General features: G+C 50.6%; 1 protein-coding gene across 1 annotated transcript; it reads right to left on the bottom strand.

The window, feature by feature from the left end:
• Positions 1-15,757: 15,757 nt before the first annotated feature.
• Positions 15,758-56,430, bottom strand: LOC123788199 (uncharacterized protein KIAA1671-like). The gene is given in 12 exon segments (XM_087857249.1): positions 15,758-19,057; positions 19,060-19,126; positions 19,128-19,561; positions 19,564-19,754; positions 19,756-20,047; positions 20,050-21,015; positions 21,018-21,248; positions 21,251-21,434; positions 31,260-31,347; positions 33,232-33,378; positions 33,380-34,828; positions 56,376-56,430. Coding segments are annotated over 11 exon segments (4,434 nt in total). The 5' UTR covers positions 34,774-34,828; positions 56,376-56,430; the 3' UTR covers positions 15,758-18,617.
• Positions 56,431-60,948: the final 4,518 nt, after the last annotated feature.

Below are 60,948 nucleotides of genomic sequence, written 5' to 3' on the forward strand. Positions count from 1 at the left end.
ATTCAGGGAACTGTGAAAAGGTCTGCTCTCAAATCCGTCCTCACCGCCTAAATAAATCCTTCCCCATGGAGCATGTAGGACCCCAGGCTCAGTGCTGCTCCCCTGGAGCTCAAGGCCCATGGGGACGCGGGACACAGTCTCCTGTGCTCTCAGGGCTGGGCTGTTCCTCCCTCGGTCACCCCACGAGATGCCTCCAAAGAGGCTGGACCTCTGCTGAGATTCCTCTGTCCCAACCCAGGGCCACACGCCTGTGACATCAGCGACACTGTCCCTCTTATCGCCACCTCTCCACCACTCAGACTTGGGACGTTGGCCAGAAACTTCCGGGTCTGGTTGGGCTTGGGAAATAGAATTTCCGCCTTCCAGTCACGGGTGGCTGAGGGAACAATTGCTCTGTCCGGCACGTGCTGACCAGCTGTGTCCTCCCCCGAGTCCAGGCTGATCCCAGATCTTTCCTTCCTGGAGGCTCTGTCTGCGTCTGGAAATTCCATCTCTGAGATGGCTCTGAAGTGCACGGGAACAGCTTCCTCTTGAGCTCCCCGGCAGCACATCAGCTTTTCACCTGCAGGACCAGACCCGTGACACACAACTCATGCCACAATAAGAATAATAAATGGTTTTAGGAACAAGTGTATAGACTCCTATTCAACTGAAAACAGAGGCATTTCTTTTCCATTGTTTTTCCGTCCATGCTTTTAACCATAAATTCCCTCCATTTTCTCTCTGCCACAGAGATCTGACAGAAGTACGCTAGTCATTGTTCTGACACCTCATTGTCATTGTCCCCGAGTTTAAATCCATCTGACGGAGCTAAATTTGGATAAACCAACCTGCATCCTTTTCAGGTGCACAGCTGACAAAGTGGCTCCTAATACATAAAATGTGTCACTCCATCCCTGTCACAGCAGTGTCACTCCTTCCCTCCTAGAACTTCCTACAGGTTTGTCCTACGCTCTGAGGTCAGTGCCACACACAGCCTCATGTGGCAGGGCTCCTGCAGACTTGTGTCTGTGCTGGGAGGACAGAGCCTAGGAGGCCGTCGCTGCCCACGGTGTGTGGAGAACTGTAGTTTCAAGCAGGTATAAATGGTGAGAGATGAGAAAGGTTTTCAGTGAGTAACACCTCTGGGAATGCATGCCAGGGTTTCTACCCACAACCTGGAGAGAGGAGCTGCCCATCTCCTCAGTGCTTGTGCTGGAAACCACGGAGGAGTCACATCAAAGAAAAACTCCAGCATCCCCCACAGAAGGGCCCATGTGTCCGTGGGGACCTGCCACTGCTCTGACCTTCGTCCTGATCTAAGAGAAGATTGTGTAGAGACAGCATTTCAGTCTGGACCTATGAATGGCTGAGAGAGCCCTGGATAAACTCACTCTGAGAAATGAGCAGAGCCTAAAGTCGGTCCCGCGATGGTGGGAGGACACGTAAGGGGAGCCCTGGCTTGGCTCTAATGCAGCAGACGGTGGTCAGTGCGGTGGGAAAGTGAGAACTCTCTGATGAGCTCTGATCTCCATGTCATACGAGAGTGTGTTTGGGCCTGGACCCCAAGGGCACACAGGTCCCATTTCTGTGGGATCATGGGTGATCAGTGCTGGGACCTGTCACCCGGCCCTGCCTGTGCCCTCTGCTCGGAGTTCATAGCTGGGAACTCCCCACCCATCAGTCCCACAAAACAACACCCACCTCCAACCCCCCTGACGTCCTCAGTCAAAAAAACCTGACTCGGGGCCAGTGACGGGTCAGAAAGCTGGGGTCTCATTTGCACGGACAGGCCCTCCGTCTGTCAGGGGATGAAGAGAGAGAGATTAGGGGAGGTCTCCTCCGCTGTGGGGCACAGAAGGCAGGATTGGTGACTGTATCTACCATGGTCTGGTCCACTCTCGTCCTCTTACTCCTTGTTCACTGCACAGGGGACTGGACGTAGGGACAAGGGAAGGGGTCCTGGGAGGACACGTGGGGCCCTTATTCCTCTTCTTGTCTCTAGGCCCCAGCATGACCCTCTCTGTGTCTCTGCCCCTTGCAGGGTCCTGGGCCCAGTCTGTGCTGACTCAGTCACCCTCCGTGTCTGGGGCCCTGGGCCATAGGGTCACCATCTCCGGCACTGGAAGCAGCTCCAACATCAGTGGTAACTATGTGAACTGGTACCAACCACCCCCGGGCACAGCTCCCAGAACCATCATCCATGGTGACAGCAACCGGCCCTCAGGGATCCCTGATAGATTCTCTGGTTCCAGGTCAAGCAGCTCGGGCTCCCAGGCTGAGGACGAGGCTGATTATTCCTGCTCAGCCGGGGGCAGCAGGCTCAGAGCTCACACAGTGCTCCAGGCCTCTGGGGAAGGGAGACAAAAGCCTACTTTCTCATCTGCAAAGAGGGGACACACCTCAGGAATTGCCTGACAGTTTCGCCTGCGATTCTCTTTATTCTTTTGCTGACGCCTTGGTCCCAAGTCCATCCAGAGGCACCGCCTGAGACTGACGCTCTTCAGTCCCTTCTGTCCTCAGAGTCCTTCTGAGCAGCCAAATCTTAGAAGACGACTCTTCACGAAAACAGAAATTCCTTGTCTTTACCAGCTAGGGACAGTTTACTTCTAGAATGGTTCATATTCATTTTTTATGATTTTAAATTAACGAAACATTTTATTTGCCTCTGAATGCATCACGGTCTATGCCTGTTGTGGCGAGGAGTACGTCTGCTCTGTTTGCGTCTGATAATATATACTGACTATAACCAGTGCGGGCCAGTTGTGTCCTTTTCGGAATTGTGTGTGTGTGAAAAAGATGTCAGTTTCCAATTATAAAATTATAGAAAGAAATCCAAAATTTTTGCACATAGAGAACTTGCACGTGAATGTTTACACCGGCTCATTCATAATCGCAAAAGACGGAAAACAATCCATAATCTGCACACGGATGTTTTTTTCCAGGTTTATATATAATCACCCAAACCCGGAACCACCTGAGAGCTGGCACATTTATAAAATGGGATATTATTCATAGTATGAAGGTAATTATATCACATTTTGGAAGAGACAAAACTCTCCACACAGTGCAAGGATCTGCAGTTTCTGGGAGGGCTAATGGAAGAAAAAGCTGAACACATCAACAAAGGAGCGTGTTTTTGGGCAAGATAATTATTCTATATGATACTGTACCGGCGTTGAAATGACACCACGGTATTGCCAAAATTCATTCAAAACTGTAAAGTCACAGGACAGAATTCAAAGGGTGCATATAAAAATCACTTAGGAGATTCGGGGGTCATGACAGAATACAGAATGTGACAGAACCCATCCGTCTGCTCTACAAATGTGTGAACCCACTTCAGTGTAGGGCTTGGGTGAAAGCTGCTAATTTGTACGACTTTGAAAATGAGTGAATGGACATCTGGGCTCTTTCCATAGTTTGGCTACTGTGGACAATGCTGCTATAAACATCGGGGTGACGAATGGATAAAGAAGATTTGGGGTATATATATGTACAATGGAATATTACACGGCCATCAAAAAAAACCCCCAAAACCTTGCCATTTGCAATGACCTGGATGGAACTAGATATTATGCTAAGTGAAATAAGTCAATCAGAGAAAGACAATTATCATATCATCTCGCTGATATGTGGAATTTAAGAAACAAAACAGAGGGGGCGCCTGGGTGGCACAGCGGTTAAGCGCCTGCCTTCGGCTCAGGGCGTGATCCCCGCATTATGGGATCGAGCCCCACATCAGGCTCCTCTGCTGGGAGCCTGCTTCTTCCTCTCCCACTCCCCCTGCTTGTGTTCCCTCTCTCGCTGGCTATCTCTGTTAAATAAATAAATAAATTCTTTAAAAAAAAAAAAAAAAGAAACAAAACAGAGGATCATAGGGGAAGAGAGAAAAAAAATAAAACGAGATGAAACCAGAGAGGTAGATGAATCATAGGAAACAAACTGAGGGTTGCTGGAGGGGAGGGGTGGAGGGATGGGGTGACTGGGTGATGGGCATGAAGGAGGGCACGTGATGTAATGAGCACTGGGTGTTATACAAGACTGATGAATCACAGGCCTGTACCTCTGAAACCAATAATACATGACATGTTAATTTACTGAATTTAAATTAAAAAATGTAAAAAAAAGAAAATGAGTGGCGCCTGTAAGGGTAGAGACATAAGAGACTGCCCGTGAGCTCTGTACTCTAGCAGGTAAGCTTGTGTCCCGTGGGGAACAGGTGGTTTATTTTGATGGGTCTGCATGGTGCACCTGGAATTGCACCGCTAGGTAAATGGACTGGCTGTGGAAGAGCCAGATTTCTCACTTTGGAAATGGACATTCACAGACAGAACCAAGGGAGGAGACTTGAGCCACGTGTCTGGTCATGGATTAGAGCCGGAGATGGCAGTTTGGAATTACGTGCAGCTTGACGAAGACAGACAATTGCATGTGGAAACAGTCGCCACCATGGCCATATTCCCGGGGTAGTTTCCTCCCATGTACGTCCTTTGTCAGCTGAACAGCAGTGGAAGGTAATGATGCCTAGGAGCCACGAGCTGCACTGCCCCAGGTGTTTCTTTCTAAAACATTTTCCTGGGAAATGATTCAGTATTCTCTGGAGAAATGTTTAATCCCCAGATCAGAAATTAGGCAGGATGAGAATGGAAGACCTTGTAGTGTCAGAAAGTAAATAATCTGTCAAAACAAACACAAGCACATCAGTGCACGCCAGCACACACAGGAACGTGTGCACATGCGCGGACACACACACACACACACACACACACAATCACACGGGGTGTCAGGGAGCTCATGAGCCAGTGTAAAATGCTCCCATTGGGTGAACCTGGACACACTTGAGGACCAAATAAATGTAATATATGGGTTTCAACTCAGCGTCTAAATGGCTGTCCACCATCCATATTGTTAACTGGCTGAGCAAAGAAATAAGTGGAGAAAGAAGAGACACATTCCCACGCAGAATACTTCCAGGAAAATGTAAATACTTGACCCTGAAGGATTCCAGGAACAACCCCCACTCAGTAAGTGTGGACAAAGTCACCAGAAACAAGGAGAGTCTCAGAAAATGTCAGAGTAAGAGAAGCTTGTGGAGACATTATGACTAATTGTAACGAAGAACCCCAAATGGATCGCAGAACAGAAAAATAGCACTAGTTTATTATTTTCTATTTTTATTTTCCTTTTTTTTTTGATAAGAGATCCACTTTATGGGGCGCCTGGGTGGTGCAGTCGTTAAGCGTCTGCCTTCAGCTCAGGGCGTGATCCCGGCGTTATGGGATCAAGCCCCACATCGGGCTCCTCCGCTATAAGCCTGCTTCTTCCTCTCCTACTCCCCCTGCTTGTGTTCCCTCTCTCACTGGCTACCTCTCTCTCTGTCAAATAAACAAATAAATAAATCTAAAAAAAAAAAAGAGAGAGAGAGAGACCCACTTTATTTATTCAATTCTGTGCAGTTAGCCGACATATAGTACATCATAAGTTTTTGAAAATAGCACTAGTTTAAAACTAAGAAAACCTGCATTGAACTGGGGACGTTAATTGTTACGGGTTGAACTGTGTCTCTAGTCATTCACGTGATAGAGTTCCAGCACACCCCATGTTTCAGGATGTGGCGTTATTTGGAAATGGGGTTCCTGCAGAAGTAATCAGCAGTGAGGCCAATAAGGCTTAATCACATGATCACATTCCCTTCCTCCTTTGGTTTTCCTCTATTCGCTTGGAATGCTGCTGAGATTCATCTGAATATTGCAGAGAAAGAGCCTAGGAATCAAGCATGTATTTTCATAGAGAATCCAGAAATTACATGAAAAAATATTCTAGAAAGTTCTGTTGTCTTTTTACTGACAATCCATAGGGAACTTACCAAATAAACATGATAGGCCTGAATACGGGTGAGATACAAGGTCCTCATGTCCCCTTGGTTTAGGAGCAGAGAAATTGAGAAGATGGAGGTCCCTTGTACACTATGATGCTTTCCATGAATTCTTGTTCTGAGAACAATCATAAAACTGGACAAAGAAAAAAAGAAAATGAATCACAGGTACGTCAGAGAGACACAAGACATCATAAATCCCAGGACAACTATAAAGAGCAAAGAAAACCCAGATTCCGAAGTATGAACAGTGGATACTTTTAGCTGAAAGCATTTCTTCTAGGGACAAATGCAGACCTCGAAGGCCAGGGCCTGTGCGCTGGGGGTTCTGGGATGTGAGAGCAGACTCTTGTAACGCAGCAACAACAGCATTAGTTCCACTGTAAGAATGACCTGTGTAGATTTCTTATCGGGTATGAACAAACAGTGAACCCTGGGGAACATTTGGCCTTGAACTTGGTTTAGATTGGAGACTGGTAGTGACACCAGGTACCTGCAGTAAGCAAACTCTCATCTCAGGTAACACTAATGTATCCAGGAGCATAAATACTGTAAAATAAACCCTGTGTGTGTCCACCTGGAAGTAACAGGTGACCTGGAGAAAATGAATGTCCTCATCCCCAACTCCAAGGAGAGGACCTACTCTTCTCCTTCCCTGGGCACCGAAGTCACAAAGATCTGTCTGCGAAACTCATGCTGTCTTCCAGGAGTGCTGTGTGGTGTGATGGCGGCAGGGTGACCAGGGCTGAGGTCAGAGGTGGTCTGTTTGGACCGGGCCTGAGACGGCAGGCGTCTGTTCTAGGACCCCCCCCCCCCCCGCCCCGCAGAGCATACTCAACTGGCTCGCATATACTAAGACAAACAGGGTCCTCACTGCGGTGTGACCGGCCCATAACTGCACCCCAGGAGCCACAGGAGCCCTTGAATTGACTCACTCCCTCACATCACATTTCTCCCTCCACCCCCATGGTGTCCTTCCTGAGGCCAGACACAGACAGATGGACCATCCCACAGAATTAGCCAGTTTGCATGAAGAACCTTGTGTAGGAACACCTTAGGGAAGAGAATTGTAGAAATCTGGGGAAGTTGGGTCTCAAGGCTAAAAGTGAGGCTCAGCAGCTGATTTCTTGAGGCATTCCCCCCCCCCCCCCGCCCGGCCTGGATTCTTTTCCCTTTCACTCTTTTCAGTCACGGGTCACTGAAGTCCTTCCAGTAAATGAAAGGATGTGAGGGACACACACTTACCAGCTTTCCTCCTGGCATCCAGCACAATGGTCAGTCATCCTCTTCTTTCTACCACCTTCTCTCCCTGCTTCCAGGTCTGAGGTCAGACAGTGGCCGCATCATCATTTATAGTTTGGGTGTCTGTGTGCAAAAATAAAAATAAATCTAACTGTGTATCTATATATGCATTGTGTATATAGTATTTAGAATATTATATGTTTATATATTTATCGGTATATACACGCAAATACCATATATTGTGTAGTATAGAATTAGTAATAAACATTGTTACCCAAACAAAGAGCAAGGTAGAAAGTATCATGAGAGAGATGGTAACGTGCAAGGGAATTTTGAAATACTTTAAAATATAAGGAGGGTGTGGCCCAAACTGATTTCTAATCCTAGAAAATTCATGGTCAACACCCCAACATGATCAGTATTAGGTATGAAAATTCTTAGACAACCCCATGCTTGAACATGGAGACACACAGTCTTCAGCAGATCAGCAAGAAGAATCCATTGCCAGTGGAAGCAATTCCCCTTGACAACCAGGGAGGAACTGGGCTGAAAGCAGGGCCTTTGTGGGGTCTCTGGAGGAGAGGGGACAGGGACTGTGGAGGGCTGCAGACAGGAAGAGGTAAGAGTCACATTTCAGATACCCCGATAAGCATCTCAGGCTCTCAGTATCCGTTCCTGACACACTTTGGTTGGGCACGCTGACAAGACAGACGAGACATTCTAGTGTGTGGTGGGCACCACACAACACGGTCATTCTGAGATAAAAAGCAAAGATCAAAGATAGCTCGTACCTGGGTCAGGCCACATCTCCCATGAGCCACCAGGGGAATTGCTCTCTGCTGCTTCCTGCATTGTCATGGGCTCCTGGAGTCCTGGGATCTTCTGTACTATCCAGTTTACAGATCCTACTATCCCTCCCTGGCGAAGGGGGAATGGCGGGATTGTTTAATGGGCGCACATTTTCTCTGTGGAATTGCGGGAAGGGTCTGGGAATGGACGGCGGTGGCAGTGCCCAGCATTGTGAGTGTGCCTCTTGTCCCTGAACTGCAAACTTCAAGTGACTGAAGTACTGAATTTTACATTTATGCATGTTTTACCACAATTAGGAAATTACTAGAGCAGAGTTCAAACTATATATGAAAGCTATACTCACGAAAATTTCCACAGTTGAATGCAACCTGATGGCACCACAAGCTTCTCTCTAAATAAGAAGTGATAGATTAAAAGCAGTGAAATTGAATCAGTAATCGACAAATTCCCACTAAACAGAAGGCCAGGACCAGGGGGCTTCACGGGCGAGTTCTACCACATGGTTAAAGAAGAGTTAAGACTTATTCTCCTCAAACTATTCCAAAAAAATAGAAGAGGAAAGAAAACTTCCAAATGCCTTCTATGAGGTCAGCATTATCCTGAGAGCCAAACCAGATAAAGACACCACAAGAAAAGAGAACTACAGGTCAATATCTCTGGTGGACGTAAACGCAAAAACCCTCAACGAAATACCACGAACCGCATCCAACAATACGTTATAAATATCATTCAACGTGATCAAACGGGATTTGCTCCTGGGATGCAGGGGTGGTTCAATATTAGCCAATTAATCAACATGATACATCAGATCAATAAGAGAAAGGAATAAAAAATACGGGAAAGGATAAAAACCATGTGATTATTTCGATAGATACAGAATAAAGCATCTGATGAAGTCCAACATCCATTCATGAGAAAGACCCTCAACAAAGTAGGGACAGAGGGAACACAGCTCACCATAATAAAGGCCTTATCTGAAAAACCCACAACAATCATACTTACTGGAGAAAAATCCAGAGCTTTTCCCCTAAGGTCAGGAAGAAGACAAGAATGTCTAATCTCACTACCGTTATTCAGCATAGTACTGGAAGTCTTAGCCACAGAGATCAGACAACCTAAAGATATAAAAGGCACCTAAATCGGTAAGGAAGAAATCACTATCACTCTTTGCAGATGACATGGTATTACACATAGAAAACCCTGAAACTCCACCAAAAAAATATTAGACTGATAAATGAGTGCAGGAACGTCACAGGACACAAGATCAATATACAGAAATCTGTTGCATTTCCACACACTAACAATGAAACAGCAGAAAGAGAAATTGAGAATCCAATCCCACTTACAACTGCACCAAAACCAGTATACCTAGGAATAAATGTAACCAAAGAGGTGAAAGATCTATACTCGGAAAACTATAAAATAGCGATGAAAGACATCGAAGACGACGCAAAGAAAAGGAAAGACATTCCCTGCTCATGGATTGGAAGAACAAATATTGCTAAAATGTCAATACTACCCAAAGCAATCTACAGATTTAATGCAATCTGTATCAAAATACCACCAGTATTTTTGGGGGAGCCTGGGTATCTCAGTAGCTTAAGCATCTGCTTTCGGCTCAGGTTATGATTCTCCAGGTCCTGGTATCGAGCCCCATGTCAGGCTCCCTGTTCAGCCAGGAGTCTGCTTCTCCATCTCCCTGTGTTCTCTCACTCTCTCTCTCAAATAAATAAAATCTTAAACACACACACACACACACACACACACACACACACCACCAGCACTTTTCAAAGAACTAAAACAAACAATATTAAAATTTGAATGGACCCACAAAAGTCCCCACATATGCAAGCAATTTTAAAAAAGAAAAATAAAACTGGAAGGATCATAATTCCAGACTTCCAGTCCGATTAGAAAACTAGTAATCACAACCGTATGGTTCTGGCACCAAAAACAGACACATAAATTGATGGAACAGAATAGAAAACCCAGAAATAAACTCACAATTATATGGTCAATTAATCTTCAACAAAAGTGCGACGTATATAACATCAGAAAAAGACAGTCTCTTCAACAAATGGTGTTGGGAAAACTAGGCGGGTACATGCAAAAGAATGAAACTGGACCACATTCTTCCACCTTCCACAAAAATAAACTCAAAACGGATTACAGACCTAAATGTGAGATCAGAAGCCATAAAAATTCTAGGAGAGAGCACAGGCAGTAATCTCTCTGATATTGGTCATAGCAGCATTATTCTTGAGATGTCTCCTGAAGTAAGGGAAATAAAAGCAAAGATAAACTATTGGGACTACATCAAAATAAAAAGCTTCTGCACAGTGAAGGAAACCATCAGCAGAACTAAACGACAACCTACTGAATATGAGAAGATATCTGCGAAGGGCATACTTGTTAAAGGGTTAGTATCCAAAATATTTATAAAGAACTTACGTGGGGCGTCTGGGTGGCACAGCGGTTAAGCGTCTGCCTTCGGCTCAGGGCGTGATCCCGGCGTTACGGGATCGAGCCCCACATCAGGCTCCTCCGCGATGAGCCTGCTTCTTCCTCTCCCACTCCCCCTGCTTGTGTTCCCTCTCTTGCTGGCTGTCTCTATCTCTGTCGAATAAATAAATAAAATCTTAAAAAAAAAAAAGAACTTATGCAACCCAACACCAAACTCAAGTAACCCAATTAATAAATGGGCAGAAGACATGAAGAGACTTTTCTGCACAGAAGACAACGGGTGCTCAACATCACTCATCAGCAGGGAAATGCAAATCATTGACATTGAGATATTACCTCACACCTGTCAGAATAGCTAAAATTAAAAACACAGGAAACAGCAAGTGTTGGTGAGGATGTGGAGAAAAAGGAACGCTCATGCACTGTTGATGGGAATGCCGACTGGTGCAGACCCTATGGAAAATAGTACGGACGTGCCTCCAAAAGCTAAAAATAGAACTACCATCCTACACCTGAGACCTGTAGTACACTATATGTTAACTAACGAGCAGTTAAATAAATCTTGAAAAAAATAAATAAAGTCTCTGGGGAAAAAATAGTACTGCTCTATGATCCAGTAAGCACACTACTGGATATTTACCTCAAAAGTACAAAAACAGTAATTCAAAAGGACACATGCACCCCTATGTTTATTACAGCACTATTTACCATAGCCAAACTATGGAAGCGGCCCGAGGGTCCAGGGATGAATGAATAAAGAAGATATATATATACATATGTCACCCCCTCCCAGGATATATGATAAGATATATATAAGTTTCCTGCAATGAAGTTGGTGGAAGACCATCCAGGAGGAGCTGTTCTCAGGACTCTGTGAAGCTTGGGCATCTGAGCAGAGCACAGGGTGCAAGGGTCAACATATAGTGGTGGCCTTGCAGTGGCTGCGACATTCACAAGCATGTCTCAACTGAGCCGCTTTATGGGTCTTGTCCTTGGGTAGGGGATCACCCGAGGTCACTAACTCTCCCAAAGGCAGCCTGCGTGCAATGACTGCCTGCTGCCTGCTTCCATGGCCTAGTCCTCGGATTTCCCCCCTCAGGACTCTAAAAGGCCATCCCAGCTCCGGACTCACTACAGAAGGGGCTGAGCTTGTGGCAACCGTATCACAGCGCAAGTCCTTCCCCTGCCCCATTCTGTGTCCTTCACTCGTGACCAGCTGGTGACTGGGAGAGCTCTCCCCATCATATCTGTGAACAACATCTCCATTTCAGACGCTGCTGCTGGGGAAATAACGGGGACAAGGAACGTCTGACACTTACAGGAACGTAGGCTGGAGATGGCTCCTCCGTGAACCGCGCTCTGGTTAAGCTGTTACAAGAGTCCTTAGGGGCAGGGAGAGGGATGTTCACCAGCCCTGTAGCTGTGGGGAGTAACCACTCAGTCTGGATACGCCTCTCCTTATTTCAGGGAAATCACAACATACCTGTGACACGTATCGGCACGTAATAAAGGACTGCAATAATGAGGAAACGTGCGACAAAGGCTGCTTTATGCGTATTTGTTTCTACTGAAAATTGAAGGTGATTTAAGGAAATACCTATTTTTTAATTAAAAAATAAGTCTCAAAAATAAAGAAAAATCTAATTAAAAATGCAAATGATCTGAACAGTCACAGGTGATATACGGATGGCAAACACGCTTGAGAAAAGATGTTCAACATCGTATGTCAGTAGAGAACTGTAAAATAATACAGTAATGAGATAGTTTTCCACACCCATGAGAATGGCCAGCATCCAAAACACAGATGACAGCAAAGGCCAGGATGTGGAAGAACAGGGACTCTCTTTCATGGCTCATCTCCCCCATGCCTGGTGCCTGGGGAGCCCTCCATAAATGCTTGCCAGCCTCATTACTGTCCCTGGTAACTTTCAGTGACCTCATGTCAGACATCTCTCCATGCCTCCACACACACATGCAGAGACGCACAGATAGAGAAATGATACGGGAACAGGGCAGTACTAGATACCCCAGTCTGAACCCTGCGGTTTTGTCCCAGCCAGTCGTATATAGGGGATACGTGCCCAGGCCAGTAAGTATGGGACTCCAGAATTTGTAGGTCACGTGTCTCACACTCTCCCTCTACAGATAAGGGAAGGAAGGCCCAGAGAGGGAAGGCATCTGCTTAAGAACACACAGCACGAGTAAAGAGCAAGGCTGGATTCTGGATCCCTTGCCTCGCAGACTCTTTTTCTGATGCCTTATGAGACCCTCTGTGTGTCCTCCCACCTCCCTGGCTGGTCCTTTTCAGCCTCCCCGCATTTCAGAGGGATGTCTACTCATCCAGGGCCAGCCCTAGAGCCTTCTCTCTTCCTGCTCTGTCACTCCCTGAGGATCTCTCATAACACCCCCTGGCTTTAAGGAAATCCCATCTGTGCACAGACAACTCCCGATTTTGTCTGTCCATGTTGGGACCCCTGACTCGCAGATCCCACCTCCCACTCCACATCTCCCCACGCTGCGCACACTCATGTCAGCCTTCATGGGCCCCAAACAGGCCTCTCCATTCCTTCCCTCCAAAACTGCCCCTCTCTGCCCTGCCCCTCACCCAGCTGTGTTGGCCAAGACCCTCGGTCGCTCTCCGTTCTTTGGTTTCTCTCCACTTCATCAACAAAGCTGAGATTCTGCCTTCAAAAATGCTGCAAACCTCACACCACAAACCAAAATCAACTCAAAATAGACCAAAGCCCTCAATGCCAGAGCGAAAGCTAGAAAACTCTCAGAAGAAGATATAGGTGTCAACATTCATGACCTTGGATTAGGCAGTGGTTTCTCAGATACGGCATCAAAAGCACAAGTGACCAAAGAAAAAGAAATTGGAGTTCATCAAAATGAAAAACTTTTGTGCTTCAGAGGGCACCATGGAGAAAGTGAAAAATACAACCCACCGAGTGGAACGCAATTTCTGCAAATCCTATGTCTGCTAAAGCACTTGTGTCCAGAATATATAAAGAGTGATTACAACTCAATAATAAAAAGAACAATAACCCAATTAAGGATGGACAAAGGATCTGCACAGACGAAGAAGGGATACAATGGTCACACAGGTACATGGAAAGATGGGCCATGGAAAATGCAAGTCAAAACCACAATGAGATACCTTCATACCCAGGGGGATGGCTAGAATCAAAAAGACGGGTAAGTGTTGGCAAAGGATGCAGACACATCGGCCCTCACGCACTGCTGGTGGAACGTATAATGGTACAACTGCCTTGGAAATCGGTGGCTCCTTATGCTCTGGCCCCTGCCCCCTGTGCCCACTGTGGCCCTTCCAGCATCCACGGGACCGCTCATCCCCATGATGGCCATCACTCAGGTGGCACCTCTCGGGTCCCCTCCCCAGGACACCTCCCCCTGACTACCCTCTTAGAGTCACCTCCCCATCGCCTCTTCTTCTATCTCCCCAGCACTTCCTACTCTCACTCACTCAGGGTCTGCTTGCCCCCTGGACCGGAGCCATCCACTGGAACATTCTGTGGTTACGGAGATGTTCTCTATCTGGGCTGTACAATACACTTGCCATGAGCCACCCGTGGCTTTTGAACACTTGAATGTGGCTAGTGGGACCGAGCAATTGAATTTTTAATTTTGTTTAACTTTAATTTACATTCAAAGAGCCACATGTGACTGGTGGCGGCTTTATTGCACCGCACGGCCTGATACAGTGGGCTGGTCCCTCCAGGCAGCCCCGGTGCCTAGAACAGGGCCTGGTACAGGGTGAGCCCACTTATTAAATGTAATAAATGAGCGGAGATCTGGAGGGGCTTCTCTGATTCCCTCAAACCTCCTTCACATCAAGCCTTGGGCCAGGGGCTCGACTACAGGATAAATCTGCTTCACAATAAATCTCCTATAAGCAGTGAAGCAGGCAGGATTCACATTCCACAGACGAAGACATCCAGGCTCAGAGAGGTCTGGCAAGACGCCTGGAGTCACACAGCTACTAAGTCACAAAGGCAGGCCGTCCAGGGCTGTTTCCAGGGAGAAATCAAGTCATGAGAGTACAAGAGGTTCACCTTCCTAATAAAGAACTCCAACGACTCAAGGAGAAAAGGACCAAGGACCGGGGTCCGAAAGAACAGCGAGTGGAAGGAACATAAGCAAGAGGGTGAGAGGAAGGAAAAACAGAGAGCCTCACGCAGGTGACAAGAGGAGGGGTGCGACCAGGGGCATGACATCCCCAGGTCTGGTAACGCGCCGGGCTGCTCAGGTCTCTGAGGGGAAATGGGGCCCTGTCCTTGCAGGCGAGGATGTGACCGGGTACAGCCCCCGCTGCAGCGCACTCCGGCAGGATCCTGCAAAATCGCAACCGCGCTCCCCCTAGACACTCGCCGTCCTAAGCCCAGGGCAAACCTGCGCATGCGCAAGATGACGGCTGACCGGGGTTGGTAATTCGCAAAAGATCAAGAACATCACCCATTTCTACCGCACAGCAATCAAAATGAGGACACCCTGTGGGCTGAATCCAAAAGCTCTCAAAGACACATATGTGGGTGTGAGCCGGGGGGGGGGGCTCAGTCGGTGAGGAGTCTGCCTTCGGCTCAGGTCATTGATCCCAGGGTCCTCAGATCGAGTCCCGCATCGGGCTCCTTGGTCAGCGGGAAGCCTGCTTCTCCCTGTCCCTCTGCCGCTCCCCCTGCTTGTGCGCGCGCTCTCTCAAATAAATAAAATCATAAAAAAAATTTGTGTTCATATTTGCTTGTATTTTCAGAAAGAAACTCTATATGAATTTGGACCCGAAAAGCAGCCAAGTGATGGGAGGAATGCTGAGGATGGGCGAGACAGGGACAAAGGGTGGTAACTCCGTGCCTTTGAGTAGTTTTGGAGCCTCCTGAAAATGTTCTGTCTTTTGAAATTCAAATAAATCAGTTAATTAAACAATACTGCAATCGGGCCTGGGACAAAGTTTTGATATATGTTTCTTAGGCGAAAAAGAAAAAGAGGAGGAGGAAGGGAGCACTTGAAGTCCAATCACACCCTACTCCGGGTACGTGGGCAGCACTGGCTGTGAATCAAGAAAGCCTCACCCAGGGGAGCAAACGCTTGCACCAACATGCTCCCCGAAGCCCTGTTTGTGACACAAAACCTCCAACCAGCCCACACGCCCACCAACAAGTGTCTGGATAGAAAATGTCTGGGGGGGCGCCTGGGTGGCACAGCGGTTAAGCGTCTGCCTTCGGCTCAGGGCGTGATCCCGGCGTTATGGGATCGAGCCCCACATCAGGCTCCTCTGCTGGGAGCCTGCTTCTTCCTCTCCCACTCCCCCTGCTGTGTTCCCTCTCTCGCTGGCTGTCTCTATCTCTGTCAAATAAATAAATCTTAAAAAAAAAAAAAAATGTCTGGGCTCAGTCACTTAATAAAATACTTTGCAGCCACTGAAAATAATGAGGTGATTATCTACACACTGTTTTGTTTGTTTTTTGTTTTACTGTTAAAAAAAAAAAGCAAGGTGTAAGATTTTTCTGTAGAATATTGCCGTGTTTCCATAAGACAGCATGGGATTTACCTGTATCTCTACCTGGCTGGGCTTCCTTACCTGTGGACCTATGTGCATTAGAAGCCGGATGATTCTCAGGGGCTGGGGCTGGGGGTGCCGATCCATGCATTGGAGGGTGCTAAGTACTGGGAGAAAACTCTAGGCAGGGGAAGGGAGTGGACAACAGAAATTGTCCCACGGGTCACCAAATGTGTCCTAGGGCCAAAACTGCCCAGGGCTGAGAACCACCGATGGGCCTGGAAGGCTGTACCCCAGACTCACCACTTAGGGGAGCGTCTCATTCTAAACCGTATGCTTACCATAACAGGTCCACTGTCATACACGCGTTCACTGCTTTTGCAGTAAGGAAAATACAACTACAGGTAAAGATGTATGTGATGGACCAGCAACGCTGTGGGGTGGGAAAGCCCCAGAGATATCGAAAGTGAACAGTGGCCACATCTGGGGGTGGGGGGGTGGGGAAGGGAAAGGGGTTCAGGGTACACTTTTTTATACACTCTCGTAAGGTCTGAATTTTTAACCACAAACATTTTGTACTTCTGTGTGCCTTTTATGTTTTTCAAGATCAGGAACCAAAGCTGGTTGGGCAGGAGAGAAGGGAAACAGGGAGCTGGTCCAAGGCTTCCCAATCCCTCGGTGAGAAAACAGATCCCCTGACAACGAGCACTCCTGGGGCCTGCGCACCCCGGGCTGGTATCCAAGGCCCGGCTGGGGGCCCCCTCCACACTGCCCTGACTCTCCCGCTGCCAGGAGGCCCCTGAGCAAGGCGCTGGCAAATGGATTAAGTGTCACATTTCCTGGTCCTCCCCCGTCTCCCGCTGTGCCCACAGTAACAGCCTCGTGGAATCCCTCCTCCAGCAGTGCCTTGGCTGAACCCACGGGCCGGCCCTGCGCTCGCACCCACTGAGTGCCCAGGCCACGCTGTATCTCCATTCAGCCTGCCAACAGAGCTGCCGGGCAGAAACTTCTGTCAGCTCTGGTGAGGGATCTGAGGCCCAGGGAGGCAAAGTCACTGTCCCACACACGGCTGGTGAGCGGCAGAGTGGGGTCTGAACGCGGTACCTGGCAAGCCTTAGGTGACCCTTGGTGTCGTGATCTGTACTGGCATCACCCCACTGTTTCCTTTCTACCACGTCCCTGTCCAGGCTGGACCCTCTACTTTCTTTTTACAGATGAGGAAACTGAGGCTCAGGCCCTCGGGGAAAGGGTCTGCCCTGCATCACTCAGAGAAGCCAACGGGGTTACGTCCATATGCAGCCAAAGTTTCAACCCCCTGGAGAGAATGCTCTTTGATGGAAAAGAGGCAAAAATAAGAATTTGTGTTCGTACTAGCTTGTATTTTCAGAAAGAAACTCTATATGAATTTGGACCAGAAAAGAAGCTAAGTGGTCACGGGATGGGAGGAATGCTGAGGATGGGCGAGAGGGGGACAAGGGGATTGATACTCAGATTTCTTCCCCATCTTCAAGGGTCCTCATTCACCACCGAGGAGCCTACTTGAAAGCTTGGGTATCAAGCCAGACCTGGGTTCAAACCCTAGGTTGCCATTTGGTGCTGTGTGACCCGAGACAAGTTACTTAACTTCTCTGAGCCTGGGTTTTTTCTACCTGTACAAGATGATCACATGTGCAGCTGACATTGTGGGTGCCCTGCCCAACACTCAAGTACATGCCAATGGCAATGGTGTCCTGCCGCGGGAGGAGTTTTCTCTCCACCACTGAGCGTGGCACCACCCAGGATGAGAAGTTCGGATGTTGACAGCCCCAGAAATAGCCTCAGATGAGGGCAAAGGGAACTGGAAAATAAATACTCCAGGTTCCTTGCCCCTCGGACAGGACAAGTCAGGGGTGATCTATGCCACTTCCCAGAGGTCTCCAGCAAGAATGAGCCTCAGAGGCCCACAGGGGCACCTTTATCACCAGCCTTCCCCTCCCCCGCCTCACTTCTCCACTGGGGATCCCTGCCGGGGATCACCTTCTAAAATAACTACTTGCAGGGCGCCTGGGTGGCTCAGTCGGTTAAGCGTCCGACTCTTGATTTTAGCTCAGGTCATGATCACGGGGTTGTGAGATTGAGCCCCGCATCGGGCTCTGTGCTCAGCAAGGAGTCTGCATGTCCCTCTCCCTCTGCTCCTCCCCCAGCTCATGCTCTCTCTGGAGCTCTGTGTCTCTCTCTCTCAAATAAATAAATAAATAAATAAATAAATATTAAAAAATAAAAATAAAACAATTGGTTGCAAGGGTCTGCTTCTATGGAAACCCAAACTACCACAATCCGACAAGAGAGGCATTGCCATGAGACTCACACAAGATTGCTCACTCATCCATTCAACAAGTACGCCTTTCACGTTCGCAAAATGTCATGCCCGATGCCGAATATTATGGACAGGATAACGAACTTGATACAACATACAGGAACGGGCAGCAGGTGCTCAATAAATGATTATCATCATTCTGGGCCAGAGGTTTCAAACTGGTGGCCCACGGACTGAATGGAGCCAGCACGTGTCAAGAACCCGCCAGACCTGAGCAGCAGCTGCCCCGCCCCCCTAGGGACTGAGCTCTCTATTTGCCACAATCCCCACCACTCCCTAGAGTTGCACACTCAGCCTGACTCCATTCATTTACACGCCCACCAGGCCCACATGGGACGGGAGTTTGAGACCCCTGGCCTAGGTGTTTAACCAACGTTTTACAAAACCGAAACAGCCTTCCTGCTCACCTTGTGACTGTCTCGAGTCCCCGACTCTCGCCGGCAGGGCCCCATTTTGGTCTCCTTGGCCTCAGAACTGTCTCTGGAGAGGCTGGACCTCCCTTTGGGTTGCTCTTGCCTCCTCTCTCTGGCTTCCTGCATGACAGACAGACCTTCTCGGATTTTGGCAGGGGGGCCTTTCTCCGAATAGGCCCTCTTGACATTCAGCGGTGACCTGCCACAGTCGTATGGGTGATCACCCCACTGGACCACACTGCCCTCCTCTCCCCTCCCAGTGGATTTCCTTGGGGTCCCTTTCTTCTGGTCAGTAGGAGAAGATCTGGCCAACACGCAGGCCCCACTGCCCAGATCCTCCCAGGGAGTGGGCTTCGACTCGGCTGCGGAATTCTGGTACTTTGGACTCGGATGGTAATAACCAAGTCCTTTCTGTCATCCTCAGGGATTCCCAAAACTTTTCTCCTGGGACCCGCGGTGCCAGAAGAGGCCCCTTGGGTATTTCTCATTAGGAGCCGAGGGTGGCAGAGCCCACAGAGGAGGGCTGAATTTGGTGTTCGTGGCTGCCCCTGGGGCCTCTGCCGGCTGTTTGCCCGAGCAGGGAGTGGAACCGTGGTTTGCTTCGGCAGAACCGGCTTGTTTCCGGGGACCCTCAGCTTCAGACCTCTCCTTCCAGCTCTTCCTTCTTGGTTCCACGCTGCCTTGCTGGCCTGGCCTCTCCTGAGTCGAGTTGCTGGGGGCCGCGGGCGTACCCCCCACCAGCTCCTGACCCTCCTGCTTCTTGTACTCCGCCATCAGGGCGTCAATGTCAAGAACGCTGGACCTGTAGCCATCTTTGGTCTTCCCTGGGACCCTTGCACTGACCACCTCAGGGTCCCTTCTGATGAGGAGATCGCTGGCTTCTGGGTGGCTTTTGGAAGCTGGGGTGTTTTGGGGGCATTGCTGGGGGATGTCCTGTTCCCACCATTCTTCCAATTGTTCTGAAAACCAGTGCCCTCTTCTGGGCCCTGACAGACCCACAAAGCATCAGCATCCATGATTCTTTCACTAGAAGGCTCCAGAATCCTGTCCCCAAGAGGTGATGGGTGGTCCGTTGGCTTCGGAGGTTGAGCAGCTGATGCTGTGGCGTTCTTTGCCCTTAGCCCAGTTGTTAGTGCCCTTGGCCTCCAGTGGCTCTTCATGGTTAAGAGAAACCAAGGTGGATGTTAGACGATGAGAAGGAGGCAGGACTGTTTTTCTAGAATGTTTCGTCAAGTTTTCAGGCCCTGACTTACCAATGCTCTTTGCTTTTAGAGTATCAGGAATCTGATAGGTCACTGCAAAAAATGTCACCCTGGGTTCCCAAGAGGACCCCTGCTTCACCGCTGGCCGAGTCGGGTCCTGGGAAGCAACTGGGCTCACCTCCTGGGTCTCCAACTGGTGGTGGGGCTCCAATGGTCTGTTCGTCTCTGCTCCACCTTCCAGGAGTTTTCTGGGGCCAAGAAGCCGAATTCGTCAAACTTCACGTCATGGGGCAACGTCCACCGTGGCCACCTCTCAATCCGCTGGTCTGTGGGACCCGCCTTCCGCATCTTGGCCTCGGGCTCCGGCGACTGGGCCGGCCGTGGCTCACCCTCACCGGCAGCCACAGCGAGGGGCCCCTCCTGCACGAGCACTTCTGGATGCGGCCGTGCCCGGAAGCCAGACGGCTCATCCTTACCCCTGGGAGGAAGGTCCAGGGGGAATCCCCAGGGGGGACCCCTTTCCCCCGCTGAGCTGCAGATTCCTGACTTGTTCCTGGCCCCATCAGGCCCCTCGTGCAGGGCCTCCTGGATGGCAGCCTGGATGGCCCTCCCAGAGCTGGATTCGGGGCCGCAGGGACTGGCTGAGCACTCGCTGTTGACCTCAGGGCTCCGTTCTGAGCCTTTCTCTTCAATGGCCACCACGGTGGCTTTATGCCAGTTCACGGTCACCCCACATGTCCATCTGGGTGATAGGCAATTGCCCCCAAACGTGTCCTTTCACTCTCGGAAGTCAGGCTTTGGCCCATGCGTCCCTCGAGCTTCTGGCCTTTGGACAGACCCCGCCTGACTTTCCAGCCTGCACTCCGGGTCAGCAGGGGTGACCTCGTGGGACTGCTGCCTCCCCTTCGGTGAGAGGCGAGACCTGCCGCTTCACAGGCTCATGGCTTTTTCCTCTGATGCTGTGGAGATGGCCTCACTGTGCACACGCCTGCCCACTGTGTGCACAATGTCATACTTGGGCTCGACCCTCTGGGACGGGGGAGGATTTTCAGAGCGTTGGAGGAAGGGGTTTTTATTGTGTTTTTCATCCAAAGGCTGTTCTTCTGGGAGGGGCACGTGATACTGTTTGGGTTCACCATTCAAAAGGGCAGTCGTCCCCATCTCTCTGTATGGGGATTTTCAACCCATCTGGAGTTTTATTTCATGAGGTTTGTCTTTTCCAGCAGATCCTTCCCCAGCCAAGAGCTTCTCTTGTGCCTGGGTCTGATTTCTGGGACACGGGCATTGGCCACATCTCTGGGGGGCGTGGCCGAGGGACAGTGTCGGGACTGGTCAGCTACCGTGTGTCTCTCCACGTGATGCTCAAACAGTGTGGCCCACACGGTCTGGAAGCTCCGTCGTCTTCTGGAGTGCTGTCAGAAGGGCTCCGAGCCCCCACTGAACTTTCACCCTGACAGTTGCCAGGGACTTGGTTAGAACTGTCTTTCTGCTCTGTCTGCCTAGACTTCTCCCGGAGCGTACCAGGCTTCCAGGGGCTTCTTGGGACGGATGCTCAATCCGCACCATCCCCTTCTTTTTGCTGAAAAACAAAACAAAACAAACAAAAAAACAATCCAACAAAGTTAAGGGACTTGAAAGAGAAAGGAAGTGGTGAGTTGATCAAAACAGCTGCTTTTAAAATCACAGCCCTGAGATACCATAAAATTCCAAAGACTGAACACACCCAGTGTGGGTGAGGATGTGGGAACATGGACACTCTTGGACACTGTTGGCAAGGACATAAATGGGTACGACTTTTGGACGGTTTAGTATACATGTCATGATCTTAAAATACTCATTTCCTTTTAATCTGGCCAATTTCCTCCCAAGACTCTTTCTTGGCCCAGATGCCCAAGTCTGGGTCAACAAGGGTGCTCGGGGAGCACTGCAAAGACGGGAAGCAAGCGATACAGAAACAAACCTAAATGCCCACCTGTAGGGCACGGGCTAAATGAGTTCTCTGACATAATCCAGACAGCGGAATGCCACAGGGCGCCTGGATCCACAGAAGGGGGGTGGCTCCTAACGTCCCATCTGACAACACACAAAACACCGTGGAGTGGGCAGGGGAAAAGCAGACTGCCGAACAGTGTATTTATAAAACAATATGGTTTCTAAACAACTATGTGTGTACGTGTACACACGTGTAGACACACAACAGAGAAAAGACAGAAACCAAACTGTGAGTAAGGGAGTGAGGGGAGGAAGGAATGAGGAGGAGAACATCGTTTTGCCTCTTCTGCGCTCAGTTCTGTTCGGTTTTTAACACACGTGTATTCCTTGGTCATTCCTTAATCTAGAAAGAAGTCTACTGCAACAAGGTAGAGGATCAACCACCTAACCCACCATCCTGTTCCTGGGGAGATACCCAAAAGAAGTGAAGACAGGGGTCCAAACAAAAACTTGTACCCCTGTGTCTACTGAAGTACGATTCACAATTACTGACAGGTGGAAATCACCCACAGGTGGAAATCACCCAAACGTCCTCCGGAAGAAGAACGGATACACGAACTGTGGTCTGTCCGTACAATGGGAATGTATTCCGCCACGAAAAGGAACGAAGTACTGATTCATGCTCCAACAGGGATGAACCTTCAAAGCATTATGCTATTTCAAGGAGCCAGACACAAAAGGATACATGTTCCATGATTCCATTTATATGGAATGTCCAGAATAGGAAAGTCTATAGGGACAGAAAGTAGATTCGTGGTTGCCAGAGGCACAGGTGGGAGATGGGAAGTGAATGGCTGGCTAAGGGTTTCCATCTGGAGTGATTAAAAAATTCTGTTGGCGCCTGGCCATCTCAGTCAGCAAAGTGTGTGACTTTTTTTTTTTTTAAAGATTTTATTTATTTATTTGACAGAGAGAGAGAGACAGCCAGTGACAGAGGGAACACAGCAGGGGAGTGGGAGAGGAAGAAGCAGGCTTCCAGCGGAGGAGCCTGATGTGGGGCTCGATCCCAGAATGCCAGGTTCACGCCCTGAGCCGAAGGCAGATGCTTAACGACTGCGCCACCCAGACGCCCCAAAGTGTGTGACTCTTAATCTCCAGGTCGGGAGTTTGAGCCCCACGCTGGGTGCAGAGATTACTTAAATTGAAAAAGAATAAAAATAAATAAATTCTGGAACTAGGTGGTTGTGCTGGTTGTACAACACTGAGAATACACTTAACACCACTGAATTATTCACTTTATTTATTTTTTAAATGTTTTTATTATATTATGTTAGTCACCATACAGTACATCCCTGGTTTTTGATGTAAAGTTCCATGATTCATTAGTTGCGTATAACACCCAGTGCACCATGCAATACATGCCCTCCTTACTACCCATCACCGGTCTATCCCATTCCCCCACCCCCCTCCCCTCTGAAGCCCTCAGTTTGTTTCTCATAGTCCATAGTCTCTCATGTTTCATTCCCCCTTCTGATTACCCCCCCTTTCCTTATCCCCTTTTTCCCCTACTGATCTTCCTAGATCTTATGTTCCATAGATGAGAGAAATCATATGATAATTGTCTTCCTCTGCTTGACTTATTTCACTTAGCATTATCTCCTCCAGTGCCGTCCATGTTGCAGCAAATGTTGAGAAATCGTTCTTCTGATAGCTGAGTAATATTCCATTGTATATATAGACCACAGCTTCTTAATCCAGCCATCTGTTGAAGGGCATCTCGGCTCCTTCCACGCTTTGGCTATTGTGGACATTGCTGCTATGAACATTGGGGTGCATATGGCCCTTCTCTTCACTACGTCTGTATCTTTGGGATAAATACCCAGTAGTGCAATGGCTGGGTCATAGGGTAGCTCAATTTTTAACTTTTTAAGGGACCTCCACACTGTTTTCCAGAGTGGCTGTACCAATTTGCATCCCCACCAACAATGTAGGAGGGATCCCCTTTCTCCACATCCTCTCCAACAATTGTTGTTTCTTGCCTTGTCCATTTTTGCCATTCTAACTGGCGTAAGGTGGTATCTCAGTGTGGTTTTGATTTGAATTTCCCTGATGGCTAGTGATTTTGAACATTTTTTCATGTGTCTGTTAGCCATTTGTATGTCTTCATTGGAAAAGTGTCTGTTCATATCTTCTGCCCATTTTATGATTTGTTTATTTGTTTCTTGTGTATTGAGTTTGAGAAGTTCTTTGTAGATCTTGGATACCAGTCTCTTATCTGTAGTGTCATTTGCAAATATATTCTCCCATTCTGTGGGCTGCCTCTTAGTTTTTTTGACTGTTTCCTTGGCTGTGCAGAAGCTTTTTATCTTGATGAAGTCCCACAAGTTCATTTTATCTTTTGTTTCTCTTGCCTTTGGAGATGTGTCATGAAAAAGGTTGCTGTGGCCGATGTCGTAGAGGTTGCAGCCTATGCTCTCCTCTAGGATTTTGATGGATTCCTGTCTCACATCGAGGTCTTTCATCCATTTGGAGTTTATCTTTGTGTATGGTGTGAGAGAGTGGTCAAGTTTCGTTCTTTTGCATGTAGCTGTCCAATTTTCCCAGCACCATTTATTGAAGAGACTGTCTTTTTTCCACCAGATGTTTTTTCCTGTTTTATCAAAGATTAGTTGCCCAAAGCACCGAGGGTCCATTTCTGTGTTCTCTATTCTGTTCCATTGGTCTATGTGTCTGTTTTTGTGCCAGTACCATGCTGTCTTTGTGATCACAGCTTTGTAGTACAGCTTGAAATCCGGCAACGTGATGCCCCCAGCTTTGTTTTTCCTTTTCAACATTTCTTTGGCGATTCGGGGCCTTTTCTGGTTCCATACAAATTTAAGGACTATTTGTTCCAGTTCTTTGAAAAATGTCATCGGTATTTTGATCGGGATAGCATTGAAAGTGTAGATTGCTCTGGGTAGCATGGACATTTTAACTATGTTAATTCTTCTGATCCATGAGCATGGAATATTTTTCCATCTTTTTGTGTCTTCCTCAATGTCTTCCAAGAGTGATTTATAGTTTCTAGAATATAGGTCCTTTACCTCTCTGGTTAATTCCAAGGTAATGTATGGTTTTTGGTGCTATTGTAAATGGGATGGATTCCCTAATTTCTCTTTCTTCAGTCCCATTATTCGTGTATAGAAATGCAACTGATTTCTGAGCATTGATTTTGTATCCCGCCACATTACTGAATTGCTCTATAACTTCAAATAGTTTGGGAGTGGAGTCTTTTGGGTTTTCCATATACAGTATCATGTCATCTGTGAAGAGAGACAGTTTGACTTCTTCTTTGCCGATTTGGATACCTTTTATCCCTTTTTGTTGTCTGATTGCTGTTGCAAGGACTTCTAGTACTATGTTGAATAATAGTGGCGAGAGTGGGCATCCTTGTCGTGTTCCTGATCTTAAGGGAAAGGCTTCCAGCTTTTCCCCATTGAGAATGATATTTGCTGTAGGCTTTTCATAGATGGCTTTTATGAGATTGAGGAATGTACCCTCTATCCCTACACTCTGAAGTGTTTTAATCAGGAAAGGATGCTGTATTTTGTCAAATTCTTTTTCTGCATCAATTGAGAGGATATGGTTCCTGAGTCTTTTCTTGTTGATATAATGTATCACGCTGATCGATTTGCGAATGTTGAACCACGCTTGCATCCCAGGGATGAATCCCATTTGGTCATGATGAATAATCCTTTTAATGCACTGTTGCACTGTTGGATTCTATTAGCCAGGATCTTGTTGAGGATTTTGGCGTCCGTGTTCATTAGGGAAATCGGTCTGTAATTCTCCTTTTGGATGGGGTCTTTGCCTGGTTTGGGGATCAAGGTAATATTGGCCTCATAGAATGAGTTTGGTAGCTTTCCTTCTGTTTCTATTTTTTGAAATAGCTTTAAGAGAATAGGTATTATTTCTTCTTTGAATGTTTGGTAGAATTCCCCAGGAAAACCGTCCGGGCCTGGAGTTTTGTTTTTTAGAAGGTTGTTTATCACTGACTCAATCTCTTCATAATTAATTGGCCTGTCTAAAAAATCAATTTCTTCCTGTTTCAATCTTGGTAGTTTATAGGTTTCCAGGAAGGCCTCCATCTCTTCCAGATTGCTTAATTTATTGGCATAAAGCTGTTGATAAAAGTTTCTAATAATCCTTCCAATTTCATTGGTGTTGGTTGTGACCTCTCCTTTTTCCTTCATAATTTTATTAATTTGGGTCCTTTCTCTATTCTTTTGGATACGTCTTGCCACTGGTCTGTCAATTTTATTGATTCTCTCAAAGAACCAGCTTCTAGTTCTGTTGATCTGCTCTACTATACTCCTGGTTTCTAATTCGTTGATTTCTGCTCTTATCTTGGTCAACTGCTTCCTCGTGTGTGGATTAGGCCTGTCCCTCTGTTGCTGTTCCAGCTTCTTGAGGTGAGAATATAAAAAGTGCATTTTAGATTTTTCTATTCTTTTGAGTGAGGCTTGGATGGCTATGCATTTCCCCCTTAGGACTGCCTTTGCAGTATCCCATAGGTTTTGGACCGTTGTGTTTTCATTCTCGTTGGTCTCCATAAATTGTTTAAATTGATTTTTGATTTCCTGGTTTATCGAATCATTCCTGAGCAGGATGGTTCTTAGTCTCCAAGTGTTTGAGTTTCTTCCAAATTTTTCCTTGTGGTTGAGTTCCAATTTCAAAGCGTTGTGGTCTGAGAATATGCAGGGAATAATTTCAGTCTTTTGGTACCAGTTGAGACCTGTTTCATGTCCCAGAACATGGTCTATTCTTGAGAATGTTCCATGGGCATTAGAATACAATGAGTATTCTTTGGTTCTGGGGTGTAGTGCTCTGTACATATCTATGAGGTCCAACTCGTCGAGTATGGCATTCAAAGCCCTTGTTTCTTTGTCGATTTTTGCACAGGTGTTCTATTTCTGATAGTGGAGTGTTGAGGTCCCCTACTACTAACGTATTTTTATCTATATGTCTCTTTATTCTGGTTAAGAGTTGGCTTGTGTATCTTGCTGCTCCCCTGTTGGGGGCATAGATATTTATAATTGTCATATCCACTTGTTGGATACATCCTTTAAGAATAATATAGTGCCCTTCTGTGTCTCTAACTGTAGTCTTTAGTTTAAAATCCAATCTGTCTGCTATGAGAATGGCTACCCCAGCTTTCTTTTGAGGTCCACTGGCGTGAAAGATGGTATTCCATCCCTTTACATTCAGTCTGAATGTATCTTTAGGTTCAAAATGAGTCTCTTGTAGACAGCAAATGGATGGGTCATGTCTTTTTATCCAATCTGCAACCCTGTGGTGTTTTATGGGAGCATTTAGGCCATTTACATTGAGACTGAATATTGAGAGATATGATTTTAATGATGCCATGTTGCCAGTACAGTCTTTGTTTCTAGAGATTGTGACTTTCTGTTCTGTATCCCTCTTGGGGCCTTTTTACCTTCATAGAACCCCACTTTATATCTTCTGTAGGGCTGGTTTCGTGGTTACAAAATTGGTCAGTGACTGGCGATTCTGGAAGGTCCTTATCTCTCCATCGATTCTGAATGACAGCCTTGCTGGATAAAGGATCCTTGGCTGCATGTTTTTCTCTGAAAGAGCTTTGAAAATGCTCCCCCAACCCTTTCTCTCATTCCAGGTCTGTGTAGATAGGTCTGACGTAATCCTAATATTTTTGTCTTTGTACGTGAGAACTTTCTTTGCCCTGGCCGCTTTCAATACCGTATCCTTGGATCTAATATTTGCAAATTGCACTATGACGTGACGTGGCGTAGGTTTGTCGTGGTTGAGCTTGGGAGGGATCCTCTCTGCCTCTTGGACATGGATGTTTGTTTCCCTTGCTAGATTAGGGAAGTTTTCAGCTACAATTTGTTCAAATATCTCTTCTAGACCTCTGTTTTTCTCCACCCCCTCGGGGATGCCGATGATTCTGACATTGGAACATTTCATTAAGTCAGTAATCTCCCGTAACCTACATTCATGAGTGTGGATTTTTTTAAGTCCAGATTCTATTTTAGTTTTCTCTTCTACTAACCCATCCTCCAATTCGCTGATACGTTTTTCTGCCTCATTCACCCTGGCCATCAGAGCCTCTAGTTTTGACTACATTTAGCTCATAGAATTTTTAATTTCTTCCAGATTAGCTCTCATTTCCACCCTTAGAGATTCTATATTCTCATTAACATTTTCGTTAATACTTTTTTCAAGTCTACACATCATCTTGACCATTGTTACTCTGAATTCCATTTCTGATAATTTGGTTACATCCATATCCATTAGTTCTGTGGCAGAGGCCACAGACTCATTGTCTTTTCTTTGCTGGGGGGGATTTCTCCTTCTTGTCATTCTGATGAGGAGAGGTTGCGGGGTTGTCCAGAGCCCAAATTATTGCCCGGGACCCAGGCCGTGCACCCTTGTTTTATAGGGATCTTAGGGATGTGGGCTTCTTGATTTTTCAGCCTGTCTTCTGGGGGAGGGGCCTGCCACACCGACACTCAGGCAACCCTGTTTGGGTAGAGTCTCCGTGACCCCTGCGAGGAGGGATGCGGATGGGCACTCTCTGAGCCAGTATTTCTAGGCTTTTGTTCTCTGGCGGCTTTCCCTGGCGGTTTGCTGTGCCTCTTCTGAGGGTCAGAACAGCAGTGGCCGAATCTCAGCCTCTGTCACAGAACAGAGGGATCGCGGACCGTTCTCCACCGATGTTCTGGCCACTTTAACTCTGTTACTGTTGGTGCTGCTCAACCCTGCAGTGTCCCGGGATGTGCACCCCACAGCCGGCATCCCAGCCCTCACTTCCAGGGCCGGCGCGTCTCTATCCTTTGTGTTTCTAACGCCGCCAGCCGCCCCGCGCGCGCTCCGGAAGCTCCCGGTCTCAGTCTGGATCCGGTGAGCGCACCGGGATTCCGGTGTTCCGCGAGATGCCTGGTGGCGCGCGCACCCGGCTCACGGCTCACGGTCTCAGTCTGCTGTTTTGTGGGTGCCGTCCGTGAGCCCACCCGCTCCCCCGTGCAAGTGGCTACCGCTTCCCGGCGCCCGAACGCGGCGGCTCCCTCCCCCTTCCGTTTATCTTCTGATATCTGTGCACGGTTTCATGGCTCCCCGCTTCGTACCTCAATACTCAGCGCTGGAGATGTTCATTTGTAGAGATCCAGATGCGTCTTCCTGCGTCTCAGGCTGGTTCCGTGGTTGTTTAGGCTGGTCTGGTACCTATCCAGCTCGACTCAGGGGACTGGCTGAAAAAGGGGTCCCCTACTCCTCCCCCATCTTAACTCCCAAAACTCCGAATTATTCACTTTAAAATGGTTAGGATGGGGGTGCCGGGATGGCTGAGTCAGCTGAGGGTCTGACTCTTGATTTCAGCAGGTCATGATCTCAGGGTCCTGGGATCCAGCCCCACGAAGGGTTTCGTGCTCAGCAGGGGAGTCTGCTTGTCTCCCTCTCCCTCTGCCCCTTCCCTGCCTCAGGCTCTCTCTCTCAAATAAATAAATAAATCTTTAAAAAAAATAAAATGTTTAAGATACACACAGGGCCACTATTTGCTAATCTCTACTACAGATGATGGAATGCCATTAAAGAATTTAAAAAATATTTTCATATAAAGTTTTTGTTTACATTTTATTGCATAAAATTTGCATAAATAATACATGGATCCATTCTCTCTAAACAATAAAAAGCTCAAGTCCTTTTTGAGACTTCAAATATTCAAATACCAGTGCCCTTTCTGGATAACAGCTGTTATCAATGGGGAGGAGTGTATCCTTGAAGAATGTTCCAGAATCTTCTCTTAGTATTGTGTGTATGTGTGTATTTTTACATATGTGTGTATATACATAGAGAGAAAGCTTGTTTTTAAATTTAAAAATATATTCATTGCTCTTAAAAAATAAAAATTGTATATTTTATATGTGTCTCACTATAATAAAAATATTACCGATAGGAAAATCGATTTATAGAGATCAAATCTCATTATATGAAATCAAGCCAAGAGTTCCTTTATTAACTTTCATTTCTTGAAAGTTTTCGCACACATACAAAATTAGAGAGAAAATAATATATTCACCCCAACCCTTCCCCTAGATTCAATGACAACAAGCATTTTGTCCCACTTGCCTCACAGGGTCCTTCTTTCCTTGTTGTTACCACTATACAATTTTAATGCGAATATAAGAGGCTTTACTTCAACCGGACCCACTCTCAACCGTTTTCAAGGAAGTGATTCAGAACACCCAAGGATAAAAAGCAGGGCAGACCCCCACCCCCAGGAATGGTGGGCACTGCCCTTCAGATCCAGCTCCTGGGGCACAAATGCTCTTGCCACCAAGCTCTGGTGTTAAAAGTTTGCAAAAGTGTTGTAAAAAGTGGCACCGACATCTACCATACCATCCAGCCATTCCTAGGCATTTACCCAAGAGAAAAAACCCCGATGTCCCTACAAAGCCTTGCCCACAGATGTTCAGAGCTCTTTTACATGCAATGGCCCCCAAACAGGAAACAACCCAAATGTCCATCAACAGGGCAAAGAGATAACAAATCACGGTCTACCCACACAATGGAATGCTACTCAGCTACAGGAAGGAATAAACTATTGATACACACATGCATGCAGTATGACACATCTCAAAATAATTATTCTGAGTGAAAGAAGAGAAAAAAAAGGCTGGTTGCCTTTATAGAAAAATCTAGAAAAAAACCTAGAAAATGCAAACTGATCTATAGGAACAGAAAGCGGATTGGTGGCTGTCTGGGGGTAGGAGGAGGGGTCAGGAGTGGTTACAAAAGAAGAAACTTGCAGGAGCTGGCGATGTGTGGTATCTTGACGGTGATACATTTTCACAGGTGTGCACACGTATATGTCAAAACGCATCCACACACACTCAAAATGCAGTTTCCTGTACAATGAGTATCCCTCAAAAAAAAAGCTGTTTTGAAAAAACAAAAACCCTGCACGAGGCATCCACCACAAATGGGTTAGACCTAGTAGTTATTTTATGAGCTTTTCTTTATTAAATAGATTAAACAAAAATACTTTTAAGCAATTTAGTTGCTGGTAATTTCCCTCCTTCTGCTACGGCTAGGTGACGAGCCAAGGTAGGGAAGGGAACAGGGACCATAACGAGGGAAACTGAGGGAGTTTCTGTTAACAGTCTTTAACCTAAATTTTAATTTCTTAATTATTTGTCCATAAGAAAGAGCAGGTCCCTCTTGCTCTTTGCATAAGAAAAAGAAAATAAAACCTGGCAATTGCATTTGCAAACAATATTTAACACTAAGGAGTGCAGAACCATAAACCCAAAAGGGACTTGAAAAATCCTGGCATTAAAGAAAAAAAAAAAGTTTCATTCTTCACGAAAGGCTTCTGATTCTTTCCTGGGCTCTTTTTCCAGGAAGTGAAGCTACCCACTAGAAAACAAGATGTGCAAACACGGGGGCTCCTTACCTTCTCTCCGGGTTCCTTGGGAAGCTCGCCACTTAGCTCAGAACACTTCTCATACTTGACTTCATTGCTGGACGCTGGACTCGAAAACCTGGTACAGAGATCCACATTACTTGTTTGAGGCCAGACTCTGCCTCCAGCCCACACCCTGTAACTAGCCATGGAACCCAGGGGTGAGATCAGCATTGAGATCAACGAAGCAACACTACCTGGTTTGCTTTGAGAAAAGATGTGTCCCTTCCAGTCGCCAAACCAAGGGCCCGGTGGGATCGGCCTACCTTAAAGACAGCATCGTTGGGGTAGCAGGAGGCTCAGGCTGGGGTGAAGAGACCTGGGTGCTAGTCCCAGCTCTACTGCCTCCCCAGTGCGGGAGCTTGGGCTGTGCTTGTGATCTCACCTGAACCTCTGTCTCTTCATCTATAAAATGGGGATAATTAACACCTCCCCATCGTCTTTTGTAGGGCAGATAAGAGGCTACCCAAGGCCCTAATAGCTATGTGAGGGCGTTTAGGGAAGAGTAGAGATGCCCCAGGAGGAATAATTAATGGTTGTTGTTAGCAACCCCAGGCACAACAGCAGCCCCACCACAGACCTGCCACGGGACTCGGGGGTGGTGGGCCGTCATGGAATGTGTGGGGGCACGGGCCTGTCGCTGCCTCTCTGGGTAACCCTGGCCAAGAGCACTGTCCCTCTCTGGGCCTCAGTTTCTCCACTTGTCAAGGGGAAGAGAAAGGGTATTCTGGTGCTAGAATGTTCCCATCTCTGAAGAGCTCCCCGGAGTGGATGCCTAAAGATGAATTTGGGGCTGGGGGCTGCAGAGACAACGGAGGGGAGAGAAATGAACCACTTCACCTCATCCCCACTCTACAATACTCCAAGGTCTGCCTCCTTGAGAGGCATGATGATGAGTTATTCCCACCCTCAAGCCTCAGTTTCCCCATCTGTCAGATGAGACTAATCCGAGGCACTGGGAGGACATGGGAAAAGGTGTGTGAGGTCCCTGGCACGGGCGCCTCCTTCTCTGTTATCCTAACTCGGGCCGGACTGCACATGAGAATCACTTGGGAAGCTTTTACAAAGAAGCCCCGCCCCAGACCAACTCGAGGGGGCAAGGGCTGCCCCAGGCCTCGGGATTTTCTTCCAGATGATTCTAAATGCTGAGAGCCACTGGTCTAACCCTGGCCCAGCTGGCTGCCCTGGTTCCCAGGCCTGGGAGGGCAGCAGTCTGCCCAGAGGTGGCCCCCGGAAGCTCCGACCTGAGAAAGGTATGTCAGTGGCATGAGTGGCATTAAGGAGCTGGTGGCCACACCCCGTGGCATCTCCCTGCTGCAGCCGGGAAGCCACTTGTGGGAAGGCAAAAGAGCATGAGATATCAGAGCCCCGCTGAGCTTAGAAAACCAACTAACAGGATTCATCACGTCACTGGGAGCCACGATGTTATCTGTGAGTCTTCGCCTTAATCCTTCAAGGAAGGTTTCCGTTTTAAAGACAAAGAAACGAGGCTCAAAAGGGGAAGGAACTTGCTCAAGCTCTCTTGACCCATTTGATTTTACTTGGGGGCCACTCAGGGAGGCTCAGGCCGTACAGTAACGTTCTCAGGCTTCTGGAAAGACCAGCATAGCCAGGAGTTACATGGGGCTCCAGACTCCCTCACGGTACTTCACCTCGCTTATCCGCATCTGTGAAATGGGCATGATACCTCCCACTACAAAGTGTAAAGAGAAGGGACAAAGAAATGTTGCTGCCGACACACTGAGGCCAGGGAGGAGCTGCGTTACCTCTCTGCCTCTCAGCTCCTTATCTGAGAAATGGAAGCGAAGGCCACCTCCTCTCTGGGGCTGTGGGTGAATCGAGACGGGGGCTGTAAGGTGCCTAGCGTGGAGACTGGCGCTCGGTTCCCTTTCCCGAGGGGCCTCTGGTAGGCGGTACGAGGCAGCTCAGGGCTGAGCGAAGCCCGTGGAACGTTCCCACTTACAGTTTGGTCAGATCTGCCGACAACGGCCGTGCCTGGAATGTCTTCCTTCTGATCTCTGGCTTTGCCTCTGAGCTCTCGGCAGCCCAGCCTTTGATCCGCTCCTGGACGCTCACGCCCACTTTCTCCGGCTCCGGGGCAGCTGACGGGGGGGCTCAGGGGTGGCTGGTGGGGTTCGGATTCTGCTGCCAAGGCCAAGATGCTCTCCTCCCCAAACAGGCTGACCCGCTTCCTGACGCTGCCCCTGGGGGTCCATCCTCCCTCTAGCCGGCTTTCCCTGTCAGCTGCTCTGCTCTTGACCTCAGCAAATTCTTGGTCTTTTCCAGGTCCAGGCGAGGGGGACGGGGGCGCCTTGTCCGGCTCCCTGAGCAGCTTAGCTTTCTCTTCCCCAGGGTGCTGGTCATTCCTGGCTGAGCCCCCAGCAGTTCTGAGGCTGTCCGGCTCCGTCTGCTTGAAAAGCACCTTCTCCTTCTGTTCTCGGGTCTTCTTGGCTACCTCCAGGAAGTCTGAGTCTGGGTCACGAAGGCGAGGGTTTGCTCTGACCAAACACTCCGCGTCCACTTTGGGCTCCGGATCAGATGTCTCCGGCCCCCGACACTGGGCCGCAGGACCTGCAGTGGCCTCATCAGCCACCTTCTTCAGCAAGGCCTCTTTGCTCTCAAACGGGGCCGTGAGGTCCATGGACAGAGGCCTCCTCACCCATGTCTTCTCAGGCGGGGTGGGGGGCGCTTTCCCCACCGCAGCCTCCCCGCCAGGGCCTGGCTTCTGAGGCTGGACGGAGTCGATGAAAATGGCCGACACAGGCCTTCTCCTCAGGCGAGGTTTGGGCTCCAGAGTGGGGTCCCCTGTGTCCTCCACACTCCTGGCCTTTGACAGCATCTCATTTGGGCCCGTCTCCTCTTGGGGGGCAGCTGGCCTGATGTCCTGTGACAGGGAGGCCAGTCGGGGAAGGGTCCCAGGCTTTCGGGCAGGCAGGGCAGGCTTGGCGGCCACCTCGGGCCGGGAGCCCAAAGTGGGCTCCTGAGACACACCCGCGGTGGCCTCCCGAGCCCCCTCACCGATGCCCTTCCCCAGAGTGGGGCCGGCTTTGGTGGTTTCAAGGACAATCATGGTGTTGGATCGGGGCCGCAGGAAGGTGGCCTTGATAAGCACAGACGAGCTTCTCCTCAGGCTCTCCCTGCTCCCCGCCTCCTGTCCCACCAGCCCGGGCATCTTCTCGCTCAGGTCCTTTGCCACCAGGCCCTGGGAGCGCCCACAGGGAGGGGACGGGCTAGTTGGGCCGGGCCCCAAGGATGGGACAAGGGGTTTCACGTCCGGGGCCTTCTCCTTGCAGAAGGGCTTGGGGGCAAGTCTGGGCAGCGGGAGTAAGCGGGCCGGGCTCCTAAGGGGGCTTTTTCCTTCCAAGAGCAGCGTCGAGGGCGCCCCGGGGGTGTCCCCGGCCTGGCAGAAATAGGTCCGTTTCAGGGTCTCCTCCTTGGAGATCTCGCCGAGGCCTGGCACCCCTGTCAGGGAAGTGATGGAGCCGACCTCGACCCGCGTTGCCATGGCTACGGCTGTGGATCCATGGGGATTAAGAACATCCGAACTAGGGAAGCAACCACTGAAAGGAAAAAGCAAAGGAGAGGAAAAAATCAATTTTAATCTCAGAGTCTGAGTCCATGCAGAGCGTTTTGGGGGAATGGGCCCAGGAGGCCGGAGCCCTGGGTGCCGGACAACCACTCCCCACTGACCTCACTGGGGAAGCCCGGGCGGGCCTCTCCACCTCTCTGAACTCCAGGCAAGGCGAGTGGACCAGAGGGCCGTCTTGGAGTTTGTTCTGGCCCCAAGGGTGGGGAAAGGGTGGCAACATTCTCTAGGACCTTCCCTACTCAGCTCATCTCAAGGCCAGCTCTTTCAGTAAAACGGCATCATCTCTGCTCTACAGAGAAAGAAACCAGCTCAGAGAAGCCAAAGAACTGGCCTGATGTCACTTAGAGAATAAGGGGCAAAGTCGGGATTCGAACCAGGTGGGGCTGCAAACGCACTCCGCATATTCCAGCAAAAGCCCCGGTGAGAGCATCCTTGCGTCCCCTCACTCCTGTTACCCCCGAGTCATTCCCCATTTCAGAGCCTGCCCATATCAGGCATCCCCGCTGACCCTCCTCACAACCCTGGGCTGAGCGCCAAGCACAGAGAGCGGAGGGGACCGACCCCAGCTCACACAGCTACCAAAGTCCCTGAGGTCACGAAGTTGGTTAGTGGTCCCCAGCCCTACTAGACTGTCCCTTATCTCCACCTGCCCCCACACACCCTTCCAGATGCCTTCGAACAAAAAGCCATTTTTTTTCCCACTCCACCTGCTGTTTTTCTTGGTTTGCCTTTGGGTTCTTTTCTGCTGAACACCTATTCCGTGCTGGCTGCCTTCGGAGCCTCCGTGAGAAGAGTATCAGCTAGCGGTGAGGGTTCACCAGGAGTGAGGCCTCACACTAAGCCAGGCGCTTCACGTGTTTTATAAACCACATCCTCTTTATAGCCCTACGAGGTGGGTACGATGGTCATCAGACCGCATTCTGCAGCGGGTGCAATCCCCTCGTTCAGCCAGCTAGGAGCTCTGTTCTCTCTTATTAACCTTGCACAACCCTGAGAAGCAGGGGTCATCGCTATCACTATGAGGATGAAAAGCAAGGGCCCAGAGAGGTCACCCGACTTGCCGACATCACACAGCTGAAACTCGACCACATGTCCTCACCCCATTCAACCGGGCTGGGCCTTCTTAAACACCACACTGTATTCCTTTCTGGTCTGAAAAGGTGCCAGACAAGTCGCCGTTCTTGATTCCCCGCCACCAGCCTGTCCCCAGCCTTCATGCCCGTGTTCTCTGTCCCTGCAAAAGCTGCCCCCAGCCTGCCCCCATCTAGATGGACTAAAAGTAGAAGGTATTTTAGTTACACGCGAGCCCCCTGCTTCCCTTCCTGGGGCCCTGCTCTGCTGCCCCCGGCTCTGACTCACTCCGCAGCCTGCAGGAAAGAAAGGCAGACAGATTTTGATATTTTCTCTTCCTTACACGCTCGATGGTGCTGACAGATTTCTTCTCCCCGAAACCAGAGAACGCTGTCTAGACAGGGTTAGAGGCAGCAGAGAGGGAAAGATACGGAGAATCGGAGAACGGCAGAGTTGTAAGGCGTATCGATCGGGTCCTGCCCCAAATCAGGACTGTTCACCTTTAGAGCCAGTCCCCGTGACCTCTTGGAAACCGTGCTCTGGGACACACACACACACACACAGCCTGGACAGGAGACACAGGGCAACAACAGGATTCAAAAGATGGAGAAGTCCTTGGCAGAACCCTCACGTTCCCTCCACCTCCAGGACACTCCAGCCCTACTTACCCGAGCCGGCAGGCCCCGGCTGGGGATGTGTGCCTGCCTGACAAAGCCAACCGTGTCACGTCTCATGGCGATCGGGGCTGGCTGCACCCTCCCCTGGCAGAGGCGGGTGGGGGAAGGGAGGCTGAGTTTCAGCAGGTCTGGGAGACACAGGACCACAGCCTCAGCTCCAGAGTTCCGGAAGTCTGTGCACAGATGGCACAAAGGCTCTGAGCTCCAACTGCATCCGCTGGCACTGTCTCCAGCTTGTGAGACGCACACTCCTTGCGGCTTCTCAATATTGTAGCAGAACGAGGACTGAGTCCACGCTGGGTGCTCAATATAAACCTCCCCTGTTCCTCCACTACGTGTTTGCTGAGCACCTACTAGGTGCACAAAGATGAACAAGAAAAATCCCCTGCATTCAGGGAACTCACAGCCTTGCGCAAGAAACACACACACACACACAGAGGCAATTACAACTCTGGGTGATAAACGCCATGGTATATAGAGAGGAATGTGGGAGCACAGGAATAATATTCACTGCTTAGAACTGGGAATGGTGATCCCGAAGACTCCCTAGGCTGAAAGGTGACGCCAGAGGACTCCAGGGCCGGCTAATTTGGGAGCTGTGTCTCCTGGCTCAGAAGTAGTTGAACACTGCATCTGCTGGAGGTCCTGAAACGCCGCCTCAGGGCCTTTGCACGTGCTGCGCCTGCTTTCCGGTATTCCCTTCTCACTCACAGACAGACACAGGCCTGGCCCTCAGAACACAGCTCTGACATCTCTGCCCCTACCAACACACACACACACACACACACACACACACACACCCTGATACAATCTTCATCTTACACGTCCATGGAGCACCAGACATCCTCGGCAGGACTCATCAAGCTACACGGTTGTACTTAATGCTGTGTGAGCCTTCAGTCTTTCCCATCCAATGGCAAGCCCCAGAGTGCACCCTGAGTCCCCAGAAGCTAGCACGGCGCCCTGGCCTATCATAGCTCTGAATACATCATCATTGTTAAGTATGCACATAGAATAACGGTTGGGGGAGTGAAGAAATAGGTGAATGAAGAGATCTTCTTCTGCTCCCCAGTCTCCTAAGATAGTGAATAAGGACAGGTACCGCGAGTTTCACGACACAAAGCGATCGAGGATGCTGGAGGGGTTACTCTGACTCTGGAAGCTGGGTGGTGGCCATCGGTCAGTTGCTACTGGACAACAGGACCCAAGGGCTGTGAAGAGCTCAGCCGGGAGCCCAACCTGCCTACCTCACCAAGAGCACCCCCCCTCCCCGTTTCTCCGAACCACAGGGAGGCGCTCTACTGTGCCGGACAGGCCCCGTCAGACACCTGCTGGGACCACATGAACCCCAGGCCGTCCTGCCTTGTCTCCCGCTCCTCTGCCCAAGCGTGGAATGAACGCGTCTCTGCATAGCTTGTCCAGGGAAGGCGGTCATCCAGAGCAAACCCTGACTGGCAAATTCGGATCGACGGTGCACACGTGTTGCCCTACTCTGGGATCCTTGAACCCAGCTCAGTAGCCACCCCGCAGGGAAGTAAAGGGGGAAAGACGAGGGAAAGAAGACTCTTGGTCCGTTCCCCCTCTTAACCGGAACAGGGGCTCTGTTATCTGGAATGTGCTTCACATCCTGGGCTTCCTCTCGAGTTTCCATTTAAAATGGAAGGCGCCTTCCTTACCTCCCCCAACCCCATAGTATATAGTCAACCACCCCTCAGAACCCCAGGACAGCAGCTCTTTCTGCCCACGGGTCCTGTCCCTGTGCTTTAACAACCTACCATTTTGCACCCCCCAAAAAATAAAATAAATAAATAAATAAATTAATTAAAATGCCTGGCAAATACCTGGTATGTAGATATGGCTGCACCAATGAATCCACGAATTAACTAATACATCAGTGAACAAAGGGGGGTAAAGAGACTTTTTTTTTTCTTTTTTGAACCACCGCAATAAACAGCTAAAATAACATTTTGAAGTCTCTCCCAAACCTAAAACACAGGCCTCTCAGGGGTTCGCTTAACCTGTTGTAAAAAACGCAAGGAAACTGATTGAAATGTGTGCTTTAAAACCTTCCTTTAAATGCATCGCATATGTCATGCTTAATTTAAGACATGTCGGTCTCTTCCAGAACACTTCAGAAGCTCACTCACACACAGGCCAGCTGCTAAGCCTTGTGTGGCCTCGCTCGCTCTCTGTAAATGTATCAGCACTACGGCCAAAGCCAAGCAAACAAGAGCCCCCCGAAGAAGGAAGGGGCGCGGAGTGCGAGCCACCTCTCTGGTCGGATCTGTATGAATCATCAAGGAGGGTGCATGTGGGGCAGACAGGGTGCAGGGCTGACCCTGGACCGTGGCCCAGGGGGCAGTGGACGCCAGTCTGACCTCAAGTAATGGGGGCGGCAAAGGGTATGTCCCCGCCGCTGACCCTGCCCCATCTATAGGCTGGATCTCCCCTAGTGGATCTGCAAAATCTGAAATGCCCATTTCCTGCAATTTTATTCAAAGTAGCCCATTTTCCTGGGAACTGAGGCACTAAGGCTCACAGGTGCTGAAATTCGGCGGGAGATCATTCCAGAGCATCCATCCGTCCATCCCTCCTTCTGACTCTGCTGCAAACCAGGCTCTGTGCTCGCTCCTGGGCGGGGGAGAGGGGGTGCAGCCCTGTGGCTCCCAGCCTCCTCCTCCCGACAGAACCACACAGGGAGAAGGCAAGAGAAGCACCTCCATTCAAAACCAAACAGCTTGGCAGCTTTTCTCTCAGATTCACAGGCGTTGATTCGTTCCAACAGCTGCTGCAGATCTTTCGTAATTATACCCTTAAATCCGAGCTGGGAGCTCACCAGTCATTTACTCGGCCGTCTCTGGGTGCCGCTTGCTGGGAATGCCACCATCTGCCGAGGGCTGCGAGCCAGTCCTCACGCCTTCCGGTGTCTTCCGGAATGTGACCCGGCCTCCCCAAGTCTGCAAATCCACCGCGCATGGTGCACCCTGCGAGGTGCCGAGTACATGCCCGCGTCCCCCCAGGAGGACAGGGCCCCAGATGGAAGGGGCCTGGTGGCTGACGGCACTGGAGTGAATGCGTCCTCTCCTCTCCGTCCCCATGGCGACGGCCCGAGCTCGTTCGGTCGTTCATTCATCCGTTCATTCACTCCAGTACACAATTATGGAGCACCTACCATGTACCAGGCTCTGGGCCAGGCGCTGGGGACACGGCAGTGAACACAACACGTGGCAAGGTCCCCTGTCCCCATGGCGCTGGCAGTCAAGAAGATGGGAGCACACGTGACAATAAAGGGGGGAGTGGCCAGGGAAAAACTTCAGGAGGAAGGGACGTGGCAAACCCGCCTCCTCGCTGACATCCCCGTCTCTGGGGACCTTCCTCCAATCCAGTCTAGCTGCGCCGCAGGGCGGCTCTGACAGCAAGCACCATCACGCCACCCTGCCTTGCACACGTGCGTCCAACGCCTTCCCCGAGACCCGGCAGGATCCAGATCCCCTTCATCTCCCCCGTCCATCTGTCTGTCTCTCACATGCACTCACATACTTACTTTAGCACAATGAACCCCTGGACAGTCACAAGACACGCTATGCTCTTTCTCGACCCCCATGCCTCTACACTGCCACTGCCTACTAACTCCTAGTCATCCCTCAGTCCTAAGCTCCAAAATGCCACCTCCTCCAGGAAGCCTTCCCTGATGCCCTGTGGGCAGGTTCAGGAGCCTCCTCTGGGCTGTGGTATCTAAGTCTTGGTGTTCCTGCCTAGCCCAGCACTGATCACACACACAGTGACCGCCTATTTCATATTCCACTAGACTGGGCAGTCCTGGGTCCAGTTCATAGCTGTGTCCTCAGGGTCTGAGAGCAGAAGGGACGTAAAGCCAGTGTGCAAAAATTATTTGAAAGGAGAGCATCCCTGAGAGAAGAAAATAATAGCATCCAATGAAGCATGGCTGTGAGAAAACCCATAGCTCATCTGCTCCCAGGGCCAATGTTGGTGATAAAAGCAATTTGGCAGTATTCACTCCCAACTAGTAATTTCTGAGACTCCATCAAGAGTCAGGCAGCAGACTCCGTGACTCCGTGTACCTTCTGCCTCCTCCATTTAATACTCTCAACAACCCCGTGCTTCTCAAATTAGTACCACCACTCTAGAGATGAGGAAAACACCGTTTTGAAAATGAGCCAGACCACGTGCTAAGGAGGGGCAGAGCTAGGGTTGAAATCTGCTGACTATAAATCAAGTGTTTTCCCCCAATATACTCACCCCCCAAAGCATGCATTTATTTTTGATTCAATAACCCTGCTTCTTCCCCCCCCCCCAAATTTTATTTATGTATTTGACAGGAGGTGGGGGAGGGAGAGGGACAAGCAGACACCGCACTGAGCACGGGGCTCGATCCCACGACCCTGAGATCATGACCTGAGCCAAAATCAAGAGTTGGACACTCAACCGACTGAGCCACCCAGACGCCCCCAGTAACCTTGCTTCTAAAAACTTCATCCCACGGAAGGAATCCAAGGGAAGAGAAAGCCACCTACAAAAAGATGTCCATTACAGTGTTACCAACACAAGCACAGCAATAACCACCCCTAGGTTTAGGCTGCTAACCCTTATTTGAAAAAACCCAGGACTCCTATGCCATTTGAAGTGCCACAAAAGTTGCAAACGTCAGCAGGCAGACCAGATAGACCTCCGGTGTCCAGCCAGCCCAGAACACCACGAGTGGTGGAAAAATCCTGTCCCACTGCAGAAGCAGGTCCTCCTGTGAGCCCCAGCTTACAGATGAGGAAGACCAAAGCCGGAGCAGAGAAGGGACCTGCTCATGGGCAGCTGGAGTTAGGCTGACCCCACCCTCCTTCCTGTCAGATTTCTTCCAAAGTCCACACGGGCTTAACTAGAATAACTGCTTTTTTTTTTTTTTTTTAAAGGACTTCAGGTGTGCTTTTTTTTTTCCTTTAAGGTTTTATTTATTTATGAGAGAAAGAAGGGCAGGGGGAGGATCAGAGGGATTGAGATAAGCAGACTCCAAGCTAAGCGTTGAGCCCGATGCGGGGCTGCATCTCACGACCCTGAGATCGTAACTGGAGCCGAAACTAAAAGTCAGATGCTCACACGGAGCCACCCAGGTGCCCCCAGAGTGCCCACTTTTTATGACGTTCAGATGTAAAGGACAGTTCACAGCCGTTAGGATGGCTATTATAAAACAGCAAAAAACAAAAAAAACCAACCCAAGCAGTGCTGGTGAGGATGTGCAAAAACTGGAAACTGTGTGCACCGCTGGGGGGAATATAAAATGGTGCAGAAGCTGTGGAGTACACAGCGCAGACCCTCAAAACCGAACACAGAGTTACCATACGGCCCAGCATTCCCACCCGAGAGCAGGGCGTGGGACAGAGACTTGCACACCGGTGCTCAGAGCAACATTATCCACAACAGCCGGAAGGTAGAAACAACCCAAAGGTCTACTCTTAGATGAATAAACAAAATGGGGTGTCGCCAACACGGTGGAATATTATTCGACCTTAAAAAGGAAAGCTTTTCTGACGCGTGCTACAACACAGATGAGCCTTGAGGACACTACGAAAAGTGCAATAAGCCAGTCCCCAAAACACAAACACCGCATGACCCCACTTACTGGAGGCACCCAGAGCAGTCAAATTCATAGGGACAGAAAGTAGAATGGTGGGTGCCAGGCGTGGGGGTAGAAGGGAACAGGGAGTTAGTGTTTAATGGGGACGGAGTTTCAGTATGAGTTGGTGAGAAAGTTCTAGAGACAGACAGTAGTGCTGGTTGCACAACAGTGTGAGTGTACTTAATGCCACTGAACTGTACACTTAGAAACAGTTAAGATGGTAAGTTTATGCTGCGTGCATTTTACCACACTTAAAAAAAAAAAGCAAGAAACTAAACACAAATGTGAAGTAAACCTACTGCTTAAGCTCTAATGACCACAGGACTCAGCTCATGGGGACCTGTCCTTTAGGCAAATCTCCATTAAAGGCCCTCATTAAAAGTCCACACTGGGCTATGCCCCCTCACCTTGGGAATGCAGTGGGAAGCAAAGGCGACCCCACTCATGATCACAGTGGGTCACAGACAGTCTCGTGGAGGAGAGGGAAAGGAAAGACCATAAAATTTGCAGGGGGCCCTGACGGGGGCAGAAAGTGATGAATGGATGGATGGATGGGGAGTAAATAGGTGGGTGAATGGATGTGTGCATACATGGGTACATGGATGGATGGGTGAATGGACAGAAGGATGAATGGGTAGATGGATGGTTATATGGATCCATGATATATACACTGATGGACAGACAGATGGGTGGGTAAATTAATGGGTGGGTACATGGACGGATGGATGGATGGACAGATGGATAGTTAGATAGGTAGGAGGAAGGATGGAAGGATGGAAGGATGGAAGGATGGATGGATGGATGGATGGATGGATGGATGGATGGATGGTTAGATAGGTAGGAGGAAGGATGGAAGGATGGATGGATGGATGGATGGATGGATGGATGGATGGATGGATGGATGGATGGACAGATGGATGGTTAGGTAGGAGGAAGGATGGAAGGATGGAAGGATGGATGGACAGATGGATGGTTAGATAGGTAGGAGGAAGGATGGAAGGATGGATGGATGGACAGACGGATGGTTAGATAGGTAGGAGGAAGGATGGAAGGATGGATGGATGGACAGATGGATGGTTAGATAGGTAGGTGGAAGGATGGATGGAAGGATGGATGGATGGACAGATGGGTCGGTGGACAGAAAAGAATAGGTGGGTAGATATAAGGATGGAGAGGAGAAGGAATGGAAAAGTAGAGGGAGGGCAGATGGAAGAATCAATGGAGGACCACGTCCTTTGGGTGCTTCTGACCATGTGTTCATGAGTTCAGGGTCCTGAATTCAAATCTCTCACGACTATGGTTTTCTGAACGGGTGAAATGAAATAAAGCATGGAAAGCATTTAGCAAGGGCTCAATAAACATTAATCCTATTATCTTAGTTATTGTTAAGCACCATAATATATATCTTGGTTCACATTTTGGTTGATCTTCGTGGGGTGTTTTGTTGTGTGTGTGTGTTGCTTGTGTTCCACGATGAATCTGGATTGTTTCTGCAATAAGAACTGCCCTCTACAATAATTCGATATTGTTTTTGTAAGAAGAGCCACCCCCACAGTTACACTTAGAGCTTAGCATCTCTCTCCAGCATCATCTCGGGTTTCAGGCCTGGTCCAGCCACCTACCCGACAACTACGCCTCACACTAGACATACTCTGGAAGCTGAAATCCCCCAGGATCGCATTCCCCGTGGAAACACTGTCGAAGAATCCTCTCTGGAGACAGTGGCATGTGAAAGAGCCAGGTCAAGAAGACGCCCAGGGCACAGCTCAAGCCAGCAGCACGCAAGGCCAGCTGTCTCCCAACACTGCCTACAAGCCAGACTCCCCCTCTGTGGTCCACCCCCCCCCCAAGAAATACAGTTTCTGGCTGCGAATTCAGTACCACATCCCACAAGAAGAGCCAGATTACTCATTCCCAAGTTTGGGAGACATTTGGGATGTGCCAAGCTGTGGGTACAATATCCGATCTGGAGAACCAGAGGGGTACCCCCAGGATTCAGCAGCCATCCTCCAGAGCAGCTGAGGTGGGTGAACGGGGCCTGGGGGACCACTAAAGGGGGACAAGGGACGATGCAAACTAGTAGTGGCTTTTAGGATCAGCCCCAGAAGAAACCCTCCCAGGGGCAGGTGCTCCCAATCACAGATGTTGGGTTGGGGTGTCTGCCTCGCGTACAAGCAGCCCCGTGGGGCCCCAGGAAAATAAACATAGTGAACCACTACGGCTGCCTGTCATCGACCACTTCCTATGCACGGGATGTTCCATCACACGGCCAAAGGCGTGGAGCTCTGGTTAAACATATTCTCAACCAGGGGCCCCCGGGGGTCTCAGTTGGTTGAGCTTCCGACTCTTGATTTCTGCCCAGGCCACAATCTCAGGGTCGTGGGATCAAGCCCTGCGTCAGGCTCCCTGCTCAGCGTGGAGTCTGCATGAGATTCTCTCTCTCCCTTCTCCCTCTGTCCCTCCCCTGCTCATGCTCTTTCTCGCTCTCAAATAAATAAATAAATAAAATTGTAAAAAAGAAAAAAAAATACTCCCAAGCAATGCGGAATCGTTATTAGCAATTACAACTACTGTTTATTACGAGGATTCAGGGTGACGATCACAGTAAGTACCCAGCACTTTTTGTTACAAACGACCTAAAGGACAGGCATCAGGAGGAGGCCCGGACTGTGTGCCTGGCTCTGCCAGCAGCCTTCACAGACTGTGGCACAACCGCCTTTTTGGGGGGGGGGGAACCTCCTCCTAGCCCCATTTTACAGACAAGGAAACTGAGGGTCGATCAAGTTGCCTAACTTACCCACGGTCCCAGAGCAAGTTGGGGGTGACATCACTTCCCTCCATGGCTATCACCAACCGAAACTCACCTCTGAAAACCAGGCCCCGTTAACCCCTTCCTCTCTCTGGCCCTCCGGGTCCCGCTGGCATCCAGGTGACTTCCTAGTTTTCAGACCTTCTTAGAGGTAGGGGCTGACCCTGCCTCTTGTTCCGGGGGTGCTGAGCCCATCCCGAAGCCACAGCTGCAGCCAGGGGAGGAGGAGGAAGGGTTCCTGGTGAGCTCATCTTCCAGGGGCCACTTCTAGCCCCAGGGACCATCCAGTTGCTTTAACTTGGACAACACCCAGGCCTCTGTGGGGACAGGAAACATCCCTGAGCGACAAGGATCAGGACTGGCTTGTAAGAGCATCTAGAATCCTTTGTGTGGGCGAACACACCTGGCCCAAGCCCCATCCTGAGCAGCCCCCATCTCCGACGTGAAATGGAACATAACAGGGCACTCCCCGGAGGAGGTGGTCCGCAGGTCCCCGCAGCCTAATGTCCAAATCCACCAGCTGTACGCTGCAACATTCCTAGAAAGGGGCTCACCGCTCAACCCCAGGAAAAAACACACATACATATAAAATGATTGCTAGAGAAGTCACACACTTGCTGTGTGCCAGGCACCTCTAATCCCTTCACATACATTAACTCACCGTATCCTCACGCAGCCTCCCTTTACAGAGGAGAAACGGAGGCTCGGAGAGGGGACGTGGCCTGCCTAAGGTCACACAGCTAGGAGGTCCCAGAGCCAGGATTTGAACCAAGCCAGCTGAAAATAAAGCCAATATTCTGAACCCCAAGACATGGTGCTGACAGCTTTCAATCATCGGTTCGGACGCACGGTGTGACTGCCTAGCCTAGAAATCCTACTTCAGAATAGTACCACTGGTTATCTTTACAAGTGGGGTTACAACAGTTTTATCTCCTCCTTCTGGGTTACCTGTATTCCTAAATGTTCCACAGTGAAAATAATGTATTATAATATAAACATATATAATGTGTGTTATAATAAGGACAAAGCGAGGATAAAAATTACTAATTTGGAAAATGAAATGAGAGTCACGTAACAAGCAGTAATCTCAAGCCACCACGTGCCAGGCGTGGGCAGCCGAATAAGGCAGAAGGACCCACCAAGTGTAACTACGAAGGTACGAGAACCCCGCAGTACTCCGGAGAGAGGCATGCACATGGTGGGGGCCTCACCTAACAGCGCCACCCACCCCCCCAACGGGACAGCATGGAGGCGACTCGCCTTTCACCCCACATTCACCCGTGTGACCTCGCTGAGAGCTCCCCGCCAAGCTGGGAGGCAGGCATCGGCATCCCCATTCCACAGGTGTGAACACTGAGGCAGAGAAGGGAAGTCACGCCCGTGGCTGGGGACCCAACGGCCAGAGCCGCATGGCTCCAAACCCGGGCAGTGCCTTCAGGCTGCTGCTGCCATCCACGGAAGAGCCACCTTTCGGGGGTGACTCAGGCCTCAGAACAGGAACTGGGTGACACCCACGGAGCCCCCGCGGAAGCCCAGCCGACCCCGACTAAAGCCAGGGCAGATGGCTCACACTTGTGCTGCTGGGTCAGCCAGCACGCTGGGCATTCCAAAAATTCCTCCAAAGCTTTTTCCTGCCCCCCCTTTCCAACAAAACCCCCATTTTTAATGAACCGAAAGAAGGAAAAGCAGAGGGGCTGTGATTAAGGCCTGTGGACAAAGGCGATCCTGGGAGGCTTGACGGCCTTTCCAGGGTTAGTGCCGACAGTTACCGGGCACCTGCCGCCTCTCCGAGAAGAAGGCGGTCTGCTAGTTGCCAACACTTCCCCTCGCATCCAAATCCCAAGTGCATCACGGGAAACGGTTTGGCTGCAAAGCTGAAAGAAGGGCGACCAGGAGAACCGTGCCTCCGGGCCCCCCCGCTCCCCATCACAGCCCTGAGCACACCTCTCTCCGCCTCCTCTTCTCTCTCCCCCAAGAGAGCAGGGACCCAGCACAGGCCCTGGTATACAGTGGGCGCTTAATAAATAACAAAGATGGAAAAGATCAACAGTCCCAGGGGAGAAAAGGGAGCACTGCACTGAAATTCTCAGGGGAGGGATGGTATTTCCCACAGGGTCAGCGGAAGATGGGAAGGCATCGGGCTGCCTTGAGCGTTATTATAGGGAATCTGGGTTTGCAGGAGACAGGCCTGAGTTCAAATCCAGACTCTGCCACTTCTACCTCAAGCTGAGTGAGTAAGAGACTCTGGGAGCTACCCATCCAGTTCCCCTTCCCCAGTGAAAGAGGCCCAGAGAGGGAAAGGGGCTCACCCAAGGACACACAGCAGAGTAGCTGGCATGAGAACCCAGAGTCCTGACTTCTGGCTCAGAACTCACTCTACTACACTCTGTGTTCTCTCCCATGACCTAGGATCCCTTCACATGCCAAGTACAGTCCCTGGTGTGCAGGTAATCAGTTCCAGAAACAAAGGCAGGAGTTTCCAGGGCTGGGGCCTAAAATGAAAGAAACGATCGTGGGCAGCTTCCCAGGCCAAAGGGCCCTGGGACGTCCCCCACCAGTGACGGCCGGCCCAGGGCCCAGGGCCCCCGGCAGCGCTCCGCGGGGCACAGCGCCCACTGAGGCCCAGCCTTCATGTCCGGGCAGGTCGGCCAGTGCCACTTCACACAGTGACCTCAGTGTCCCCAACGTGCCCACTGGCATCTCCTTCTGCTGGGAGGCCCCGCACACCCTGAGTTTCCTTCCCCCAGCAGTGTCTCACTCCCCCCCCCCAGGTAGACAGGCCAGTCCCAGAAAGAGCTTTAGTCACTGAGGACACAAAACAAAAAGAAAAGAACTATGAACAGTCGGCAGCCTGACCCGGAGCCTTTGAAAATACAGCTGGACACCACCGACAACGACGACATTCACACACGAAGGGGCTCCGGTGCGTCCTGCCTGCCACTAGCTGCCAATGGGGTGGGGGGGGTAGGCGCCCCGCCTCTCAGAGGCTCAGCTTCCTCATCCGTAAAATGGGAACGACACTAACGCCTGTCTTCATAGGCGGAAGAAGGGATTCCGTAAAGGATGAGATAAAATACTGCACCGACCCACGAGTCCGTCCGAGGAGCTGGAATATAGGAAGCAGTCAATCCAAGCTAACTGCTATTTCTGATTATAGCTCCTGTTACTATTTCTGCTGCCACCACCAGCAAGAGAGATTTGGATCGTGATTTATAAAGCAAGTCCTTGGCGTGTCTTACACACATTTGTTTTAAAGACCCTAAGGTGATCTTTTTTGGGAGGAAGGGTTCCCGTCTTTCCAGGGCCTACTACGTGCAGGAAGCTTTCTATGGTTTTCTTACCCAGTCCCACAAGGACCTCACGGGGAAAATCTTAGCATTTTCTTTCTGCAGAGGAGGACTGAGACTCAGAGAGGCCAAGTCACTTGTCCAAAGTCACACAGCAAAGACGTGATGGAGAGAGGACAGAATGCTGCGACTGTCCAGCTCTGTCCTGCTTTACCACCGGGGAGGTGGCGGGGGGTGGGGGTCAGGACCCAGGGGCTACAGTCAGGCTCCCTGGACCTGCATTCACCCTTCCCAGGAGGGACCCTGGGCATGCGACTCCCTCTTTGAGCCTCAGTTTTCTCTTCTGTAAAATGGGGCCATGAGAATCAAAGGAAACACAGATGAGCACATGCCTAGGAGAGAACGAGTGTTCTCTACTTCTTGGTTTTATTTTACTCTAAATAACAGCACTGTTGTCAAAAGCCAAGTCTCAGCAAGGAGAAGAAAGGCAGCCTACAGTCATCAACCCCAAACGTCTTTTTTTAAAAAAAGATTTTATTTTTTTGCGGAGGGGGGGAGCATGCACAAGCAGGGGGAAGGGCAGGGGGAGAAGGAGAGGGAGAGAATCCCAAGCAGGCTCCCACTGAGCATGGAGCCCGATGTGAGGCTTGATCTCACAACCCTGAGATCGTGCCCTGAGCCAAAACCGAGAGACGCTTAACCGACTGAGCACCTGGGTGCCCCAACCCCAAACATCCGAAGGCACAGAGGCCCGGGCTGAAAGCCACCAGGCTCACACAGGTCAAAGACTAGCCTTTCGTGCCTCCAGTGACACCTTGGCCCTTCTGAGACTCACCTTACAGATGAGGAAACGCTCAGAGAGATGAAGCAACCTGCGTGGGGTCACAAAGGAATGCCATGTGTGGGGCACCCCAGAACCTCTACCTACCCCACCCAATTTCCTTCAGAAACCCACCCCTGACACCCAGCAGAAGGGACCCATTAGCAGACAGCCCTCCAACTGCAGCAAAGGGGGCAGAGGTCCCAGAAACATCCCTTTCCTCACCCCTTGCCCCAAGGCCCTGCGGGTTCCCAGGACCAGAAGCAACCCCCCTGGGCCTTTGTGGACTAAGAATAACACGAGATAATAATGCAGATAATGCCGACGCACGTACATTCATTAGCACGCGCCATGTATTTCCCCAGCGAATGAGGCAGACGCTAGTATTACTCCCATTTTACAGACGAGGAAACTAAGGCGCAAAGGGGTTAACTCCCAGGCCCTAATTCACACAGCTGGAGAGTGGTGGCGCTGGGGTTTGAACCCAGGCAGTCTGAATGCAGATTCCCCACAATATTCCCAAGGGTACTGGGAATATCCCATTCTGCAGAATTCCACGTTCCACCCCAGTCTGGACCACATCAGCTCCACGCTCACAGGCACCAGCGGCAGAGTGGCCACTTGTGCCAAGTGTTGCACAGCCCTTCCTGCTAACGGTCACAAGCTTGGACCCTACACCCACTTTACAGATGGGAAAACTGAGGCTCAGAGAGGTCAGGATACTGGTGGAGGGTCATGTGACCCATAAGGCCAGAGCTGGGATCTGACTGGAAATGGGACCCCTCCAGAGCCTCCTGCCCCACTGGCTGCAGGTACCACAGTCTGAGGAACTGTAAACCGAATCCAAAGCAAAAATCAATCAAGGGGCGCCTGGGTGGGACAGCGGGTTAACTGTCCGACTCTTGATTTCAGTTCAGGGTTGTGGGATCGAGCCGCGTGTCTGAGCCTGCTTGAGACTCTCTTTCCCTTTCCCTCTGCCCTTCCCCCTGTGTGCGCGCTCTCCCTCTCTCAAATAAATAAATAAATCTTTAAAAGAAGTCAAGACAATGGTGCCTCACCTTCACACCTCCCATCACAGACCGAAATACCTGCTTCCGCAACGTCGTGCTTGAGTTTCACAGCAGCTCAGCCGGAGAGGGCACATTATGCCCATTTTCCAGATGGGGAAACTAAGGCTCACCCACGTGCACCGCCTCTTTGGGGTCATCGACTCTACCCAGGTCTCCTCCTGCACAGAGAGCCCTGCTCTGATGTGTCCCACACAAATCAGACCCCACGAGGCTCAACGCCCTCTCCGGGCGGACCCTCCACCCGGACTCCGTCCTGCCCCCTCCAAAACCTGATTGTGACAGGCTGTGTCACTGCTCGGGAAACATGTACTCCCTCCCTCTCAGTCGCCGCCGGGGGAGTACATGTCTTTGTGCCTGACGTTGGGCTCGGCCGTGTGACTTGCTTGGACCAACACAGAGCAGAAGGAACACCGCCCGAGTTCCTAGAAGAGACTTTCTGATGCACCACGGGTTCCCACTGAACTCCCGAGCGTCTGCCGTCCAGAGAAAAGCCGCTGCCCATCGGCCTGGTTATCAAGATGAAGATATGTGGGGCAGACACGCACCCAATTCAAAGCCTGATGTCCAGCCTGCCCCCCAAAACCCAGCCAAGTTCAGCGGAGTCATCTGCTGACCCGAGAGCATGAAACAAATGGTTCACTATTAAAGTCGAGAACTTGGAAGGAACTTGGGAGATGCTCGTTACCCAGTATTATCACAGGAAAACGGGACTAATACACAGCCACCTATCTCTAGGGGGAAGCAGGTGGACTTGTGTGTACAATGGGCAAGTCTCTTCCAGGACACGGCCCCAGAAGGCTGGATTCAAACCCAAGGGCTGCGAAATGTGCTGCCTGCAGGAACGATCACCCTCCCTACAGTCACCCCAAATGCTACCCCGTGACCACCAGTAAGACGGAGCCATCCACCGTTCCCTCCCCCTGAAATGCACCAACCGGCTCGCTCCCCCTCAGCCTCAGGAGGAATGTGAAACGTCCAACAGCTCAGGAGAGAAATGGGGCAGGCAAGATCCACACCCCAAAGCCCCTTTACTCCAACAGCTCCACACCCTGGAATCTGCCATCTCATCGGTGGGCAGGAAGCGTGCAAACACACAGAACGGCGACGTCTATGACACCCCTGGGCGTCACAGCAAAAACCAAGCCACTCAACGCCCATCCTCAGGGGATCCGTCCGGTAACCAACAGCGCCTTCAGGGGTTGGGGTATTATTCAGCTTTTTAAAGAGTAGTCAGTCAACACATTCTGAAATGGGAAAGGATCCAAATCTATTTTTAATTTATGTGTGAAATTCTTTGTTTTATCATCACTGTTGTTAAAAGAGTATGTCTACACGTACGGATTCATTGTTTCTTCCACCACTGTCTGCAGAGCAAACAAGACAGATAGGGTCTCTGCCTTCTCGGAGCATAAAGTCTAGAGGCAGAGGAGGGCAAGGGTAATGACTCCACTACAACACGTAACAAGTACAGTAACAATCAAGGCATACTGAGCACTGACCACGTGCCAGGCCCTTCTCCATTATTCTGCACAAAAACCCTCAGAAGGAAGACTCGCAATTTAGCCCTGGTCACTAACGAGGACGCTGGGGCTCAGAGAGGTTACATCACCTGCCCAGGGTCACACAGCAGATAAGTGGCAAAACCAAGATTCGATTCCTTCCATGTGGCTCCGGAGCGAACGTAAAAATAACTTAGATAATTAGCAGAATGTGACAAGGACTGGCGCGGGGAACTCACTTGTCACTTAAAATAATATCATTTTGCCATCTTTAGCGTACTGGTGTGTTACATATTACTTTCACAATAGAAATATACATACAGCATACCTACGTACATCACTTCTGCCTGAGTGATGTAAATGTCCCAAGATCACGCTTTGGGGACATATTTATATTCTTAATAGAGACAAGGCTGTAGCAGACTTCAAAGGTCATCTAATGAGCAATGAACTGACAGAGCCGTGATATGAAGCAGACGCAGAAGTCAACCCGTGATCATTTGCATACGTGTCTCCCTTGGCCTCCCCGCCACTTTTTCCTCCACTTTTTCCTCCCTCCTGATTGAGCAAATTCCTGAGGAGTGGATTCCTGAGGGCAGAGGCTCTTTTGAATTGCCCACATACAACGCTCAATAAAATATTCATCATATTGAAGGGGGAAAATGTGGGTGTGTTTACGTGTGTCCCTCAACTGAATCAGTGTGTCGGCGTCCTTTTAAATGACAGGAGTTTGAAAGCGGGAGTGGATAGGACTCCCGGAGCCTCAGCTTCATAAACTGCAAAACCAACTGTCCCCAAACAGGCATCGCCTGGGTTTGTTATGAAAAATTAAAAAAAAAAAAAAAGAACAAAGAGTTTAGCCCAGAGCCTGGCACAGATGAGGGCTTCGGTGAACAGCGGGTGTTCTGATGTGCTCTGGGCTTTACTTATATTCCCTCCAACTGTCCCATTTTACAGAGGAAGAAACAGGTTTTACAAGGGAAGCGGCTTCTCTGGGGTCACAGTCCTATCTGCCTCGGTGAGTGGGGTAAGGAATACTGAACTCCTAGATAGGGATCTTCCTGCCCTCTTTTCTTTTTTTCTTTTTTTTTTTTAATTTATTCATTTGAGAGAGGAGAGAGAGAGCACGATTAGGGGGGAGGGGCAGAGGGAGCAGGAGAAGCAGACTCCCTACTGAGCAGGGAGCCAATGCGGGGCTTAATCCCAGGACCCAGGATCATGACCTGAGCTGAGGGCAGATGCTGAACCGACTGAGCCACCCAGGCGCCCCCTTCCTGCCCTTTTTTATATCCCATACCTGGCAAAACCTTCCTGCTTGGGTACTTAGGGAGTGGTAGAGGGTGTAAAGAGAATTTCTACTCCCGATAGTCTTTCACTCATTCAGCACGCTCTCTGCTCTGGGCTTACCAATTAGCACGCAATTCTCCAGTTGAGCTATGCTTTGCCTGGGCTGCTCCTTCTGCCTGGAATGTCCTTCCCTTGCCTCCACTCATCCTTCAAGACTCAGCTCAAGTGTCACCTTTGGCTGCCCCACCCCCTACACCCCCCCCCACCAGGTTGGGAGAGGCTCTCCCTGCCTGAAACACATCTGATGACAAGCCAAAATGATAATTATACCCATGACTTAATGAGTGCGGACCAGTGCACACACTGTGCCTGGCACTTCTATGTACTGCTTCCCTGAACTCACGTAACAACCCTGTGAGTGAGGGGAAGAGCCTATCATGAGCCCATTTTACAGATGAGGAAGTTGAGTCTCAAAACGAGTACGATGCCCACGACCACAGCCAGGAGAGGCACGGCCAGGGTATGCCCCCAGTAACCCCAGCCCCACCCCGGACTCCCTCCTTTCTATCCCTGTCTCCTCCTGGAAGCCTGCCTGGGTTTACCCTGCTGCAAGCTGATTCAGCCTCACCACCCTGGGGCTTCTCTACTCCACCTCACAGATTCCAAACATCCACAAGCTGCAAGTTGGAAGCAAGTTCAAATCCCTGCTCCGCCACGGTGACTGGCAAAGACCTTGCCACATTACGCAGTCCTGCATCTGTGAAATGGGAATAACGAGCCCCGCTCCCTCCCACGGGAAGGTGGAAAATACAAGCGTGAAGTCCCAAGGATGTGGATGTTTATGACCATCCCTGGGCAGGCAGTGCAGGGGCGCTCAGCAAGGTCTGCTGAATTGGATGGAATCCTGGTGAGATCTTCAGGCCACTGCCCCCAGGGGGTTCCTCCTCCCAAGACACTGCTCTACCTCCAAGAAGGGGTCTTCAACTATGTGCCTCTCAAGTTTGGACAAACACCACCACTCATCTGGATTTTTCTAGCAGCTTCTTACTGGCTTCTGAGCCTCCTCCTAAGAGCAAGACAAGTTTCCCAAAACACACATCTGACCCTCTCCCACAGAGAAACTTCCACAGCACCCCACAGCCCTGGAATAAAGTCCAAACCCCTACAAATGGTTGACCTGGCCCCGGCCAGCATCTCCTGCCAACGCCCCATGCTCCCTCCTGCGTTCAGGCCGCTCTGTTCCCTTTTCCTGGCCCATCACACCATCCTCTTCCCCCTGGCAAGGTCTCCAAAAAACTAAACCCCCTGACCCCCAACCCTCCCCCTGCCAGAAGGGAGGCATCACCCCCTCTGCCCATTATCAGAACTCTCCCCTCTAGACAACTGCCTCCTTTCACCAGGCTTTACCCCTCACCGTCGTGACTGCTGGCCTCCTCCTTGACACAATGGCTTGAAACAGTTATTGCACGTACGTATGTATGCATGCATGAAGCACGTTTAAAATATTTCGCAGAGGTTCTTTTTCTGAATTGGTCAAAGATGTACTCTGGAGATGCTGTGAAGGAAGATAGGCTCAGGACCGGACAGTGGGCCATTCCATCCTCCTGTCAAGGTCAGCCTTGAATAAAAGCCCCCGCGACCTCCAAGTGAGGGGGGCGTCCTCCACCCCCAGAATCTGGGGTGAGGGTTGCAACCCCAACAGCAAGAATCAGCACTGAGCTGCCTCAGTGGATTGCTGGAATGTGATGCCAGGAGGACAGATGCTACGTGGCCCTGTGTCTGCGACATAGTAGGTGCTCAAGACGCACACTGGTTGACGAAGGAGCGCCCTCACGCGCCCCCAGGCGCCCAGACACCATGGAGGATCCCTGCACTCCTCTCAGGTAACGGCACCCTTGTCCAGCATATAAATCCTTTAAAAACGATTCCCCTACAACCACCAAGACCAGGGCTAGCGTCCCTTGGGAACTGTCCCAGGGATGAGATGCCAGTGTCTAGAGGTGAACGCATGGTTGTCCAGGAGCTTTCCCAGGATCCTGTAAGGGAAGTGCCGGGGATGGGACCTGGGAAAGAAAGGGCCACAGAACGAGGGCCCACTACTATTGACAGAGCCCCTACCTGTTTCATACCTATCACACCTATTAGTCCTGCCGGCCACTCAGAAGACGAAGCACTTTGACCCCCAATCCCACCCCATTTTGCCCAGAGGGGACACTGGGCTCAGAGAGGTTAAGTGTTTTGCCCAAGGTCACAAAGAAGCTGCAAAAGAAAAAGCTATTTCTTTGTGCCACAGGTACAGCCCTTCCCCTTCCAGAAGGTAATGGCTGCTCCCGGCTAGAGAAAGTCCAGTCCCCGCCGGCAGGAAGCCCAGGCCACCTAAGGCGGCGCCCGGAGGTCACACACCCCGCTACAGGACGGGAGCAGGGTTTCAGGGCGCGGCGCCCCGGCTCCGAAGCCAGTGCGTGCCAGGAGGGTGTGGAAAGGTCGGGGCGCGGGTGGGGGTTAGGGGGCTACTTCCCCTCCCGAGGGCCCCGCCTGTGGCCCGGAGCGGCGCCGCCAGCGGGATGAGGGCCATCCGAGCCTGCCCGGGAGCAGGGGTACCGAGCCTTAATCCCATCAGGGCGCCTCAGCCCCCGGAAGGCGCGCGGAGGGGAGCGCAGGCCCAGCGGGGAGGGCGCGTCCGGAGCCCTGCGCCGCTCTCTCCGCCACCCCCGCTGCCCAAAGGATCCTCTCACCCCGGGCTCGGCCTCGCCGGGCACCCCCGCTTCCCGGTGTCCACCTCCGGGCCTCCAACCCGCACGGACGTCCAGATCCTAGCCGCTCCAGGCTGGGTACCCGATCTTCAGCGATCCCCCAACTCCAAGCCACCAGATCTCCTCTCGGAATCCACTGCCAAGGCTCGGACAAGCGTGGGGGGGTTGGGGTGGGGAGTGGGGATCAACTAGCTCCCAGTCTCCAATCAACGACCCCCGCCACCCCCAGGCTGGAGATCGAGTGGAACCTCAGGCCGCCGGTGCCCAATCCACTCCTGGGATCGACTCCCAAGTCTTCAGCCTGGTGGTGCAGGATCCACTGGTTGCCCTGTAAGAGATCTTCCCGCGGGATCCACTCCCAAGTCTCGGGAGACAGATCCCTAGGCTCGCAAATCGGGATCCCCCCTCCACGTAGACCCAGAGCCGGGGGGAGATCCACCAGATCCCCACCTCTTCCCCGGCCAACTTTGCCAACTTTTCTCCCGGGGCCTCAGCCGAGCAGAAACTTGGCGGCCGTCGCCCACCACCGCCTCCCCAGCCCCTTCGCCGGCCGGGCACTGGGGGCAGACACCCTCCCCCCCCCCCCCCAGCAGCCGGCGGCCGCCGCACAACCTACCCTGCAGCAGCCGCCGCCTGCCCGCGCCGCGCCGCCACCTGTCCGCAGCCCGTGGCACCTGCCCGCGCCTCAGCGACCCCGCGCAGCGCAGCGTGCTAGGGGCGGGGCCTCAAGCGGGGAAGCAACCCCCGTCGCCATGGGAACCGCTGCCGGCAGAGCCTGCGCGGAAGGGCCCGGGGCAGAGCACCGCAGGCCGGAGAGGCCAGGACCCGCAGGCTCCTAGGCCTGGGGACTATCTCGCGGGTCAGAGGTCGCGAGCGCGGCGGGGACACTCTTCCCGGAAGCGGTCCGGACCTGCGACCACGACCCCGCAGCGCGCGACTGGGAACGTGTTCGTGGTCCTGGCCCGCGTTCCCAGGACGACCCCCAGACTTCGGCCGGGATCCCCCGCCACGGTGCCGGCCTGCCGTCGGGCCTGTGCTCCTCGCCCATTGAACCGTGGGGGTTGCGGGCGCCCGCCAGGGAGCAGTGTCTGCGCGAGGCGCTCGCGCCCCCTCGCGGCGGGCAGGGGCACTGCACCGCGAGGCTCGCGGGCGTGGCGGGAAGCTGTTTGCTGCTCTGTGGGGGAGCCTACTGTGTGGGGTGGCTGCTGCCATTGTGTTGTGGTGGGGGCCAGGGGTATAAAGACTTGGGGACAAGTTGAGCGACTCATAGGGCAGTCGCCCCTAAACAAGAAAATTCCTGTATTGCTATCTTTCATTCATTTCATGCCATACGTCTTTATTAAGCACCTACTGTATGCTGGGTGCTGAGCGCCCAGTGCTAAAGCAGCTAGCGATATCCGGCCTCCTGTGAAACTTACAGACATTTTAAAAAATAATTGCACAAGTAAGTTGAATTGCACTGGTGACACGGCCTCCTGAGGAAATGCACTGGGCATGAATAATGGAGGTCCTAAAATCATGCGTATTTATTGTAAATCAGACCTCAAAAAAGGTAGAGGGAGCGAAAGCATCACACTGTGGCTTTGGGAGAATTGGTGGGAAGCTCTCTTGCCTCATCTTTCTGTGATTTGTTGGTGTCTGTATGTAAGGGAGGGTACCCCTGTTGCAGGAGACACACCATATGGGTTGTTCTTTCCATCTGCACAACAGTCCTTTTGAAGTGAGGACCACCACCCCCCATTTTACCAAGGAGCAGCCTAAGGCTCCCTAATTGACTCGAAAAGGTGAGCTAGAGGCCTCGTGCCCTCCTATAACTTAGGATAGCCTCCTCTATCATCTGGATGTCTTGAACATAATCATTAATAGGACCCAACTCAGTGGCTTTTAATATGACTACACCCCTAGGGGTAGGAGACAGAAAATGGTTGCACTGAAAGTTAAAATCTGTCCAAATCCACGTTTCAGCACGGGTTTTTACAAAACAGCTGTATGTTCTAGGAGCAAAGGCAAATGATTGTTTGTCTGCTGCCTTCTCTAAAGCTTCTGGAAGCAGAGACTTTTGTCTATTTTGTTCACTCCTGATTCCCAGGACCTAGGCGCGGCTTGGCACATAGTAAGCACTCAATACATATTGAGCGCAATAAATATTAGGTTAAAAGCATGAATGACCAACAGCTGATAGTGTATCATCTGCTCCCTCTCCTCTCTAACCTTATAGGGACTCCCCGTCTCTCCAGGGCAAATCTTGATTAACTGGAATGTGTGGACTGAGGGTTTTTTAACTGACTGTTTCGTGTTTCTCAGCCCCAGACATCTTAGTACTTAGGACTCCATCTCCAAGCACCAGAGGGGAGAAGACAGTCCTCCTCCTGCCACCTCCTGCCACCACCCGCAGAACCCCGAAACCCAGGCGTATCCCCAGCTCTGACCAGCCCTCCCCAAATCTTTGCCCCAAGATATGCCCAGCCCCAGTCCAGCGTCAGCCCTTCTGTTCTGCCAAGCTTTGAGGAAATCCCAGAAGTGCCAAACTACAACTCCCAGAGTGCTCCTGGCCTCGAGAGGGGGAGGAGTGCCTGGTTCAGCCCTTCAGCTGATTTCCCCCTCCATTCCTGTATCCTCCCATCCAGGTGAGAGGCTGCCAGCCAGCACACACCCAGAGATTATGCCCTGACCAAAATGGTGTCGGGTTGTACATTGTTTCCAGAGCCAACACTCCCACCCCTCCTCCCAGCTCTGGCTTTTCTCTTCCTGGGGATTTAGGACAATGCCACCCAGGGACTTTCCCAGAACCCCTTCTCTGCGATCTGGCCCCTCCTCCAGGAAGCCTGTCCTGATTTGGCAGTTCTACCCAACAGAACTTTCTGCAATGATAGTGATGTTTTATATCTATACTGGCCAACATCAGCCACAGCTGACTACTGAGCACTTGAAATGCTGCCAGTGGGACTGAGGAACTGAATTTTAAATTGTATTTAAATTAATTTATTTTTTAAATTTCTTTTTTTTTTAAGATTTTATTTATTTGACAGAGAGAGACACAGTGAGAGAGGGAACACAAGCAGGGGGAGTGGGAGAGGGAGAAGCAGGCTCCCCGCTGAGCAGGGAGCCTGATGCCGGGCTTGATCCCAGGACCCTGAGATCATGACCTGAGCCGATGGCAGACGCTTAACCAACTGAGCCACCCAGGTGCCCCATAATTTTAATTAATTTAAATCTAGCCACATGTGGCTGCGGCTACCTTATTGCAGAGTAGAGTTCTAGAACTCACACCCTCCTTGGCAAAGACCATATTCATGCATTTTCATTAGTTCATACTTACCCATTTTGTTTCTCTTGTAATTTGCCTGCTTCTTGACAGTGAGGGCCAGTATATTTTTGAAATGTGTTCTCTTACCACCAGGCCTTTGCTCATGCCGTGCCCTCTGTCTGGAACTCTTCACCCTTCACCTGCCCATCATCTGTAACAACTATATATCCTTCAGATCTTTAACATCACCTCCTCTGAGAAGCCACCTCCGATTACCACCCCTGACTACCATACCGCAGCCTAAAGCACCAATCACACTGTAGTGCCCAATTTCCTGCCTTACTTTCTAGACCGTGAGCTCCTTGGAAGCAGAGATGAGCACAAAATTGACACTCAATAAATATCCATGGAATTCAGTGTTGAATAAATGGTTTCCCATGACACGATTCAGCGCCTGGTTCACAGCAACGCTACTAATAAAAACTAGCATAGGTTGAACCAAGTACTTGGCCTGTGCTGTCTCATTAAGTGCCACCACAATCCTATTAGAGATCCTCTATTATTATCTACCTTTTACAGACTCGGCATCTGAAGCTCAGAGAGGTTAAGTAAATGGCTCGAGGTCACACAGCAGAGCATCTCAGTCTGGGTCCTCTCAGGCAGAAGTTACTGACGCATGCTTTACTGGGGATGGAATCCCAGCACCACCAAAGTGAAGGAAAGGGACTCTGAGGCAGGGAAAGAGCGTGAGCCAACGCAACAGGTGCGTCAAGGGGTCGGCCACAGCTGCTTCCGGAAACACAGCTGGGAGTCACAGCACTAGGGGCATCCCCAGAGAAGCCGTGGGAAGGCAGGGACTTCCTCTGCTGCCACAGCCCAGCTCGAGTCCGCCGTTAGTCACGGGTGGGTCCAGCTGCCCCTCGCTTCCGGCTTGTGTCACCTGAGCCTCCCGGCAGCCACGAGGGAAGCCAGTTCTGGAAGGAGAAGCACCAGCATCCCCGGCTGCCAAGGGTCTGGTCCCGTCAGCAGGGACCGAGAGCTGGGGACCTGGGGAAGGCTGGTCCAGCCCTCAGCCACGTCACTGCAGGTTGAGCTGGCCCGGTGGCTGCAGCAACTGACCCGGGGCCACCTGCAGGGGGAGGTGAGCCGAGGCTGGAGCACGGCAGGGGCAGCGGGGTGGCTGGGGAGGACGCCGCTGAGCACGCCTGAAAAGGTGCACCTGCCAAGCCTGATACCGCCGGTAAACATCTGAGCTGGGATTCAGATCCAGTTCGGACCAACTCCAAAGCCCTTCGGCAAATATTGATGGAGGAACTGGGTGACTGAGTGAGTGGAAGAATCCCTAGCAATAGTCTACTCCAGATGCCCCCATTTTACAGGTAAAGAAACTGGGGTCCAGAGAGGCGGAGTTGCCCTGACCAAGGTCACACTAAGTGCCGGTGGCAGAGCTGGGACTTGAGCCCCGGCCTCAGGCCTCACTCATGCTTCCTGCACTTACCTTCCTGGGCCGTCATGCTTCCTCCAGCACCAGTGGCCCTGTGGTCATGGCAGCATTCATAGCATGAGAGTGATGTCTCTGGTTCTCACCGGCCCAGCAGCCATCCCCCATCCTCGGCTAGCCTCGGTTTTCCTCCCAGAAACCACCCCATCCCCCACTCGTAGTCCGTGTAGTTCCAGTGGGGTGAAACTTGGGACCTGCCTACCCTATCCCCACCCCAACCCCGTACCCCCAATCCTAGGGCATGTGACTTAAGTCTGGCCAATGAGAACATCCCATCTTGCTGCCCATAATGATTGGTTTATGGTGGGCATGTGACCTGAGCTTGTCCCTTGAGAGTTTGTCACCACATTTGCAGCAACTATGTGCAAAGAGCAGCTTTCTTTTCTTGGATTGCTTTCCTTTGGCCTCAGAAGGTCAGCCAGAAGCCAGCACTGTGAGAAA

The sequence above is a fragment of the Ursus americanus genome, chromosome 30 (genome assembly GCF_024610735.1).
Source record: "Ursus americanus isolate L20-20 chromosome 30, mUrsAme1.1.p, whole genome shotgun sequence".
Lineage (NCBI taxonomy): Eukaryota > Metazoa > Chordata > Mammalia > Carnivora > Ursidae > Ursus > Ursus americanus.